Source organism: Bufo bufo, chromosome 5 (genome assembly GCF_905171765.1).
Source record: "Bufo bufo chromosome 5, aBufBuf1.1, whole genome shotgun sequence".
NCBI classification, from domain to species: domain Eukaryota; kingdom Metazoa; phylum Chordata; class Amphibia; order Anura; family Bufonidae; genus Bufo; species Bufo bufo.
Window position 1 is genome coordinate 19,293,354 of NC_053393.1, and position 72,089 is coordinate 19,365,442.

Here is a 72,089-nt window from a genome sequence, read left to right on the forward strand (position 1 = left end):
ACGACAGTTCTGTTCTCAGATGGTGGTCCAGCCAGAGGCCTTTTCCAGGGACAACACTGAGGTCTCCACCGAGGAACCCATGCAGGTTGCATGACCCGGGGTAATCTTCGTCGCAGACGCGGAGAGTGCTTCTACTGTGGAGATCCTGGCCATTGGATCAACAAGTGTCCTAAGAGGGACCTCTCTGACAAGTCTTCTAAAGCAAGACAACCTAAAGACCAGGTACACCCTGATTTGTCTAAAGGTAAGCTTTTGGTACCCATAACAATTTCTCTGGGGGTTAATAAGTGGCCTGGTAAGGCCTTTATTGACTCCGGTTCAGCGGCCAGCTTTATTGACTTTGAGTTTGCTTGTAAATTGGGTATTCCAATGTTTGCTTTACCTACACCTATCCATGTCATGGCTATTGATGCTACTCCCCTGATTGGTGGTACGGTGAGGTCATGTACCTCTGAAATTTCTCTGTCCGTGGGTGTGTGCCACTCTGAGAGATGTTCTCTTCTAGTCCTGGAGAACCTACCGGTTGAGGTGGTACTAGGGTTGCCTTGGCTCCATTTACATAACCCCACAATTGATTGGTCCAAAGGAGAGTTGGTGAAATGGGGACCTAAGTGTGACTCATGCTTGTCCGTGGTCCAGGCTGGGGTTTCAGTAAGGTCTAATACATTACCCTCTGTTATTAAGGAATATTCTGATGTGTTCTCGTCCCTTACTCCAGAGGTTCTACCCCCCCATAGACCTTATGATTGCGCCATAGAGCTAATTGAGGGTGCCGAATTTCCTAAAGGTCGAATTTATAATCTTTCAGGGCCCGAACGCAAGGCTATGGAAGATTATATTAAGGAGAGCCTTGCTAAAGGGCATATTAGACCTTCAGTCTCTCCTATGGGAGCAGGGTTTTTCTTTGTTAAAAAGAAGGATGGTGGTCTTAGGCCTTGTATTGATTACCGGAGATTAAATAAAATCACTGTCCAAAATAGATACTCTCTCCCATTGATTCCGGATTTATTTAACCAGGTTTTGGGGGCAACCTGGTTTTCCAAGATTGACCTGAAAGGGGCATACAATCTAATCCGAATCAAGGAGGGAGACGAATGGAAGACAGCGTTCAATACTCCGATAGGACACTTTGAATATCAGGTGATGCCTTTTGGACTCAGCAATGCCCCAGCTGTGTTCCAAAACTTAATGAACGATATTCTTAGGGAGTTCTTAGGTAAATTTATTATTGTCTATCTTGACGACATTTTGATATTCTCTCCTGATTTCGAATCTCATGTGTCCCATGTCAAACAAGTATTAGAGGTGTTGAGTAGTGATGAGCGGGAGGTGCCATATTCGGTTTCGCGATATTTCGCGAATATTCGCATGAATATTCGTGTTATATTCGTCGAAATCGAATATTCGCAATTATTCCAATTATCGCGAAATTATTTTTCGCATATTGCGAAAATTTATCTTGATAGTATAAGGCAACGTTCCTATGCTAATGACTATGGCTAGGCTAATATGTGTATATTACGAAATTTTGTAATATTGCTCTAACTTCGTCTCTTAGAATATTACGAATATTCTAAAAGACGAAGTTAGAGCAATATTAAGAACATTTGCAAAAGTCGAAATTGCGATGCGAGTAATATAACACGAAATAGTCGCATGAAGATTTAAACTTAGCACTGCTATATTCCATATTCTAGCCTAATATGGAATATAGCTGTGTTAAGTTAGCACTGCTATATTCCATATTAGGCTAGAATATGGAATATAGCTGTGCTAAATTGAAATCTTCATGCGACTATTTCGTGTTATATTACTCGCATCGCAATTTCGACTTTTGCAAATGTTCTTAATATTGCTCTAACTTCGTCTTTTAGAATATTCGTAATATTCTAAAAGATGAAGTTAGAGCAATATTACGAAATTTCGTAAAATACACATAGATTGTATTTAAGCTAATATACTGCTATAGTAATAATTTTTAATAGTGTACATATTTTACAAAACTTAAGTTCAGAAGAGGCAAAAAAAATTACAGGAAAAAAAAGGGATTATAGCACTATATTAGCTAAATTACAATCTATATGTGTATTTTAAGAAATTTCGTAATATTGCTCTAACTTCGTCTTTTAGAATATTCGTAATATTCTAAGAGACGAAGTTAGAGCAATATTACGAAATTTCTAAAAGACGAAGTTAGAGCAATATTAAGAACATTTGAAAAAGTCGAAATTGCGATGCGACTAATATAACACGAAATATTCGCATGAAGATTTCAACTTAGCACAGCTATACTCCATATTCTAGCCTAATATGGAATATAGCAGTGCTAACTTAGCACAGCTATATTCCATATTAGGCTAGAATATGGAGTATAGCAGTGCTAAGTTGAAATCTTCATGCGAATATTTCGTGTTATATTACTCGATGCGTTCTATTAAATTGCGATGCGACTAATATAACACGAAATATTCGCATGAAGATTTCAACTTAGCGCTGCTAAGTTGAAATCTTCATGCGAATATTTCGTGTTATATTACTCGATGCGTTCTATTAAATTGCGATGCGACTAATATAACACGAAATATTCGCATGAAGATTTCAACTTAGCACAGCTATACTCCATATTCTAGCCTAATATAGAATATAGCAGTGCTAACTTAGCACAGCTATATTCCATATTGGGATAGAATATGGAGTATAGCAGTGCTAAGTTGAAATCTTCATGCGAATATTTCGTGTTATATTACTCGCATCGCAATTGCGACTATTGCGAAATTTCGTAAAATACACATATAGATTAGATTGTAATTTAGCTAATATGGAATATAGCAGTAAGTTGAAAGCGCCACTGACTGGAGCAGCCAGGAAGCCAGGAATCCAAAGGACAGGTAAGAACAACTTTAGGGAAGTGGGAAAGAAAAAAATATAATAAAAAAAAAAAAAGAAAAAAAACGAATATTCTATTTCGCGAATATATAGAACGATATTCTAAATATTCGCGAAATCTCGAAATTGCGATATTCGAGAAAAAAATTCGCAATTCGAATATTCGCGCTCAACACTAGTGTTGAGGGAGAACCAGCTATCCGCTAAGCAAGAGAAATGTGTCTTTGGTGTACAGGAGATACTGTTTCTAGGGCATGTTTTGACTCCTCACGCCTTTAAGATGGATCCTGGTAAGGTTTTAGCAATTAAGGAATGGGTAAGGCCTTCATCCTTAAAGGCTTTACAACGGTTTTTGGGTTTCGCTAATTACTACCGTAAATTTATCATGAATTTTTCTGTAATTGCTAAGCCATTGACCGACCTTACTAAGAAAGGGGCGGATTTGGAGAATTGGTCTACCAAGGCCATTTCTTCATTTGAAACATTAAAAAAGGCATTTAGTAGCGCTCCCATTCTGATCCAGCCTGATCAGGAGAGACCCTTTATTGTGGAGGTGGATGCGTCCGAGGACGGCGCAGGAGCAGTCCTTTCACAAGGTCCTGCTAGCCTCACTAACCTGAGACCGTGTGCCTTCTTCTCTAGGAAATTCTCTCCCACGGAGAGAAACTACGACATAGGGAATAGGGAGCTGTTGGCCATTTAATGGGCATTTGAGGAGTGGAGACATTTTTTGGAGGGGGCAAGGCATCGAGTAACTGTTGTCACTGACCATAAAAACCTAATGTTTCTCGAGTCCGCTAAGAGGTTGAATCCCCGACAAGCCCGATGGTCTCTGTTTTTTACCCGTTTTGATTTCTCCATTACGTTCAGGCCGGGAAGTAAAAATGTGAAGGCAGACGCATTATCTCGGAGCTTCCATGCTTTTCAACCCACTGAAAGGCCGCCTGAATCCATCCTACCAGCAAACATCTTCTTAGCGGCTCTAACCCATGATATCTCGGCTCGCATTAAGGCTGAACAACATCTGGCACTGGCATCCACCCCAACAGATAAGTTGTTTGTTCGCGTACAATTTCGTCTCCAGCTGTTGGGTGAGTGTCACGATTCTGCCTTTTGTGGACATCCGGGTATTGAGAGCACTAAGGATCTGGTTTCTAGATCTTATTGGTGGCCCACTCTGACCAGGGATGTCAAGTCCTACGTGTCAGCCTGTGAGGTTTGTGCCAGGTCTAAGACACCTAGGACTCGCCCTGCTGGTAACCTACGACCCTTACCCATTCCCAGTAGACCCTGGTCCCATATCTCGATGGACTTTATAACTGACCTACCGCTGGCGAAGGGTAAGACTGTGGTTTGGGTAGTGGTCGATAGGTTTAGCAAGATGGTTCATTTCATTCCCCTGTCTAAACTTCCGAATGCTAAAACCCTGGCGTCTATTTTTGTGAGAGAGATTGTTCGTTTACATGGCATCCCGGAAAATATTGTTTCGGACAGGGGTGTGCAGTTTGTGTCCAAATTCTGGAGGGCCTTCTGTCAAAGATGAAAAATTTCGTTGTCTTTTTCTTCCGCCTACCATCCTGAGAGTAATGGGCAGACTGAACGCCTTAATCAGTCTGTGGAACAATTCCTGAGGTTGTATGTTGCTGATGACCAGCAATTATGGGTCAAATTCCTTCCGTTGGCTGAATTTGCTCTGAATAACCGTGTCAATTCTTCTGCTGGGGTCTCCCCTTTCTTTTGTAACCATGGTTTTCATCCCCGTTTTCATTCTGGGTCGTCCGTCTCCTCCTCTAACCCTGAAGCTGATAAACTCTCCTCCGAACTGTGCACAGTTTGGGCCCGGGTTCAATCGAACCTAGAAAAGGCTCAAAGTTCTCAAAAACTCAAGGCCGATAGGAGACGTTCAAGGGGGGTGAACTTTCAGGTTGGGGATAAAGTATGGTTGTCCTCCAAGAATCTATCTCTCAAGGTAGCTTCTAGAAAATTTGCTCCTCGTTTTATTGGTCCATATAAGATCACGGAGGTGATTAACCCGGTATCATTTAGGTTGGAGCTGCCCGAGTCATTCCACATTCATAATGTGTTCCATAAATCTCTACTTAAAAAATATTTTGAACCGGTAGTACCATCGAAAGCCTCGCCTCCGCCGGTTCTTGTTAATGATGCTGTCGAGTATGTTGTGTCTAAAATAGTGGATGTCAGGAAGGTGCGTAACTCCTTGCAGTATCTGATTCACTGGAAGGGGTATGGACCTGAAGAGAGATCTTGGGTACCTGCCAGGGAGGTTCATGCTCCTAGACTGGTTCATAAATTTCATTTAGAACACCCTGAAAAGCCATCGCCTGAAGTCTTGGGTCCGGTGGCCCCTCGTAAAAGGGGGGTACTGTCACGGGGTTCTGAAGGTGCACTCGGTCCCCTATTGCCCGCAGAACTGTTACTTAGCTTTTGGAATGAGGTTCTGTGTTTGACCTTATTCCCAGGGCGGCTTTACTAGCTGGGTGGCTCCCTGCTCCTAGTCTGCCTTGAGCGCCGAGCTGATCACTCGGTGCTCGACTGGTTGGTCTGTCGGTCATATGATGCTGGCCACGTCACATGACCCTCACTCCCCACTATAAATACAGGCAGCCTGCTGGCTACAGGTTGCCTGTTAATTTCTCGGTTCCTGGCTATTTGTTGGACTACTGAATATTTACCTGATCCTGTTCCCTGACGATCCTCTGCCTGCTCCTCCTGTACTGCGCATACATCCTGGTATTGTGACCTCGGCTCCCACCTGACTACTCTCTTAGGACTCCTCTTGTACTTCGCTACTCTCCTGGTATTTTACCCCGGCTTCTCCTGACCATTCTTCTCCTGACCATTCAAAGTCAGTAAGATGCAGAGAGAGAGGAGGAGCTGGATGTTCCTGATGACATATTACATGATCAGAAAAAGGAGGAAAAGCAGATGGCAGAAGAAGGGCTCCCACCTGTAGGGCAGGAGAGCACTGGGGTTGGAGAAGTGGGTATAGCCCATGTTTAAAGGTGCCGTGCAGCCATTAACAATGAAGAAGGACTATACAGTGCGTTCTTCATTATTAAATGAAAGGCAGCTGCGGGCTAATTGGCTGCGTGGATCTTTACTGCAGAACGGCCGCTCCGTGTGGCTGTACCCTCCGCCGGAGTGGCCTGGCTATACCTGATTTATAGCAATTTGTGACAAATTAATTTGTAGAGAATCTAATTTCTTTGGCAAAGCTGGCAAATCAAATTTTTCAAAACTTTGCTCATCTCTAGTTATCATGACCCTGGACTGCAAGAACTATAGTGCAGATGTAAAGTGCACGGGTGGAGTTGGCGCAACTTACGGGTTCTGTGCATGGGGTGGAGATGAGGCGGGCACAGTGACCACAACTATACCATGTGTTATATACTTATGTTCACTGCACTTTAAAACGTTGCAGCACCACAAATCCACAGGTCTCTCCATACACTTGACAGTTGCAGATAACATACTGTATATACATGTTTACAGTCTGTCAGTGTGAGGGGATAGCACTCTTGCTGGTTACCGTCTTTTAATAGACTCATTAGGAGTACTGGTTCGCTGAGGAGGCACTATCTCTTAAAGGCACAGTATGAAACTATTTACAGTGCTACTTCTAAGGGGGACCTCCGTGATCAAGCGGAGATGTTCTGCCTCAGAGGGAACAAATGCCGAAGCTCATGGTTTCCTCTTTGCAGGCCGTTGTCACACATGCCCGCGGGCATTACTCCTCATGTTGCTCCAGTGTTCCCTGGGGCTTAAATGTAGACCTTTGGCTCCTCTTCAGGCCATGTGGCACTACATTTACTGCATCTTCTTTCTGATTCCCAGCTTCTCATCCAGAACTTTGGTCATGCCCATCGTCACTGGACGTTATTCGTTGCTGCTCTCTTTGCATATGTAGCTAGTGCTGCAAAAGTCTCATATGCAAGATATTGCACCTTCTGCATCAGTCCCATATATAGGACATTGCACCTTCTGCAGCCGTCCCATATGCAGGACATTGCACCTTCTGCATCAGTCCCATATATAGGACATTGCACCTTCTGCAGCAGTCTCATCTGCTTTGGTGCTCTTTTTCCTCCTACACCAGAGCTTCCTGGCTACTCCGCATCATGGCTGGGCTGCTCTGCCACGTTGGTCACAATGTCCCAGTGATCACTGTCAACTCCCTTAGCAGTTTGGGTCTTTCTTCTCTGCACACCTCCATTGAGTGCCGATAACAGGGTTCCTTCTTTCCTTCTGTTCTTAGCAGTAACGCCCTGGGCACCATCACCACTACAATCACAACAGGGGGCTAGACTTCTCCCTAATCTACTGGCTGAAGGCTTGACGTGCCAGCTGTGTCACCACTTCCACATCAGGGGGATAGCAAGGCCAGCATTAATAGGGGCCACATAACTTAAGTATACATTGAAGAAACAGCACTGCACAAAGCTCTGAAAAGGGCCACCGCTTGTAAGGTGGGCTCTGCTTCAACTTCTACTAACATATAATGGATAATGCAACTGTGGCAGATGGAACACCACTGGACCAAGTGCACCAGTTTGACTTGGGGCCAGACCCAAAGGGCAGAGTCTAAGTGAGCCCTGTTCTTCACAATACCCATGGTGGTGGGGATAGACTTTACCGAGAACCCACCAGGTCGCACCACGGAGATGGTCCCGATGCACTTGGCCACTTACCTGCAATGGACAAACACTGGTGCAAGCACCAGAAGTCCAGGCAAACACAAACAAGGACTGGAATGGCAAATTAACTGGAACCCTCTGCTTCTTCTGTATATTCTGCACTACTTTCTTTGTAGTCTGGTCTGTCTCTAGATTAGGCCAGGGAACTTTCCTCCTGGCTCCTGAGGCTTTAAGCTTTGACCTCCATGGCCAGCAGAGCTGAGGGTGCTCTGGCTGGCTTGGGCATATCCAGCAGAGATGTGCCCTGCACACCTGTACCCTAGCAGGGGGTAAGCCAGACTAGCTCTCACTGGTCCCCACCCTTCCAGCAGGAAGTAGGACTCGCCCCCTTCTCCACAGGGGGGGGGGGGGTAGAATGGAATGGGAAGCTCTATTCTACCTAACCATATCTCTGCCATGTTTTCTGCCACCAGGCACATTACATTTGAACATAACAGTTGCAAAACATTGGAAATGCACAGTGTAGTGGACCTGAACAAAATACATAAGATGACGTGTTTTTTAGCCCATTAGAGATAATACCAGGGTGAAGAAGAGGTAATTCCACGCTGGGGGGTTACATATCCACCTCAGGCCCAGCCGCCACTGCATTTACCCAGTGTGCTGTTATGGAGATATAACGGCCCTGACCGTGCTTACTGGTCCACGTATCCGTAGTGAGGTGCACCTTGCCACAGATGGAGTTGCGCAGTGCACACCTGATTTTGTCCCCCACTTGGTTGTGCAGGGCAGGGATGGCTCGCCTGGAGAAGTAGTGGCGGCTGGGCACGACGTACTGTGGGACAGCCATAGCCATAAGGTTTTTAAAAGTCTCCGTCTACACCAGACGGAATTACAGCATTTCAAAGGCCAGGAATTTTGAAATGCTGGCATTCAGGGCCACCAGTGTTACATCTCCTAGGAAAGGGATAGGCAAACTGCGGCTCTCCAGCTGTTGTAAAACTACAACTCCCAGTATGCCCAGTCTGCCTACAGCTATCAGCCTACAGCAGGGTATGATGGGATTTGTAGTTTTACAACAGCTGGAGAGCCACAGTTTGCCCATCCCTGCCCTAGGACATATGAGTGTTCAAGTCAGCTTGTATTTTCTGGACATCTTCCATAGACCGTACAGTTCTACATAGCTTAGGCTATTTTCACATTAGAGTTTTCAATTCCGCTATTGAGACCCTTCATAGGATCTAAATAGCGGAAAAAAACGCTTCAGTTTTGTCCCCATTGATTGTCAATGGGGACAAAACTGAATTGAAACGGAATGCACCAAAATGCATTCTGTTCTGTTTGGTTGCGTCCCCATCGCAGACAGAAAAACGCTGCAAGCAGCGTTTTTCTATCCGCGATATGTTGTGGAGCAAGACAGATCCATCCTGACACACAATGTAAGTCAATGGGGACAGATCAGTTCACTCTGACACAATAGAAAACGGATCTGTCCCCCATTGACTTTCAATGGTGTTCAAGGCGGATCCATCATGGCTATAGAAGACATAATACAACCGGATCTGTTCATGACGGATGCATGCGGTTGTATTATTGTAACGGAAGCGTTTCTGCAGATCCATGACGGATCTGCAAAAAACGCAAATGTGAAAGTAGCCTTAGTGTCATGTGCAAAAAAAGAAATTATGCTATTAATCCTGTCCTCAATATCATTAATAAATACATGAAATAATAAAGGGCCCAGCACTGAACCTTGGGGTCACCACTTATAACCTGGGACCATTCTGAATAGGAATCATTGACCACAACTCTCTGGACACGGTCCTTCAGCAAGTTTTCAATCCAATTACAAACGATACTTTCCAACCTATAGGTCTATAATTTACTGTGAAGGACCTAGATCCTTTTTTTAATATGGGCATTACATTTGCCTTGCGCCAATCACTTGGCCCTGTACCAGTACCTAGAGAATCTTTAAAAATTATAAACAGGGGCACAGCAATGACTGAACTGAGCTCTTTAAGAACTCTTGGGTGTAATCCATCTGGACCCGGAGACTTGTTCACATTTACCTTATTTAACTTAGCTTGGACCATATCTACAGTTAGCCAATTGAGTATATTACTGGATGAACTAACAGCCCCAGCACCACAGATATCAGCTCCTTTCTCTTCTTTTTATATACAGAGCTAATGTTATGCAAGCGGGTGTGGACCCACTGCGCCACTGACTGGGTATACTCTGGAGGGGCATAACTAAGCCACTATCTGGTCTTCGCTAGAGCCTCTGATGGTGAGGATAGGCTTGGGCTGTTTGGGTAGTTGCCAGGGGCTACTCCAGAGCAGTCCCCGAGTCAGTGGCAGCTGAACAGGGGGTCAGAGTACTCGGTGCAAGCACCGAGGGGACTTGCGTGGCCAGGAGGTTCCGGGTCTGGACAGGCGGCAATCAACCGAAGTCAGTAAGCAAAGTCCGAGGTCAGAAGTAGGCGGTAAACAAAGTCCATAAATGAGATCCGAGGTCAGGGCAGGCGGCAAACAGGCAAAGTCCAGGAGTTCAATAAGCAAGGTCCAGTTCACAGCGAAGCAGACAAAAGAGGCACCTTAGCACTTGGAGATAGACAAGCTAAAACCATGAGGTTGCTCAGGAATCTTCCTGTGGTAGGAAGCGCCTTTAAATACCTGCTGCAATCCAGCCATAGGCTGGTGAGACAGAGGGCGTGTATGTGCTGCTTCATAGGTGGAGAGAGACAGACCTATGCAAGCTCAAACACCAGTACAGGTCTCCAGCAGGAAGGAAACTCTGGCAGTGGCGTAGCTATAGGGGTCGCAGCGGTCGCAATTGCGACCGGGCCCCTAAGTCAGGGGGGCCCATAGAGCCCCCCAGAAGAGATGCAGTAAAGCGGGCCCCGCAAGTGTTTTTTTATTAAGTACGGCGGCCCGCCTATATTTTGTGTGGCTGCGCTCAGCGCTGCGCTTACTTGTCAGCGCGAGACCCGTGACCTCCGCGGCGGGTCTCGCGGGATCACAGCAGCCAGGATTCGGAATGACGAGCCCGCCGGCCGCCTCAGCCCTCAAGTGAAGAAGAGAACAAACAAGAGTAGGAAGTCTTCTTTTTTTTTATGTAAAAAATGGCACACACCTGCGTCCGGCTTCATACGGAGGGGGGACATGAATGATGATCAGTGGTGCCGTGAGGCAGTGTGTCTGAATTCAGAAGGGCCCGGACCGGCCATAATAGGGCAGCAAATAATGAGGAGGCCGGGGGCAAATGAAAATGAAATACTCTGTGGGCAAAAATCGAAATGTATAGAGGGAGTGGGCAGGGGCAACATGAAATATAGTAAGAGTCTCACTAGAGTTCTATGGGCCCCAGAAATATAGTAAGAGTCTCACTATATTTCATTTTGCCCCCATTCCCTCTATATATTTTACATTTTTTGCCCACAGAGTATTTCATTTTCATTTTGCCCCCTCATTATTTGCTGCCCCTGGCTGCCCTCATATTGCCGGTGCGGGCCCCCCCTTTCTGAATTCAGACACACTGCCGCACGGCACCACTGATCATCATTCATCCCCCCCCCCATCCCTCATATGAAGCCAGTGTGTGCCATACATTCAAAAATAAATAAAAAATACTCTAGTGACTAGAGTATTATTATTTTTAAATGTATGGCTTCATACAGAGGGGGGAGGGTATGGGAAGGGGTAGAGGATAGCGGGTAGGGGCAGAGGATGGCAGGGGGGGGCTGGTGGCGAAGGCTCGCGGGGGGGCCCCAATTCAAAGTTTGCCCTGGGGCCCATAGAACTCTAGTTACGCCCCTGAACTCTGGCATTGATGACAGGAACCATATTTAACCCCTTAAGGACCTAGGACGTACCGGTACGCCCTATTTCCCGAGTCCTTAAGGACCTAGGACGTACCGGTACGCCCTATTTCCCGAGTCCTTAAGGACCGAGGACGTACCGGTACGTCCTGACTTAAAATCGGAACTCCGGCGCCGCAGGGGTTAATCGGAACGGGATTTCGGCTGAAATCATTCAGCCGGCATCCCGTAACAATGCAGGGGGGGGTCATTTGACCCCCCCGTATCGGCGATCGCAGAAAACCGCAGGTCAATTCAGACCTGCGGTTTTCTGCGTTTCCGGTCCATTCGGGTGTCCTGTGACCCGATGAACCGGAAAAAGACTGCGATCGGTGGCGTAATTATACACCACCTATCGCAGTCCGAGGATTTGGAGAGGCGGTGCTGGCCCTGGTGCTGAATGCCGCTGTCCAGGGTGCTGATTGGTGCAGGGGAGAGAGGCGCGAGATTCAAACTTCCTGCGCTCCTCTCTCCCCTCCTCTTCCTGTCCAGCACCCTGACCGTGCAGCACCGTCCAGAACGAGCTCCTGTGTCCCCCTAATCGGCATCCATCACCCTCCTGCACCCATCGCCACCCAGGTAGGTTAGGGTCAGTGAGGGAGAGGCACCGTTAGGCAGGGAAAGAAGGGAAAAGTAAGTTAGAAAAAAAAAAAAAAAAGTACTTTTATTCCAAACTTCCAAACTTCCATCTAACCCTAACCCAGACCCCTCCTGCCACTTGCCCCCCCACCCCCCCCCCACCAGCCACTCCCCCCCCCCCCCCCACCTGCCTCCCCCCCCCACCTACCCCCCACCAGCACCCCCCACCCCCCACTCACCACCACTTTTTTTTTTCTGCGTGCGCTGACTGGCCGGCACTTTTTAGCGTCCGTCCACTGTTAGCGCATCGCCCGCCCCACCACCCCACCGACCGCTGATCAGCGTTGTACCGCTGATCAGCAAGTTTTAACTTTTTTTTTTTCTAACACTTGCCCATTTTTTTGCCTGGACTTTTTAGTACGCGAACACCCGTTGCCCCCACACACACGCACATATAATAAAGTTTGCCACACACGCACACCTACACGCACACACACCCATGGCCCACCGGATGTTCTCGGCCGAGGAGGCATACGCCCAGATTGCCTCCGACTCTGAGAGCCCCAGTGAGGATGAGGATGACCCCACATTCCTTTTGTCATCCGCATCCTCCTCATCATCATCTGATGAGGATGAGCCACCAAGGCGGCGGAGACGCCGCCAGGCGGAGCCAGGGGCCCCACATGCTAGGGATCCTGTGGCCCACCCTAGTACGAGCCGCCCTGGGGTTCGTACTGGTTTCCCGGCCCACCAAATAAGTCCACCGGAGCCCCCTGCCGATGAACTTAGCTGGTGTCCCCCAGTGGACTTTGAGCCTGAGATTCCGGATTTTGCTGGCAATCCTGGAATCCAGATTCCCACAGTGGGGTTTACTGAAATAGACTATTTTAGTTTTTTTTTCAGTAACTCACTGGTGAATTTGATGGTGGAGCAGACGAATCTGTACGCCCAACAGTTCGTCGCTCAAAACCCAGGCTCAGTTTTGGCTAGACCCGGTGGCTGGACGCCGGTCAGTGCAGCCGAAATGAGGACATTTTGGGGCCTCGTGCTGCATATGGGTCTAGTCCAAAAACCCAGTGTCAGGCAATACTGGAGTGGGGACATACTCTACCAGACCCCACTGTACAGTATGGTCATGATACGTCACCGGTTTGAGGCCATCCGGAAATGTCTGCATTATTCCGATAATGCAGCATGTCCCCCCCGAAGTGATCCTGCCTATGACCGGCTGTATAAGATACGGCCGGTCATCGATCACTTTGGGGCCACATTTCAGCAGGCCTACGTACCTGGAAGGGAGGTCGCGGTTGATGAGTCTCTCGTTGCGTTCAAGGGGAGACTCAGTTTCCGCCAATACATTCCCACAAAGCGGGCGAGGTATGGCGTGAAGCTATACAAAATTTGTGAGAGTGCCTCAGGGTACACTTACAAATTTCGTGTGTACGAGGGGCGAGATTCCCGTATTGAACCCCCAGAATGTCCCCCCACTCTGGGTGTTAGCGGGAAACTCGTGTGGGACCTTATGTACCCACTGCTGGATAATGGTTACCACTTGTACGTGGATAACTTTTATACCAGCATTCCCTTGTTCAGGTCCCTTGCCGCCAGATCCACGTTCGCTTGTGGGACCGTGCGGAAAAATCAACGCGGCCTCCCTGCCTACCCCCTCCAGGTACCTATCCCCAGGGGTGAGACCCGTGCCCTTACCAGTGGAAACCTGTTGCTGGTCAGGTATAAGGACAAGAGGGATGTCCTTATGCTGTCCACAATCCACGGTAACGGCACCACCCCTGTCCCTGTGCGAGGTACCGCGGCAACGGTCCTCAAGCCCGATTGTATCGTCGACTACAATCGGTATATGGGAGGAGTTGATCTCTCTGATCAAGTCCTCACGCCATATAACGCCATGCGCAAAACCCGGGCATGGTACAAAAAAGTTGCGGTCTACTTGGTACAGGTTGCCATGTACAACTCTTTTGTACTATCCCGAAGCGCTGGCAGCACAGGGACATTCCTCCAGTTCTATGAGGCAGTCCTCAAAGACCTGATCTTTTCGGACCGGGAAAGAGCAGGCCGGAGTACCTCGGGAATTGGAGGCGCCCGGATCGTCCCTGGCCAACACTTTCCAGGTGTGGTCCCCCATACTGGAAAGAAGGGACGAACCCAAAAAAAGTGCAGAGTGTGTCACAAGAGGGGGATACGGAAGGACACCACTACTCAATGTGACACTTGCCCCGATCATCCGGGCCTCTGCATTATCAATTGCTTCAGGGAGTATCACACTTCCATGGAGTACTAAATTTTTATAATCCTCAACAGTCCACTAGAGAACATAAAACACTATGGCTCTCAGACTTTGGAGACACGGAAACAATTTTTCTTTCCCCAAAAAATATTAGTTTTAGAGCAGGCATCCTCAAACTGCGGCCCTCCAGATGTTGTAAAACTATAACTCCCAGCATGCCCAGACAACCTACAGCCATCAGCAGGGCATGGTGGGAATTGTAGTTTTACAATATCTGGAGGGCCGCAGTTTTAGGATGCCTGCTTAGTGTCTCCAAAGTCTGAGAGCCATACATATTGGGCATCGTCGCGTGCGTAAAAGTCGTCGCTATAAAAATAACTTTTGACCAAACGCCTCGGATGAACGGTGTTAAAAATATAAAATAAAAACTGTGCCAAAACACCAATTTTTGGGCAAAATTTCAATTTGAATCCATTTTGCCGGTAATAAAGCAAGGGTTAACAGCCAAACAAAACTAAATATTTATTGCCCCGATTCTGTAGTTTGCAGAAACACCCCATATGTGGTCGTAAATGGCTATATAGCCGCACGGCAGGGCATAGAACGAAGGGAACTCCATATGGTTTCTGGAAGGCAGATTTTGATGGACAGTTTTTTTTTTGACACCATGTCCCATTAGAAGCCCCCCCTGATGTAGCCTAGACTAGAAACTCCAAAAAAGTGACCCCATCTAAGAAACTACACCCCTCAAGGTATTCAAAAGTTACTTTACAAACTATGTTAACCCTTTAGGTGTTCCACAAAACCAAATAGTGAATGTAGAAACAATTTTAGAATTACATTTTTTTGTTACATTGCCTCAAAAAAGACTAATATAGAGCAACCAAAAATCAAATTTACCCCAAAAATAGTCCCAAAACAACAACCACCTTATCCCGTAGTTTCCTAGATGGGGTCACTTTTATGGAGTTTCTACTCTAGGGGTGCATCAGGGGGCTTGAAAGGGTACATGGTGTCAATAAACCAGTCCAGCAAAATCTGCCTTCCAAAAATGACGTTCCCCTTCTTCTATGTCCTGCCGTTTAGCCAAATAGTAGTTTACGACCACATATGGGGTGTTTTTGCAAACTACAGAATCAGGGCAACCCATTTTGAGTGTTGTTTGGCAGTTAACCCTTGTTTTACTCCTGGAAAAAATTGATTATATTGGAAAATTTTCCAAAAAATAGAAATTTCAAAATTGTTTCTCCATCTGCCATTAACTCTTGTGGAACACCTAAAGGGTTAACAAAGTTTGTAAACCCAGTTTTGAATACCTTGAGGGGTGTACTTTCTTAGATGGAGTCACTTTTTTGAAATTTCTATTCTAGGGGTGCAACAGGGGGCTTCAAATGGGACATGGTATAAACAAAACCAGTCCTACCAAATCTGCCTTCCAAAACCCATATGGTGTTCCCCTCCTTCTATGTGCTACCGTTCGGCCAAACAGTAGTTTACGACCACATATGGGGTGTTTTTGCAAACTACAGAATCAGGGCAACCCATTTTGAGTGTTGTTTGGCAGTTAACCCTTGTTTTACTCCTGGAAAAAATTGATTATATTGGAAAATTTTCCAAAAAATAGAAATTTCAAAATTGTTTCTCCATCTGCCATTAACTCTTGTGGAACACCTAAAGGGTTAACAAAGTTTGTAAACCCAGTTTTGAATACCTTGAGGGGTGTACTTTCTTAGATGGAGTCACTTTTTTGAAATTTCTATTCTAGGGGTGCAACAGGGGGCTTCAAATGGGACATGGTATAAACAAAACCAGTCCTACCAAATCTGCCTTCCAAAACCCATATGGTGTTCCCCTCCTTCTATGTGCTACCGTTCGGCCAAACAGTAGTTTACGACCACATATGGGGTGTTTTTGCAAACTACAGAATCAGGGCAACCCATTTTGAGTGTTGTTTGGCAGTTAACCCTTGTTTTACTCCTGGAAAAAATTGATTATATTGGAAAATTTTCCAAAAAATAGAAATTTCAAAATTGTTTCTCCATCTGCCATTAACTCTTGTGGAACACCTAAAGGGTTAACAAAGTTTGTAAACCCAGTTTTGAATACCTTGAGGGGTGTACTTTCTTAGATGGAGTCACTTTTTTGAAATTTCTATTCTAGGGGTGCAACAGGGGGCTTCAAATGGGACATGGTATAAACAAAACCAGTCCTGCCAAATCTGCCTTCCAAAACCTATATGGTGTTCCCCTCCTTCTATGTGCTACCGTTCGGCCAAACAGTAGTTTACGACCACATATGGGGTGTTTTTGCAAACTACAGAATCAGGGAAACCCATTTTGAGTGTTGTTTGGCAGTTAACCCTTGTTTTACTCCTGGAAAAAATTGATTATATTGGAAAATTTTCCAAAAAATAGAAATTTCAAAATTGTTTCTCCATCTGCCATTAACTCTTGTGGAACACCTAAAGGGTTAACAAAGTTTGTAAACCCAGTTTTGAATACCTTGAGGGGTGTACTTTCTTAGATGGAGTCACTTTTTTAAAATTTCTATTCTAGGGGTGCAACAGGGGGCTTCAAATGGGACATGGTATAAACAAAACCAGTCCTGCCAAATCTGCCTTCCAAAACCCATATGGTGTTCCCCTCCTTCTATGTGCTACCGTTCGGCCAAACAGTAGTTTACGACCACATATGGGGTGTTTTTGCAAACTACAGAATCAGGGCAACCCATTTTGAGTGTTGTTTGGCAGTTAACCCTTGTTTTACTCCTGGAAAAAATTGATTATATTGGAAAATTTTCCAAAAAATAGAAATTTCAAAATTGTTTCTCCATCTGCCATTAACTCTTGTGGAACACCTAAAGGGTTAACAAAGTTTGTAAACCCAGTTTTGAATACCTTGAGGGGTGTACTTTCTTAGATGGAGTCACTTTTTTGAAATTTCTATTCTAGGGGTGCAACAGGGGGCTTCAAATGGGACATGGTATAAACAAAACCAGTCCTGCCAAATCTGCCTTCCAAAACCCATATGGTGTTCCCCTCCTTCTATGTGCTACCGTTCGGCCAAACAGTAGTTTACGACCACATATGGGGTGTTTTTGCAAACTACAGAATCAGGGCAACCCATTTTGAGTGTTGTTTGGCAGTTAACCCTTGTTTTACTCCTGGAAAAAATTGATTATATTGGAAAATTTTCCAAAAAATAGAAATTTCAAAATTGTTTCTCCATCTGCCATTAACTCTTGTGGAACACCTAAAGGGTTAACAAAGTTTGTAAACCCAGTTTTGAATACCTTGAGGGGTGTACTTTCTTAGATGGAGTCACTTTTTTGAAATTTCTATTCTAGGGGTGCAACAGGGGGCTTCAAATGGGACATGGTATAAACAAAACCAGTCCTGCCAAATCTGCCTTCCAAAACCCATATGGTGTTCCCCTCCTTCTATGTGCTACCGTTCGGCCAAACAGTAGTTTACGACCACATATGGGGTGTTTTTGCAAACTACAGAATCAGGGCAACCCATTTTGAGTGTTGTTTGGCAGTTAACCCTTGTTTTACTCCTGGAAAAAATTGATTATATTGGAAAATTTTCCAAAAAATAGAAATTTCAAAATTGTTTCTCCATCTGCCATTAACTCTTGTGGAACACCTAAAGGGTTAACAAAGTTTGTAAACCCAGTTTTGAATACCTTGAGGGGTGTACTTTCTTAGATGGAGTCACTTTTTTGAAATTTCTATTCTAGGGGTGCAACAGGGGGCTTCAAATGGGACATGGTATAAACAAAACCAGTCCTGCCAAATCTGCCTTCCAAAACCCATATGGTGTTCCCCTCCTTCTATGTGCTACCGTTCGGCCAAACAGTAGTTTACGACCACATATGGGGTGTTTTTGCAAACTACAGAATCAGGGCAACCCATTTTGAGTGTTGTTTGGCAGTTAACCCTTGTTTTACTCCTGGAAAAAATTGATTATATTGGAAAATTTTCCAAAAAATATAAATTTCAAAATTGTTTCTCCATCTGCCATTAACTCTTGTGGAACACCTAAAGGGTTAACAAAGTTTGAAAAAACAGTTTTGAATACCTTGAGGGGTGTAGTTTCTAGAATGGGGTCATTTTTGGGAGGTTTCTATTATCTAAGCCTCACAATATGACTTCAAACCTGAACTGGTCCATAAAAAGTGGGATTTTGAAGATTTCTGAAAATTTCAAAATTTGCTTCTAAACTTCTAAGCCTTGTAACATCCCCAAAAAATAAAATATCATTCCCAAAACAATTCAAGCATGAAGTAGACATATGGGGAATGTAAAGTCATCACAATTTTTGGGGGTATTACTATGTATTACAGAGGTAGAGAAACTGAAAATTTGAAATTTGCTAATTTTTCAAAATTTACGGTAAAAATTGTATTTTTTTATGCAAAAAAATTAACTTTTTTGACCCAATTTTAGCAGTGTCATGAAGTACAATATGTGACGAAAAAACAATCTCAGAACGGCCTGGGTAAGTCAAAGCGTTTTAAAGTTATGAGCACTTAAAGTGACACTGGTCAGATTTGCAAAAAATGGCCTGGTCCTTAAGGTGAAAATGAGCCTGGTCCTTAAGGTGAAAATGAGCCCGGTCCTTAAGGGGTTAAGTTACCTGCTGCCCATGCTTGTCAGCACGGCACGCAGGAGGGAGCTCGGCGCCCCTGCCCGCGGTTAGGGGCAGCAGCGCCGGCTCGGACCACTGGGCTAACAGCTAAAAACACATTTAGTAACTCTACCTTTTCCTTGTCCTCTGTGACTAACCCCCTTTTACCATTATTTAGGGGACCTACCTACTCAGATCTTGGTTTTTTAGCATTTACCGTATTTTTCACCCTATAAGATGCATCGACCCATAAGACGCACCTAGGTTTTAGAGGGGGACAATAGGAAAAAAATATTTTTCATTAGAACTCAGGTAAGACCACTAATCAGACCCCCAATGTTAATCAGACCCCAACAAGACTTCAGATCAGACCCCCAATAAGACCTCAGATAACAGCCTCATGCCTCTTATCAGTCCCCAGCAGTCTCATATCAGACCCCAGCAGTCCCCATTGCCTCATATCAGCCCCCATTGCCTCTCATATTAGCCCCCATTGCCTCATATCAGCCCCCAGCAGCCCCATATTGCCTCACTATCTCAATATTGCCCCAGATCAGCCCCTAGCATCTCCATATTGCCCCCATAACAGCCTCCATCATGTTCATATTGCCCCCAGCATCTCCATATTGCCCCTGTAACAGATCTCCTAGCACCCCGACCGGGTACCTCCGTTGATAGATGCTCCTAGTGCTTCCCGAGGTCCCCAAGCACTCCACTTGACACCGTAAGCGCTGCAGACCCCACGAACCGCCGAAGCTTGGTTGAGGTCTCACCGTCTCCTACCCACCCTGGACCTACGACAAGGCTCCAGGCTCCAGTGGGGGAACCTCTCCCAAATCCCGAGAGCAGGAACAGCTCTTGCAAGAGCTAGTAGTTATGCCAGGGGATTATAGCAAATCTTCAGCGTATAGCAATCCCCCAGTGTCGATCATTTACCCAAACACCAGCCTCGATATGGTAAAGGGTAAAACAGGAACTCTTTATTTGAACACACAAGCATTGATTTATACACATTTTCCAACAAGGTTACCACCCACAGGGTTTTGTAAAAACAGCCAATAACCACGTACAATACACTCAGACACTCCCACACAAAATCCTCCCCTCTACCCGTGATCCAATTACCTCACTCTGGGTTGATGCAATCATCACAGGCAGGAGAATATACAATGTCTTCTGTCCTGGAGACAACCGAGACGTAATTCAATTATCTCTCAGGACAAAGGACATCGTCAATTCACACAGAGAGACAATGGAACAGACCTCACTACTCCGCGTATACAATGTCCCACCCTTTTCAATACACATAGTCATTTAACATCCCAAAATGGCAAGAATTAGACCAGGGGTTCAAGTTAGTACAAGTCCTTTGTGAACAAAGCAAGCCTGGCTGATGAGAGGGCCCATAATCCTGGGGCAAGAGGCTGGTAGCCAGGCCCCTCCAAAACCCAGTGGCGAGGTTGGTTTTGCCACAGCCCCCATATCATCCTCCAGCATGTCCATATTGTCCCATATCAGCCTCCAGCATGTCCATATTGTCCCATATCAGCCTCCAGCATGTCCATATTGCCCCCATATCAGCCTCCAGCATGTCCATATTGCCCCCATAATCTCCATATTGCCCCCATATCAGCCTCCAGCATGTCCATATTGCCCCCAGCATGTCCATATTGCCCCCATATCTGCCTCCAGCATCTCTATATTGCCCCTATATATGCCTCCAGCATGTCCATATTGCCCCTGTCAGCCTCCAGCATGTCTATATTGTCCCATATCAGCCGCCAGCATGTCTATATTTCCCCCATCCTCTCCATATTGCCCCAAGCAGCCTCATGTTTTATAAAATGAAATAAAATACGTACCTTTCCTGCTCCGGACGCCGAAGCTCATCACCGCCCGCGCTTGGTCTTCCTCCTTCTCCGTCTGCTGTGCTGTAAGCTGGCGCGCACAGCGTGCCCTCACACTGTGCGCAGCCTTCACAGCCGACAGCCGAGGACCAGGAAGCGGTGAGTACAGAGCCTTCACTGCTTCCTGGTACTCCGCTACTAAGCTCCATTGTTCCACTGAAGGAAAAAGCACCCCAGACCATTATGGCGCCCCCTCCACTGTGGCGCGTAGAAAACATCTCAGGTGGGATCTGCTTGTCATGCCAGTAACGTTGGAAACCATCAGGACCATCAAGGTTAAATTTTTTCTCATCAGAGAATAAAACTTTCTTCCACCTTTGAATGTCCCATGTTTGGTGCTCTCTTGCAAAGTCCAAACGAGCAGTTCTGTGGCGTTCAAGGAGACAAGGTCTTTGAAGATGTTTTTTGTTTTTGAAGCCCTTCAGTCTCAGATGCCGTCTGATGGTTATGGGGCTGCAGTCAGCACCAGTAAGGACAGCCAATTGGATCCTCCGGCTCAGTGCTGATGACATTTTTTTGGGGTCTTCCACTTTACTTTTTTGTTCCATAACCTTCAGGATCATTTAAGAAATTCCAGATGGCGCGCTGTGAGAGACCCTGCTTATGCAGTTCAACAACCCTACCACGTTCAAAAAGGGAGAGTTTTTTTGCCTTTGCCATCACAACGTGTGACTACCTGACAGAAAATGACAATGAATCCACATCTTTGCACAGATTTGGCCTTTTAAAGGCATGTGGTCCTAAACTTTGGATCAGCTGAAAAACAGCCTGTTTCAGTTTAATCGTTATTTTCAATTAATTGAATGCTCAAAAAAATGTTTTGTCTCACTCTCATTTCTTCTTGTTGCTTGTTGAAGCTCTACTTGGAACCTTGTTAAGATCCAACAATGTAAAATAAGATTTTTAGCCATTTTTCAAGTGGTCTTAAACTTTTGATCAGGACTGTATATCCGAAACAGGTTCAGGACAGGCAAAATAGTAATACTAATCATGGTCAGACAAATTTAGGGCAGAGCGTAAAGGTGGGGGTTGGAGTGATCCATATCTCCCATTACCTATGTGATCATCCTTAAAGAGAACCTGTCATCAACTTTATGCTGACCTCACTGAGGGCAGCATAAATTAGTGACAGCAATGCTGATATAAGCAGTGTGTCACTCATGAGCTAATAGTAAGTGGTTGCTGAGAACCAGCATCATAATTATTGCAGCCCAGGCCTTGAGAAGAGTCAAATCTACCTGAGAAGAGTCCTGGTTATCAGGGCCGGATTAAGAGCATCATGGGCCTGGTGCTGAGGATTTTGCTGGGCCTTTTTATGGAACTGCACTCAGTGTCTTAATTACATATATATTTTATCGATACCATTAAAGTATTTTGTTCCTGCAACTACCCCTTCATTTGGCGTCTATCTTGGCAACATGGAGGGGGGCCACGGGAGGGGGACCCTGAGGGTGGGGCACCCTCAGGGCACTATAGTGTCAGGAAAACCGCTTTGTTTTCCTGACACTATAGTGATCATTTAACATGACTATGAAGATTACTGTTTTCTAGCTGCTGTGGACTGTGGACAACTGCAGCTAGAAACAGTAATTTTCATAGAGCTGTGTTATGATTTATGGACACAGCACTCAGCATGCTTAGCCAGTCAGATAGAAGGCCGGCTAAGCATGCTGAGAGCTGTGTCTAAATAACATAACACATTAAAGGGATTCTGTCACCAGGTTTCACCTGTCAGCTAAAAATATGCTAATGTTCAGGGCGTCTTCACGATTCCTAATGTGGGCTTATAAATGTCATCTGTGGGCTTATTTAGCTAAAAAACAGCTATTACTAACCTGTCAGTCAAACAAATAAGGTGCCCAAGGGGATGTTAATGAATGCAAGGTGTCGGCCGCACCCACCGCCGTTCGTGCCCAGCGCCGCCTTTCCGGACTTCTGCACCGCCTCCTAATCCTCTGTGCCGCCTCTCGCTCTCCCTCCCCCTCCTCCTGCTGTAAGTTCTCGCGCATACAGGGGTTGAGCGAAGTGCCGGCGCATGCGCACTTCGCTGTAAGAAGCCAAATGGAGAAGTCCGCACAGGCGCATCAGGCAGAGCCCTGTGCGCAAGCGCGAGATCTTACAGCAGAAGGAGGGGGGAGGGAGGGAGAGCGAGAGGCGGTGCAGAAGTCCGGAAAGGCGGCGCTGGGCCTGAACGGCGGTGGGTACGGCGGGCATCTTGCACCCATTAACATCCCCTTAGGCACCTTATTTGTTTGACTGACAGGTTAGTAATAGCTGTTTTTTAGCTAAATAAGCCCACAGATGACATTTATAAGCCCACATTAGGAATTGTGAAGACGCCCTGAACATCAGCATATTTTTAGCTGACAGGGGTGAAACCTGGTGACAGAATCCCTTTAAAGAAATTACTGTTTCTAGCTGCTGTGGACTAGCTGTGGACTAGCAGCTAGAAACAGTAATTTCTTTAATGTGTTATGTTATTTAGACTGAGCTCTCAGCATGCTTAGCCAGTCAGTAATTTTCATAATGCTGTTATGATTTATGGACACAGCTCAGAAACAGCCTGTGGACTGTGACTCTCAAGATGCAAAGCCAGATAGAAGGCTGGCTAAGCATGCTGAGAGCTGTGTCCATAAATCATAACAGCACTATGATTGCCCTCCCTTCCAACTGGATGAGTTTATCTGATACCTGCTCCAGAAGCTCCTGCTGTCTCACGGGCTGGTGTGGCTGAGCGCTGTGGGCCGTGTGCTGGTCGAAACTGCTGAGTAGGTTGTACACAGCGCAGCGTGCAGGAGGGATAACCGCGGGTGCACTGAGGTCATATCCGGCGGGCCGGCATTACAGGAACCGCACCAGCTGCTCTGACGTCCTGCCGCCAGATATCCTGTGACGTATATCCGGCGGCAGGACGTCAGAGCAGCTGGTGCTGTTCCTGTAATGTCGCGGCCCGCCGGATATAACCTCAGTAGTGATGGGAAGTTCGGATCTTTCAGATGAATCGGTTCATTTGAATCAGCTCATTCAAATGAACCGATTCATGAATCGGATCTTCGGTTCACTTGCTGAGTCACTGACTGCTGAGCTGACTCGCAAGTGAACCGAAGACTCTAGGTGCCGGTGCGCATGCGCAGATGCTATCCATTCGATTCACTTGCTGCTGCTGACTCAGTCGGCTCTACAGCTCTCTATGAGTGAGTTAGGATCAGGAAGAGTGATGGATTATAGTGATAGTGAAGGGAAGCTGAGGCTGACGCTGGACAGGAGGAGTCAGGAGCTGTCACTGTGGTGTCCATTGTTGTCTGTTGTGCATTGTTACCCACAGTGACAACAGTCTGACACTGACAGCAGTACAACGAACCAAGTGAAGTGAAATGTGAATGCACAGGGAAAACTATGTGCTGAATTGATAACAGTATTACAGTAACACAGTCACTGGCTGATAATAAAATAGTCCCCACTTAACGGAATCCATAAAGGAGATGTGAACCCACCCTTATTTATATAGCTACTGAATGAGATGCCTTTAACATATATATCTCCTGAGAAGCCAATTTGATCCTAAAGGGTTAATTCAACCTGTAATCTAAACTCTGTGTCATCTGTCACTTCTCTTATCTCTCTGCTCCTGTCAAAGGCGTACATAGAAATCACTGGGCCCCATAGCAAGAATCTAAATTGGGCCCCCATTCCCCTTTTATAGCCCCTCCCACTACCCATTCCAGGCCTCTCTCTTTGTTCCATGAACTATGTTCGCTGCTGTTTTATAATTTATGCTATCAGGGCCGGATTGGGATTACAAAACAGGCCTGGCACACAAAAGAGGTATAATAGATGCAGTGTGTACAGATGTATAGTGTATACAGCAGTGTACTGATATGTGAGGAACGTGGTATAATATATGCAGTGTGTTCAGGTATATAGTATATACAGCAGTGTACTGATATATGAGGTATAAATTACAGCTCGTACCTCACATATCAATCCAATACTGTATATACAATATACCTGTACACACCATCTATTATACCTCGTACCTAACATATCAGTACACTGCTGTATATACAATATATCTATACACACTGCATATATTATACCTTGTACCTCACATATCAGTACACTGCTGTATATACAATATATCTATACACACTGCATCTATTATACCTTGTACCTCACATATCAGTACACTGCAATATATATTATATATCTGTACATATTGCATCTATAATACTGTTTAATATATGCAGTGTGTGTGTGTATATATATATATATATATAGATGTGAGGCATACAAGGTATAATACTGTAGATGCAGTGTTTATAGAAATATGTGGTCAGTTATACATTATGGTCACTGTGTGTGTGAGGTACATGAGGTTGTGGTCACTGTACCTGTCTGAAGTATTATACATGAGTGAGCAATGAGTAAAAACAGGGCATGGAGGGGGGTAAATGATGAGAAGTGGAGGAACTCCTCTTACCACTCCATTCCAGTCTGTATGGATCGATGCAGAGCTGATTGTGAACTTCTAATACTTGCTGTTAGGGGTTGAAGGACCTGTGATGATGTCATCACAGGTCCTGGCAGATGTACCTTTCAAACCTAGGAACTACACCATTTTTGGTGCAGTTCCTTTGCTAGATTCTGCAGGACCTGTGACGTTGAAGATGATGTCATCACAGGTCCTGGCAGATGCACTGTTCTAACCTGGGAACTACACTTTACACTGTGCAATTCCCTTACAGGACCTGTGAAGACTCCCTGCACTACTCAGACGACTCAGAGCTGCTAGTGCTTGCCTTGCCTCAGCTCTGATTGGTTGGTGGGCGGGGAGGGGAGGGGCTGGCAGAAGCAGCTTCCACTCTAGGATCATATTACGCTCCTCCCGAGTCCCTCCCTCAGGCTCCCTGCTGCCAGCGTGAGGTGAGCATCTGCATTCATTGTCTGTGTGCTATGTGACGCTGCGCTGTGTACAACAGACGGCCTTTTAACCCTCCCGACGGCCTTTTGGCTGGCAGATGGGCCTATTTTATGGTAGGGGCCTGGAGCTGCAGCTCCATCAGCCCCTACGTTAATCCGGCCCTGCTGGTTATTCCTAATCTCCTGCTTCTCCTAAAGAGAAAGTAAGAAAACTAGGTAGAAGACTGTCAGTCATCAGCAGGTGGGCAGGGAGAGCAGGAAATTATGAATAACCAGGACTCTTCTCAGGTGGCCATGACTCTTTTCCAGGCCCAGTCTGCAATGATTGTGATGTTAGTTCTCGGCAACCACTTACTTTTAACTTATAAATGACAGACCACTGAAATAAACTCACCCGTCTCTACTTTATGCTGCCGTTAGTATGGGATACTTGGCAAATCGTTTTGTACAAAATTATTTGAGCCCGTCTGCCGCACGTCAAGGCGATCTCTGTTAGACGGGTTCCTAACACTAAATTCTACCTGTTAGGTGCCATGACGGCTACCATACACTTCAGGGAGTGTAGGTTCCACCTAATTAAAATCAGCCTATAGGACAGACAGGGTGGTCAGGAGTGCATGACTGAGGAGGCAGCCACACCTCCAGTACAAACTGCAAAGAAAGACAAAAAGGGGGTCAGTCAGCACATACCAAACCGCAGGAACCCGTCTAACAGAGATCACCTTGACGTGCAGCAGACGGGCTCAAATAATTTTGTACAAAACGATTTGCCAAGTATCTCTCACTTATAGTGTAGCACTTGTAATTATTATGCAATTTTGTACTCTATATTGCAGTGAGTTGTCGCATTGCATGTTTTTGTCTTTTAATGTTGTTCCCTGCCATAGCAATGTGCTCCTGCGGTTTGGTATGTGCTGACTGACCCCCTTTTTTGTTTTTCTTTGCAGTTTGTACTGGAGGTGTGGCTGCCTCCTCAGTCATGCACTCCTGACCACCCTGTCTGCCCTATAGGCTGATTTTAATTAGATGGAACCTACACTTCCTGAAGTGTATGGTAGCCGTCACGGCACCTAACAGGTAGAATTTAGTGTTAGGAACCCGTCTAACAGAGATCGCCTTGACGTGCGGCAGACGGGCTCAAATAATTTTGTACAAAACGATTTGCCAAGTATCTCTCACTTATAGTGTAGCACTTGTAATTATTATGCAGTTTTGTACTCTATATTGCAGTGAGTTGTCGCATTGCATGTTTTTGTCTTTTAATGCCGTTAGTATGGGCAGCATAAAGTTGATGACAGGTTTCCTTTAAAGCTTTATTTCCCACTAAGCTGTCCATATGAAAGCCATTTTCAGCCTTTCTGTCCCAGTGTGGGGCTGACGGAGAAGTGAAAAATACTAACTTTATTCAAAGCTGACTAAAAGCTAAAAAAAAAAAAAGAAGTTGCCTTTTTATATCAGGCATAGAAATGACAGCCATGAAGTATGTTGTTACAGCTGCCAATTCTTTCTGACCTTTAGAAATATTATGCAGGTTTTCTCAGAAAAACATCTTTTTTCATTTCGTAGAACCGCCCACGTAAGGAACAGACTGTAGGAATCCCTATGCTCGTACGGAGGCTGATTGTCACAGAAGTTTACTTCACCCATCTGGAAATGAAATCAACTTTTCTGATTAGCTCCACTCACTTTATGATTGGTTGCTGCTCGAGGTGATGGTGAATCGGCTGCTGATTAGTGATGAGCGGCATAGGCAATATTCGTTTTCGTGATATTTCACCAATTTTTCACATAATATTCAGAATTAATTTGTGAATTCTAGAATTCGTGATCTCCAGTCATTATTTTCGTGATTGCGCAAATCGGCACTAATGTGTTTATATTTTTTGCAGAATACATGCAACTTCCCATTTTAGCAGGTCTGAGTAGATATTACTGATTGGTGCACTAAGTATTGTTGTGACATCACAGCACTATGTCTGTAGCATGTATGTATGGACAGCAGAGAAACAGTAATCCCTATCACACTACCTAACACCCTGCACTGGAACCTATCAGCTCCACTATATCAGGATATAACCTACACTGTTTATCTCCCACTAACTATCTGTATTATATATATGAGCTAACTATCTAATGCCGTATTTTTCGCCCCATAAGACTCATTCCCCCCCTAAAAGTGGGGGAAAATGCCCCTTCGTTTTATGGGGCGAATGCTAATGAGCGCTTCCATTATTAAAGCGCTCATTAGTACCGGAGGACCAGGAAGCAGTGAAGGCTCTGTACTCACCGCTTCCTGGCCCTCGGCTGTCGGCTGTGCAGTGGCTGCAAACAGCGTGAGGGCGCTCTGTGACCTCTCGCTGTGCGCCCCAGTTCACAGCACAGCCGACAGCAGGAGGAAGCAGATCGCGGGCAGTGAGGAGCGGTGGCGTCCAGGAGCAGGAGAGGTAAGTTCTCTTTATTTTATAAAACATGAGGCTGCTTAGGGATGGGGCAATGGGGGTGATGAGCGGGATAATGGGGGCTAATAAGAGGCATAAGGCTGATAATGGGGGCTAATAAGAAGCATGGGCGTGATATGGGGGCTGATGAGAAGCATGGGGGCTGATGAGAGGCATGGAGGCTGATGAGAGGCATGGGGCTCTTATTTGAGGTCTGATTGGGGTCTTATTAACATTGGGGGTCTGATTGGTGGTCTGACCTGAGGTGTAATGAAAAATATTTTTTTCTTATTGTCCTCCTCTAAAACCTAGGTGCGTCTTATAGGGCGAAAAATACGGTAATTGGATAAGGAATAGGATCCAGATAAAAGCTCAGAGCACAGCAATGTCACTGCTCTCTCTCTCAGATCTGCAAAAAACTGCAGAAAATATCTGCTGGGGAGGTTCTTATATAGTAAGGGGCAGGCAACTTTCCTATTGGTTGCTAGGGATGTTGCTAAGCTCAGACAAAGATATTGCAGCCTTTTCATTGGCCCACAAGCAAGAAGGGAGGTTACTGATGAAAAAAAATCTTGAATATTTGCAATTACGAAGATATAGCACTATATTCTATATCTTCGCAAATTCTCGAAGTGCCGATATCTGCGATAAAAATTTGCGATTAGAATATTCGCGATCAACACTACTGCTCATCTTACTCCATAGTGCAGGAAGGTATAAGGGGGTCAGGCCTTGCACAGAATCTTTTTTTAGCCAGTGACCTGTATAGTGGCTCCCCACTTAAGCACGGAGGATGGCGACAGATAGATACAGATCTACAGATCTAACAGGAAGCATGGCTTTTACTGAACTCATGCAGTGGCAACAAGCTTGATGCTTCTTTCAAGAGGGAACTCAATAAGGCGTACACCTGGTGTTTGCTAAAAGCCACTGATGAAAATCACTGATGTGTAAAATAGGTCTTAGGCACAGACACTGTCCCTTTAAGTTGCTTACTCTCCCAGTAGGTATCATACCCAACTTTCTTGGGCAACGTCTCTCAGTCTCTGTGTCTCCTTCTGCCTCACAGCAAAGATGGTGTCACGGTGGGAAGTGGGGTAAAGAAACCCCCACCGTACAATGTGGAGCAGACCGACAAGCAACTTGGCTAGAGGCTGGGATAAGGGAGCAGGTCACCTCCTATTGCTTCCCTAACCCTCGCCCTAACTCCAAGCCATATGAGCGGACCTGGATGGTAGGACGGCTCATACTCAGGAACCTAGGACCCTGAGTCACCCTGATAATCCCTCAAAAATAGGGAAAGGGCTGAGACGACCTTTTCTTCCAATACACGGAAGCATAGGAGTCTCAACCGGCCTAAATGCCAGGGAAAAAGTAAAGACCATATATAGCTACTGGATCGGCAGGTAGGCACACAGAAAAACACACTTACCTGCCGCAGCCACAACAACTGGAACCTGAGCATGAGTACAGGTGCCCACACACCATACAGGACACAGTACAAACAACCACACCCAGGTATCCAGCACACCAGTTACTGCCTGGACCCCCATGCAAACAGGACGCATGGTGGCCCCAGGCAGAGCTGCATACAGACTTCAAGTTCCCCACACACTGATAGACAGGACAATGTCTAGCAAACATGCTGAACAACAAACGCCACCAGACATGTAACAACAACCAGACATAACATCTACCCCTACAAACGACACCTCACTTAAAGTAGGGTAGAGAAGGGAAGGAGACACCGGGAAGACATAGGTGAGACATTGCTGAGACCTTGATGTTCCACAAGGTGGCCCTCAAGCACTGGGCATATGGAATAAGCCAGACATGAGCAAGGTTCCAGCACCAACAAAGGCTGGAGGACAACAAACTCCAGCCTGCAAGCCACAGGTTAAATAAACCTAGTGGCCACGCCCAGCCAGGGATTTAACCCCTCCAGATCAAGACAGGGAAGGAACTAAGATATAAGGGGCAGTGCACACACCAGCAGAGTAACAGACACATTGCCCCTGGCAACCACATGCATGGCTAACGTGTCACGGCACACAGCAACAAGCATGACACAGCTGTGACAGATGGCTTTTGCTCCGTGACAATGGCAACTCGTTACTCCTGGAGCACTTACACACAAATTGCTCAATAGTCTGTAGTTTGTCTCTGTCTTTCTACATACTCAATGTATCTAGACTGAAACACCACTCTGTACATAGACATACCTACTAGCAGCCAGTGCAGTTTCTAGGTAAAATTTCTCTCAGGGCGAGTGCCAAAAAAACTCCCCCCCCCCCCCCTCAAAACTGCTCGATGAAATAAGTGTCTCCCCATTGTAAAAAATGTGGAACCACATTGCACGGACGGTCACAGTGACCCACAGACTCAGGCTCTCACTCACAGCAGGCTTCTTTCTCAGCACTGCTCCGGGCGGGCGGTAACAGGCAGGCAGTGCGGGCGGCGGTGCTCACCGCACTTACTGTACGTCACGTGGCGCGTGACGTACAGTGAGTGAGCGCCGCCGCCCACAGAGCCTGCCTGTGGGGGGACATTATTTTTAATAAGGATCACTATGGACATTATTTAGAATGGAGGCTGCTGTGGGTGTCATTATAACTGTATAATGTCTGATAGGCCTAGTCCTGAGTTATATTACCCTGCCTTGTATAATAATGTACCCTGATACCCCTTAGTTATTTTACCCCAGCCGGGTAATATAACTAAGGGGTATCAGGGATGGGTACATTATTATACAGGGCATGGGCAGGGTGATATAACTCAGCTCAGGACTAGGCCTGACATTATACAGTTATAATGAGTAATGACACCAACAGCAGCCTCCATTCTAAATAATGTCCATAGTGATCCTTATTAAACTTAATGTCCCCCACAGTGACAGTGGCCCCCATTTTCATGTCTCCCACAGTGCTCCCCCCCCCATTGTAATTAATGTCCCCCCCATTGTAATTAATGTCCCCCCCATTGTAATTAATGCCCCCCCCCCCCCCATTGTAATTAATGCCCCCCCCAGACCATCACTCGCCTCACAGCAGGCATCAGCACTGCTCAGGGGCTCAGGGCGGGCGGTAACAGGCAGGCAGTGCGGCGCTCACTCACTCACTGTATGTCACACGCCTGCGCCGCCTAGTGGGAGGAGCAGGCGCGTGACGTCAGTAAGTGCCGCCCGCACTGTCTGAAGAGTGAGAGGACTCGGCACTCGGGCACAGGTCAGGCGAGATGTCAGAGGGAGGCAGGGCCGGTGCGAGGATTTTTGCCGCCCTAGGCAAGATAAAAATTGCCGCCCCCCCCCTTATCAGACATCACATATGTTCCAACCCTTTCTCAGCTTTTAAATTAAAATAACTGCTATGCTTCCCTTACGGTTAATCCAGCTTCTTGTAGCTGTCTCTTTTTGCGGAATGGAATTGCGGACTCATACATTTCTATGGGGCCGCAATTCCGATCCTGAAAAAAATAGAACATGTCCTATTCTTGTCCACAATAGCGGACAAGAACAGGCATATTCTCTTAGTGCCGGCAATGTGCGGTCCGCAAAATGCGGAACGCACATTGCCGCTGTCCGTGCTTTGTGGATCCGCAAAACACATACGGACGTGTGAATGGACCCTAAATGTGAGGTAAATTAGTTTCCAATGTAGTATTAATAACTAAACAATTACATAATAAACATATTGCATTGTCTACTTACCACCAGGACAATAAGATGATCTGGTCTCTGGCTGCAGTCTGGCTCTGGGGACTCCCTTGTCACTCTCTTCTACCCCCCCCCCCCCTTGTCACTCATTAACATTTTCCCCCCCTTGTCACTCATTTCCATTCCCCCCCCCTTGTCACTCATTTCCATCCCCCCCCCTTGTCACTCATTTCCATCCCCCCCCTTGTCACTCATTTCCATTCCCCCCCCCTTGTCATTCATTTCCATTCCCCCCCCTTGTCACTCATTTCCATTCCCCCCCCCTTGTCACTCATTTCCATCCCCCCCCCCCTGTCACTCATTTCCATCCCCCCCCCTTGTCATTCATTTCCATCCCCCCCCCTTGTCACTCATTTCCATCCCCCCCTTGTCACTCATTTCCATCCCCCCCTTGTCACTCATTTCCATTCCCCCCCCTTGTCACTCATTTCCATCCCCCCCCTTGTCACTCATTTCCATCCCCCCCCCTTGTCATTCATTTCCATCCCCCCCCCCTTGTCATTCATTTCCATCCCCCCCCCCTGTCACTCATTTCCATTCCCCCCCGTCACTAATTTCCATTCTCCCCCCCCCTGTCACTAATTTCCATTCTCCCCCCCCCCTGTCACTAATTTCCATTCTCCCCCCCCCCTGTCACTAATTTCCATTCTCCCCCCCGTCACTAATTTCCATTCTCTCCCCCCCCTGTCACTCATTTCCATTCTATTGTCACCTCTAGTGTAGCGTGGCCGAGCTCTGGTCGGTCCGCGGTACAGGAGCATTTGTTTCCTGTACCTGGCCGGACTGAAAGGAAGTGCACACTAAGTGAGCACTTCCTGTCAGTCCGGCCGGGTACAGGAAACAGAAGCTCCAGTACCGCGGACCGACCAGAGCTCGGCCACGCTACATTAACATGAGCACAGAGCAGAGACAGCAGGCAGGAGATTCTTTAGAGGAGCGGCAAGCGCTTAGCCGCTCAGGAGGCGCAGCATGACGGGCGCCGCCGGCCGGCAATTATATATAACCAATTTTTATTTTTTATTTTTTTACACCACACAGGGCGCCCCTGCCGGCGCCCCCCTTCTGACAGCGCCCCGGGCGGCCGCCCGTCCCGCCCGCCCCTAGAAACGGCCCTGCTAGCAGCACTCAGACTGGTCTTTCTTTACTCCAGGTTCATTGAAGGTCAACGGTGCATGTTCTAGGAACATCAGAGTGGTCACCCTTGCTCCAGGCTATCCTTCTGCTGCAGCATCTCTCCCCCTTCTAAGCTTTGAAGGGGTGAGTAGTTAGTGAGAACATCTGTACCTCCACTGCTAGCTAACTAACACACAGGGTTTAGCTGCCATTCTCTTCCAGCTCTAGCATCGCTCAGCACTCTCTCAATGATGCCTGTGTGCTACTGACCACGAGGTCCTGTCCTATATGTGCTTTCAAGAACAAGTTCTACAACATGTGGACATCTTAGGGTGACCTCGCCAATGACCTCTGTCATCCCAGCATTGATGTGTCTCTGGAAGTTATTCCTTCACTGCCACCAATGCGCATTGCATTTCTACAATAAATACATTGTTTGTCCGCATGTTATACTGTGTAGTTCACCTCACTTTTATACAATGCTCATCAAGATCCTGACTGAAGGTATATGATTCCCAGAGGCATCACTCCCAATCACAGGCTACTTGCGACTGACCACATGGCCTTAATATACAGGGCACTACACCCACAGTAGTACACATATGTGCCAGTTACCTTGGTGGCATATCGCTGCAGCATTAGGCACATATCAGCAAATCACACAGCACAACAATATGGGATCTCATATGGTACATGGCTTTTCAAGCAACAGAAATCTCTGACCTGTGTCTCACTAACTTTATTTGAGGCAGTTGCTATAAATTACACCTAAATCTAGTGCTTCGTTACTTGATTACTATGCCTTTTAATACCTTTGTGTCTGTGCCTCTTTGCTGTGTATAGCAAATGCTATGTGCAGTAATTTCTAGAATCTTGAATCCTTCTCCATTGGCTTTGTAATTTTCTACAGTCTTATTGGACTTGGCAGTACAGAGTCAGTTTCTGCTAGGTTTTATTTCTCTACTCATCCTTCTCCACCTGTATGCCAGTGCTGTCTGCCATCTGTTCCATTGCCATCTTCTGTTGTCATCCTAATCCAGTTTTCTGTCACCTATCAGTGAGTTTATTATTCAGTATTTGTTGTCTGATATGTTCTTCATATCTCTTTTCTTGCGAATGTCCAATACCTAACTCTGCTCTACTCAAGACCTTTCCTTAGGATGGTCATCCTAACAGATATCTCACCATCAATGGCTCATTGGGTTTCCAATTTTATTTATATAGACCAGGGAGATTGGGGTCCAACTTTTACCATACTATAGGTAGTACCATAGTCCTTCCCCAAAACTCATTGGTTTCTTCATTTTCTACCAGTTTCAAGTCTTTCAGTTTGGTCTTGCTGACCCGCTTTGACTTTTCCTTACAATCTTCATCCAACAGATGTCTCACCATCAATGGCTCATTGAGGTTGCATTCTGTCCCATATTGACCAGGCCGATTGAGTTGCCACTCATACCAGTCATAGTCCTTCTTCATAATTTTCTACTTGTTTCTAGTCTTTTGGTTTTGTCTTATATTTCTGATGCATCTTTCCCTTACAGTAAGGTGGTCTCCCTTTCAGATGTTTCACTATCAATGGCATATTGGAGATCCATTCTGGCTCATAGGGGTCAGGCAGACTGGATGGCTGCACACAGATTTCCAACATTTTAGAAGATGTTTATAATACTAAGAATGATTAGTGCTTAATGGGGCCTAGTATTTCCCACTGTGCAGGCCTATTATGGTTCAATCTTCAGACTTTGGTAAAGAACAAGGCTGGTGCTCTGGACTTTTGGCCATGACATCGCCTTACCTAAATGCTCTTTCTCATATTTATTTTTATACATTCCTCTAGTCGGATTAGAGCAATGTGTGAAGTATTCAAAAAAATATATCTAGGTACAGGCCTGCCAGAACCTTTCTCCTCAGTGTCATGACCATTTATTCACCATGTTCTGTTTCTCGTTCTACACTTAGCATGCAGAAGGAGCCCAAATATGCAGTAAAAGATACAGATCATTAGGAGGGCGCTTCTAGTGACTCGCAAGACAAAGTGGTGGGACAAAGAGTAGGGAGGAAAGCCCAAGAAGGATTGTAGGCTGAGAAGATAACATTTCCTGATAATTCAGCAGGTATCAGACCCCATAGATGGAGAACCGCATACCAGGGAGCTATATTTCATGTAAGAGCTCAGTGTTTGAATATGGAACATTACCGACTCTTTTAGCATATTTGCTTCATGGACTTCAACATCCCCTAGATTTAATACATAATATAATCGGAGGCACAGGACAAGCTGTGAAAACCACATGAATATTTGATGGAGGGCTTGATGTGCAGATAAACGTGGATTCATTTAATGGCCCTCTGGTTCAGATATTGTGCAAATATACAGTGAGAGAGTGACTAGAAAATGACGGTGTCAGCACTTTACAGGCTCCCAAATTATTAAACGAGGATTGCATTCAATTGCATTTGCCTGGGGGGGACGAATCAAATATTATGTTCAAGACAAATAAAAATGCAGTAGTGCTAAAAGTATGTGAACCCTCTTGAATTCTCTGAATAAAGTAATTTTCATGGAGATCCCTGAATTAAAGATTGTGGAGGATAAGTCACCATACATTAATCTTTGTGGTGACCAACCCTCCAAGACAAGTATGTAGAGGGGAAATCAGGACAAATGGCTATCCGCTCAACCAGCATTCAGCCAACAGCTATATACTATGTCTGCCCAGCATTACTCCCTGCTGCCTCTTGTCCCTCCTCCCCCTATCTAATTCCTCAAATTTACCTCATTTTTCTGTTTCTTTGCTTGTTTCTGATTACTGAAACTTTTGGGGTCTGAAAATTTGGATGTATGAGGTCTGAAGTAAAGAGGACCTCTCCCCACTCCTGACATGCCTGTTTTAATAGCTTCATGCATTCCCCATGTAATAACAATTCAGTAGCATCTATTCTTATGGCTCTATGTTGTACCATTCCTTTATTAATCCTGCTAGAAGTTATGAATGAATTGCTAGCAGTCTGCAGTAAGGGTACAGAGGGGAGGTAACCAGCTGGGGGTGTGTCCCTGCACAGACTGAAAATGGCAGCACTGATTGGATAGAGGCACACTGTACAGGTACACCCCCCCAACTGGTTACCATCCCTCTGTACCTGTCACAATCAGTGTGGGGGAAAAACTCCACACTAAACACAGGAGGGAAGGGGAACAGTAACTGGGCCTGGAAACTAGGGAAGGGACAGGTCACCTCCTAAACAACACTAATCCGGGCCCTAACTACCTATCAATATGAATAGACCTTGAAGGTAGGAATATTCATATGCTGGATACCTAGGCCCTTATATTCCTATAAGGCCCTGAAATGAGGTTAGGACCAGAGACAACCCATTCCTCCCCAGATGGACAAATGGAAGTCTCTGTCTCAGGCCCAGATACAAACAACAGGGAATATAACAAACACAAAACAATAAGAAAAGACAAGACTTATCTGGAAGTAGAAAACTGGCAACCCCAGAAGCACCACAGAGTACAACCGACCAGCTAGTTAGAAGGCAGGAAGAACATCTATAAACCGGACCTCCAAGAGTGAGACGCGGCTACTTATGTGAAAAGTAAATTACCAACAGGCAACACCTAAAGCAAGGGATGTGGCATTCACCAAAACACAGACACAATAAGATCCACAGTGAACATGTCAATTTAACCCATGAGTTGCCAGTCTCTCCGATCTTCTGGTACCTGCCACCGGAACGTCCGTGACAGTACCCCCCCTTCTACAGGTGACCTCCGGGCACCCAGGACCGACCTTATCCGGGTGAGATCTATGATAGGCATTCACTAAACGATTGGCATTAACGTCGGATGCCGGCACCCACATCCTCTCCTCCGGTCCATAACCTTTCCAGTGGTCAAGATATTGAAGGGATCCACGGAGAACTTGAGAGTCAACTATTTTTGCTATCTCGAATTCCAAATTACCGTCCACCATGACCGGAGCGGGGGGCAAGGAAGATAGCTGTAAAACTTCCACATATTTTTTGAACAAAGACCTTTAGAACACATTATGAATTTTCAGGGCCTGAGGAAGCTCAAGACGAAAAGCTACAGGATTAATAATGGCCGTGATCTTAAATGGGCCGATAAACCTTAGACCCAACTTCCAGGAAGGTATCTTCAACTTAATATTTCTTGTGGACAGCCACACAGAATCACCCACACATATGTTTCCTGTCAGCCACATGTTTATATTTGTTGCCCATATTTTTCAAGTTATTTAGAATTTTTCACCATATCGATGACAATGGTGACGAAAAACGTTCTTCCTCAGGATGCAGAAGTATTAGAACCAGAAAATGTGCCAAACTGCGGGTGAGATCCATAGGCCCTAAAAAATGGCGACTCACCAGTGGACTCCTGACTACGATTGTTTATGGCAAACTCTGCCAAAGATAAAAAGGAAGACCACTCCTCCTGGTTCTCAGATACAAAACATCTCAAGTAAGTCTCCAGACTCTGATTAGTGCGCTCCATCTGTCTGTTCGACTGAGGATGAAAAGCCGAAGAAAAGGACAGTTGAATTCCCAGATGAGTACAGAACGCCTTCCAGAATCTGAGACCACGTCAGAGGGAATGCCATGAAGTTTCACAATCTTGTCAACAAATACCTGTGCAAGGGTTTTAGCATTGGTAGGCCTGGTAATTCAATAAAATGTACCATTTTACTAAAGTGATCAACTACCACCAGAATAACTGTCTTTCCTGAAGAATTAGGTAGATCAGTGATAAAGTCCATAGATACATGAGTCCATGGTCTGGACGGAATGGGTAACGGAAGTAAAGATCCAGAAGGTCGAGTATATGTCACCTTGGCATGTGCACAGATAGTACAGGCTGACACATAGTCCTTCACACACTTATGCCACCCCGGCCACCAGAATCTACGAGATATGAGGTTGGCAGTGGACCTACTCGCAGGATGTTTTGTAAGAACCGTACAATGATGTTCCTCCAACACCTTGTGACGCAATTCCGGTGGAACAAATAGTTTCCCAGAGGGACACGAGTACGGTGCATCTACCTGAGCCTCTAACACCTTCACCTCAAGGTCAGGGTAGACAGTATGGGACTTGGGTTCTCAAAATTACCACCTCCAGGGAAACTACGTGACAAGGCGTCCACCTTGACATTCTTAATTCCAGGACAATAGGTGACAGTGAAATTGAATCTGGTGAAAAACAGGGCCCATCTGGCTTGTCTTGGGTTCAGTCAAAAAAAAGGAAGAGACCACTGTGGTACTCAGCAGAAGTGGCCCAAATCATTAAAAATAAAAAAGCTAGCATTTTGTAATTATAAAAAAAACCAGAGCAATGAAGATAAGGAAATCTACAAGATTAGGCAGAGAGAGGCCAAGCAAGTTATAAGAACTTCTAAAGCGCAGGCAGAAGAAAAACTAGCTCAGTCTATGAAAAAAGGGGATAAGACATTCTTCAGATATATAAATGAAAAAAGGAAATTAAAACAAGGAATAACTAAATTAAAAACAAAGGACGGAAGGTATGTAGAAGAGAATAAAGGGCTAGCCGACTGCCTTAATGAATACTTCTGTTCAGTTTTTACAAAAGAAAAAGGAGAAGGACCTCCACTAGAAAGGATGACTAATAAATCATTTGATGCATGTATCTTTACAGAGGAAGATGTTCTAAGTTTGCTGTCTAAGGTGAAGACAGATAAGTCACAGGGGCCTGATGAGATACACCCAAAATTATTAAAAGAGCTTAGTGGTGAGCTGGCAAAACCGCTAACAGATTTATTTAACCAATCATTAGTAACAGGAGTCGTCCCGGAAGATTGGAAATTGGCAAATGTCGTGCCCATTCACAAGAAAGGTAGTAGGGAGGAATCGAGCAACTATAGACCAGTGAGTCTGACATCAATAGTAGGCAAATTAATGGAAACCCTATTAAAGGATAGGATTGTGGAACATCTAAAATCCCATGGATTGCAAGATGAAAAACAACATGGGTTTACTTCAGGGAGATCATGTCAAACAAATCTTATAGATTTTTTTGACTGGGTGACTAAAATAATAGACGGTGGAGGTGCAGTAGACATCGCATATCTAGATTTTAGTAAGGCTTTTGACACTGTCCCACATAGAAGACTTATCAATAAACTGCAGTCATTGAGCATGGACTCCCATATTGTTGAGTGGATTAGGCAGTGGCTGAGTGACAGACAGCAGAGGGTTGTAGTCAATGGAGAACATTCAAAACAAGGTCATGTTACCAGTGGGGTTCCACAGGGATCTGTACTGGGACCAATTTTGTTTAATATCTTCATAAGTGATATTGCAAAAGGCCTCGATGGGAAGGTGTGTCTTTTTGCTGATGACACAAAGATATGTAACAGGGTTGATGTTCCTGGAGGGAAACGCCAAATGGAAAAGGATTTAGGAAAACTAGAAGAATGGTCAGAACTCTGGCAACTGAAATTTAATGTGGATAAGTGCAAGATAATGCACCTGGGGCGTAAAAACCCAAGGGCAGAATATAGAATATTTGACACAGTCCTGACCTCAGTATCTGAGGAAAGGGATTTAGGAGTAATTATTTCAGAAGACTTAAAGGTGGGAAGACAATGTAATAGGGCAGCACGAAATGGCAGCAGAATGCTTGGATGTATAGGGAGAGGTATAAGCAGTAGAAAGAGTGAAGTGCTTATGCTGCTGTACAGAACACTGGTGAGACCTCACTTGGAGTATTGTGCGCAGTACTGGAGGCCATATCTCCAGAAGGATATAGATACTCTAGAGAGAGTTCAGAGAAGAGCTACTAAACTAGTACATGGATTGCAGGATAAAACTTACCAGGAAAGGTTAAAGGACCTTAACATGTATAGCTTGGAAGAAAGAAGAGACAGAGGGGATATGATAGAAACTTTTAAATACATAAAGGGAATCAACTCGGTAAAGGAGGAGAGCATATTTAAAAGAAGAAAAACTACCACAAGAGGACACAGTTTTAAATTAGAGGGGCAAAGGTTTAAAAGTAATATAAGGAAGTATTACTTTACTGAGAGAGTAGTGGATGCATGGAATAGCCTTCCTGCAGAAGTGGTAGCTGCAAATACAGTAAAGGGGTTTAAGCGTGCATGGGATAGGCATATGGCTATCCTTCATATAAGATAGGGCCAGGGGCTATCCATAGTATTCAGATATATTGGGCAGACTAGATGGGCCAAATGGTTCTTATCTGCCGACACATTCTATGTTTCTATGTTTCTATGTTTCTATGTCATTTTGCCAACTCCAGATAACCTAGATTTTTGTGATCAGTGAATACCGTGATTGGATGAATCGCCCCTTCCAACCAATGACGCCATTCCTCAAAAGCCAGATTTAATGGCCAGCAACTCTCTGTTACCCACATCATAATTTTTCTCAGCGGGGGATAGTTTATTCGAGAAAAATGCACATGGTCGCCATTTACCAGGTCATGGGCCCTGTGACAAAACTGCTCCTACCCCCACCTCGGATGCGTCCACTTCCACAATAAACGGTTGTGACACATCTGGCTGCACCAATATGGGAGCAGAAGAGAAGCATTCCTTAATTGCAGAAAAGGCTTGCAATGCCGAATCAGACCATACAGAGACATCCGTCCCTTTCTTAGTCATGTCCATTAAGGGTTTTACTATTGTCGAATAATTCTTAATAAATTTTCGGTAATAGTTGGTGAATTCTAAAAACCGCATAAGAGCCTTCAGATTTTCGGTTCGATCCTAGTCCAATACAACATGGACTTTCTCAGGATCCATTCGAAAACCCGAAGATGACAGCAGGTAGCCCAAGAACTGCACCTCGTGTACTGCAAAAAACACACTTCTCTAATTTACAGTTCCAAGAAAAAGTATGTGTACCCTTTGGAATGATATGGATTTCTGCACACATTGGTCATAAAATGTGATCTGATCTTCATCTAAGTCACAACAATAGACAATCACAGTCTACTTAAACTAATAACACACAAAGAATTAAATGTTACCATGTTTTTATTGAACACACCATGTAAACATTCACAGTGCAGGTGAAAAAAGTATGTGAACCCTTGGATTTAATGACTGGTTGAACCTCTTTTGGCAGCAATAACTTCAACCAAACGTTTCCTGTAGTTGCAGATCAGATGTGCACAACGGTCAGGAGTAATTCTTGATCATTCCTCTTTACAGAACTGTTTCAGTTCAGCGATATTCTTGGGATGTCTGGTGTGAATTGCTTTCTTGAGGTCATGCAACAGCATCTCAATCGGGTTGAAGTCCGGACTCTGACTAGGCCACTCCAGAAGGCGTATTTTCTTCTGTTTAAGTCATTCTGTTGTTGATTTACTTCTATGCTTTGAGTCGTTGTCCTGTTGCACCCTTCTGTTGAGCTTCAGCTGGTGGACAGATGGCCTTAAGTTCTCCTGCAAAATGTCTTGATAAACTTGGAATTCATTTTTCCTTCGATGATAGCAATCCGTCCAGGCCCTGACGCAGCAAAGCAGCCCCAAACCATGATGCCCCCACCACCATACTTCACAGTTGGGATGAGGTTTTGATGTTGGTGTGCTGTGCCTCTTTTGCTCCACACATAGTTTTGTGTGTTTCTTCCAAACAACTCAACTTTTGTTTCATCTGTCCACAGAATATTTTGCCAGTACTGCTATGGAACATCCAGGTGCTCTTGTGCAAACTGTGAAGTGCAGCAATGTTTTTTTTGGACAGCAGTGGCTTTCTCTGTGGTATCCTCCCATTAAATCCATTCTTGCTTAGTGTTTTACGTATCGTAGATTCGCTATCAGGGATGTTAGCATATGCCAGAGACTTTTGTAAGTCTTTAGCTGACACTCTAGGATTCTTCTTCACCTCATTGAGCAGTCTGCGCTGTGCTTTTGCAGTCATCTTTACAGGACGGCCACTCCTAGGGAGAGTAGCAGCAGTGCTGAACTTTGTCCATTTATAGACAATTTGTCTTACCGTGGACTGATGAACAGCAAGGCTTTTGGTGATACTTTTATGACCCTTTCCAGCTTTATGCAAGTCAACAATTCTTTATCGTAGGTCTTCTGAGAGCTCTTTTGGGCAAGGCATCATTCACATAAAGCAATGCTTCTTGTGAAAAGCAAACCCAGAACTGGTGTGTGTTTTTTTTACAGGGCAGGGCAGCTGTAACCAACACCTCCAATCTCATCTCATTGATTGGACTCCAGTTGGCTGACACCTCACTCCAATTAGCTCTTGGAGATGTCATTAGTCTAGGGGCTCACATACTTTTTCCACCTGCACTGTGAATATTTACATGGTGTGTTCAATAAAAACATGGTAACATTTAATTATTTGTGTGTTATTAGTTTAAGCAGACTGTGATTGTCTATTGTTGTGACTTAGATGAAGATCAGATCACATTTTATGACCAATTTGTGCAGAAATCCATATCATTCCAAAGGGTTCACATACTTTTTCTTGCAACTGTATCCCTTAGAATCTGTAACACCTGTCTTACATGATTCTGATGTGTTTCCATGTCAGAATAAATAAGAATGTCATCCAAATACATGATCACAAACCTCCCCACCAGGTGATCAAAGATGTCAATCACAAAATGTTGGAAGACCGCCGGGGCATTGGTCAACCCGAAAGGCATGACCGGGTTCTCAAAGTGCCCCTCAGGAGTATTAAAAGCCGTCTTCCATTCATCCCCTTCCTTTATCCAAACCAGATTATATGCCCCCCTTAAATCCATCTTGGAGAACACCTTGGCACCAATAATCTGGTTAAACAAATCGGGAATCAAATGAAGGGGGTAAGGATCACGGATATTAATCTGATTGAGTTCACTAAATCCAGACATGGCCGAAGACCTCCATCTTTTTTTTTTTTTTTTACAAAAAAGAACCCTGCAGCCACTGGAGACTAGGAAGGTCTTATGTGCCCTTTCTTCAAACACTCGGCAATATATTCTCTCATGGCCTGCCTTTCAGGTTTTGAAAAATTATACAACCTAGATTTAGGCAATTTAGCCCCGGGAATAAGATTGACAGGTCAATCATATTCCCGATGGGAAGATAAATCCTGGCATCCACTCTCAGGAAACACATCGGCAAACTCGGATATAAAAGAGGGAACAGCCTTAGTAGTAACCACAGAAAAGGATGTATTGAGACAATTATCAATGCAATAGTCCCTCCAATCCAGAATCTGCCTAGCTTGCCAATCGATAGTTGGATTATGCTTGGCAAGCCACGGTATACCCAGAACCATAGGTGCAGGGAGACCTTCCAAGACAAAACACGAGATAACTTCTTGATGAAAGTCACCCACTCTTAATCTGATATCATGCAAAACTTGCGACAAGCACCTCTGAGTAAGAGGGGCAGAATCAATAGCAAATACAGGAATGTCTCTTTTTAATGTACTTGGTGATAACCCGTGCATGCGGACAAACTGAGCATCAATCAGGTTCAAAGAAAAACATACAGAGGAAGAATGAGAGAGTGAGAGAGACAGAGAGAGGAAGTTCTCCCATCTCTGGTGTATGGAGTCTAAATTAATTTCGCTCTCTAAGACACTAGGTTTTAGAGGGTACCTAGATCAGACTCCCAATCTCCCAATTGTCATCAGACCCCCAAATCAGACCACCAATCTTCATCTACCTCAGATGAGACATAAAATAAATAAAATAACGTACCTGGCCTCGCCACTTAGGAGATACAGTGGGCTATTCCTGCAGCAGTGCACTGTGACCTGACATCACACATTGTCCTGATGCTGTAGACAGTCAGGACACAGCCCAGCGTGGCGCTGGCACATGACCAAGGAGTAGTGAGTAAAGCCAACATCAGCAGTGCTAGATTCATCGCTCCCCGCTTCTACTGTGTACTAATGGAAGCGCTCAATAGTATTCGCTTCATAAGATGCATTGATATTTTCCCCCGCCTTTGAAGAAAAAAATGCATCTTATGGAGTGAAAAATACAGTAATTTTGAGGTCTTGGGTCTAATGTAAATTTGGGGTCTGAAGTATGGAGTCTAAATAAATTTTGAGGTCTAAATTAAAGGGTTTCTGTCACCAGATTTAACCCTATTAGGCTAGCTGACATTAGCAATGTGCTAATGTCAGCTAAACCTAACGAGCCTATTCCTACTTTTATCTATGCCCCGTTACGCCAGAAATCTAACTTTTATAATATGCTAATTAGCCTCTAGGAGCGGGGAGGGGGGGGCGTTGTTCCTGCTCCTAGAGGCTCCATTCTCCCACCTTTGTCGCCTCCCTCAAAGTCCTGATTGAAAGGGCCAGGTAGCGCACGCATCTGTCTGCCAGCCCTGTGCTCTGGTGAAATCTCACGCCGTTCAGCATTCGGCGCAGGCGCGGTGAGGGAAAGACGCTCGCAGACTGCCAGCTTCCTCACCGTGCCTATGCCAGATTTCACCAGAGCACAGGGAGGACCGCAAAGAATTCCTCAAAGAAAACATCTGCTTCAGGTGCTGCGCTACAACATCGCACTTCGCCAGGAATTGTAAAGTCAGTGTGACATGCACAGAATGCAGTAGCACAAAACACAACACAGCTTTACACCCTGGACCACCTTCTCAGGTATCATCCCAAGCAGAGGAGCATGACGGAAAGAAGATAGAAACTGACATAGACACCCCAGTAGTCACTTCTCACTGTACAGAGATCTCTAAAGGACTCTCAGGAGGGAAGTCCTGCTCAAAAATCTGCTTTGTCAGAGTTTATCCAGTCGGCCACCGAGATAAGGCAATCAAGGTATATGCAATCTTAGATGATCAAAGGAACCGGTCTTTAGCTCAATCCACCTTCTTCGACACTTTCAACATCGTAGGACCCTGTTCTCCATACTCCTTAAGGACATGTGCTGGTACCGCTGAGACGGCGGGGAGGAAGGCAACTGGGTTCAAGGTAGAGTCCATAGATGGTCAGACCTGCTTGTCCCTGCCAACCATACTGGAGTGCAATCACATACCTGACAACTGGTCTGAGATACCTATACTAGAGGTGGCAGCATACCACCCCCACCTAAGGGTAATAGCTCACCTGATACCAGAACTGGACCCAGAAGCCCTGATAGTCTTAAGGGTTCATAAGGCTAGAGGACAAATTAATGGTCCCCAAAACACTCCATACGCCGAGACTTGACCTAAGATGGGTCATCATAGGAGACGTCTGTCTAGGAGGAGCACACAAGCTGACCTCAGTCAACAGTATGCTCACCAACACACTTGAAAATGGACGCCTTTCCCTATTCCAGCCATGTCACAGTAGTTTCCTGATAAAAGAACTGCCACACAGTGCTCCTGTGCTTTGTCCTTTTCGTGGATCCCTCCTGTGAAGACCACACCTGCGATGGTGAGCAAGATCACTTAGGATGCACAGTCTTCCACAGGACAAGAGAAGACAACAGGGTCGCAATGTCCATAGAAGACAGGCTGCTCTTGGATATCATGGATCAAGGAATAGTAAAAGACAAGTCAAAAAGCTGGGTCGCACCTATACCGTTTAAACCCCAGAGACGACGCTTAGCTAACAAAGAGCTTATCTACAGTCAATTTATCTCCCTCAAGCACAAACTTCAGAGGACACCAGAGATGAGAAAACATTTCTTTACCTTCATGGAAAGAATATTCTAGAACAACTATGCAGAAATGGCACCCGCGATCCAAGACTACGAGAAGTGTTGGTTCTTACCCATATTCAGCGTGTATCATCCTAAAAAACCAGGGCAGATACGAGTAGTATTCGACTCGAGCGTCTGGTGCGAAGGTGTCTCGCTAAACAATGTCTTACTGTCTGGTCCAGACCTCAACAACAGACTTCTAGAGGTACTTCTCCGCTTCCGCACCGCAGAGATTCCGTAGCATTTGTGGCCAAAATACAACAGATGTTCCAAGGAAGAGCATAGAAACTACTTGAGGTTCTTCTGGTACCGCAACAACAACTCCAATGAAGACATTGTAGAGTACCAAATGAGAGTGCATATCTTCGGAAACAGTCCTTTCCCTGCAGTTGCTATCTATGGTCTCAGACATTCAGCCCGAGAGGGTGAAGCAAAGTATGGGTCAGATGTCAGATCCTTTGTGGAAATTGATTTCTACGTGGATGACTGCTTGAAATCCACACCCACGAACGAGACCGCAATCAGTCTCCTGAAAAGGGCTCAAGAAATGCTTGCTCTATCTATCTAATTTTAGGTTGCACAAAATCGCCTCCAACAGCCGTGAGTTAATGGAGGCCTTCTCACCCCAAGACCATTCAAAAAATCTAAAGGATTTGGATCTTAGTACCAACTCCCTTCCCATACAGCGGAGTCTCAGTTTGCTCTGGGATTTAAATGGAGTCTGTCACCAAAATATGACATTGTACACCACTTACATGGCTCTCTAGCACACCTATCCATGATTCAAATGGTACCTTTGTAATTTTCTTCTGAGTTTCATCAGCAGGAAAAATGCTGTTTAATTCATATGCAAATGAGGGATCGCAAGTGCCCAGGGGCGGCGTTCTGTGTGTAGGTGCCCAGGCTGCTCTGCCTTCTTTTTACGTTACGCCTCTTCCTTGGCTCGCCCTGCAAGTCCCTTACATCATCCACAGGACCGGCCGATATACCTTGCGTGTGCAGTGCACTGCCGGCACGGGCATGAAACCAGTGACTAGAGGGTGGACCAGAAGCAAACAGGAGGACTGGAGGCCGGCGAATGCGCACTACATGTAGCGATGCCGTGCCCACAATGGGCATCACAGTGCGCATGCTCGCGCTGGCGGTGCACTGCGTGCGCGCGGGATATCGGGCGGTCCTGTGGATGACGCAAGGGACTTGCAGGGTGGGCCAAGGAAGAGGCTGGGCACCTACACACAGAACGCCGCCCCTGGGCACTTGCGAGCCCTCATTTGCATATGGATTAAAGTGCGTTTTACCTGCTGGTGAAACTCAGAAGGAAATTATAAAGGTACCATTTGAATCATGGATAGGTGTGCTAGAGAGCCATGTAAGTGGTGTACAATGTCATATTTTGGTGACAGACTCCCTTTAAAGGCAGACACATTCACCTTCCAAATCAGCAAGGAAGAAAAGCCCTTCACACGCAGAGGAGCCCTGTCCACCATAAACAGCTTATATGATCCTCTGGGATTCGTAGTGCCTGTTACCATCCAAGGTAAAATGATGTTAAGAGACTTCACCACAGAGACGTATGATTGGGATGATCCACTTCCCACAGAGAAAAAGGACCTGTGGACAGGTTGGAAGAAGTCTCTCAAAGCTTTGACCAGCCTTCACGTGGCACAACCCTATGCTTCCATGCCATCAACTGAAGTCAAGATGCAAAGACTGTATATCTTCTGTGATGCTTCAGTCAAGGTGATTGCAGCCATAGCATACCTAAAGACCATAGACGTCAAAGAACAATGCCATATAGGATTTGTCATGAGCCGGACCAAACTGGCGCCACTCCGTGAACACACGAATCCCAGACTGGAGCTCTGCGCTGCTGTGCCTGCAATGGAGTTGGCTGAACTTATAACATCAGGAATGAACCTGGAAATCAAAGAAGTTGAGTCAGCAAGGTAGTCCTAGGATATATTTGCAACAAAACCAGACGTCTATGTCAGCAATCGAGTGCTAAGGATCAGGAGATCCACTTGTCCTGAACAGTGGCACTATGTGCCTACACAGCATAATCCTGTGGACCACGCGACTAGATCCATCGCACCAAGCCACCTTAAGGACACAACATGGTTTACTGGTCCTGCATTCCTGCACTGTTTAACGTCTTGCAGTATCTGATCCGACATGTTTGAATTGGTAGATCCAGATACAAATGAAGAAATCCGACCTGAAGTATCTGTTTTACGTACAGTGACTTCGGACCACCAACTTAAATTCCATAGTTTCGGCAGGTTCTCCACCTGGATGTGGCTCGTTCGTGCTATAGCCTGTCTAGTTTATATAGCTCAGTCTTACAAGTCGGCATTACCTGTGAGCCAGAAGCCCTGCAAAGGTTGGCATCACTGCAAACACGCCTTTACCACTGCTTATCTGGAAAAGTCCAAAAACATAATAATTAGCACCATAAAACATGAATGTTATGCTAAGGAAATAGACTACCTCAGCAAAGGTCAAACAGTCTCCAAGGATAGCGCTTTGAAGAAGCTTGATCCCATCATTGACCAAAATGAGTTGCTAAGAATAGGAGGCCGTCTTCAAGAAGCCAAAGTAGAATTTGTGGAGAAACATCTTGTAATAATTCCCAGACATCATAACATCACGACCCTCCCTGCTCATGCGACATCGCCACGTTCAAGTGAAACAATAGGCTGATTGTTTACTGAAAGGAATCTACGAGCTGCCGGACTATAGATAGTTGGAGCAAGGAGGTGTGTGAGCAAACTCATCTTCAACTGTGTTACCTGTCGCAAACTTTGTGGCATGTTCCAGAATCCAAAGATGGCCAGTCTCCCAACTGAGAGACTCAGTATAGATCCTCCTTTCACCAATGTTGGTCTGGATGTATTCGGTCCTTGGTCAGTGGCTACATGACACACTAGAGGTATTCACGCCAGTGCAAAGCGCTGGGCGGTCATGTTTACTTGTATGTCCAGCAGAGCTGTCCATATAGAAGTGATAGAATCCATGGACACTTCAAGTTTCATAAACACACTTCGACGGTTTATTAGAGGGCCCGTGAAGCATATGCATATTCGTTCGGACAGAAGCACGAATTTTGTTGGTGCAGTGAAAGAACTTCAAATTACTTCCAACTTGGACACTACAAACGTGGAAAGATACTTAAACGAGCAAGGATGCACCTGGACCTTTAATCCACCACATTCTTCTGACATGGGTGGCGTCTGGGAAAGGATGATAGGAATAGAAAGGAAAATCTTGGATTCAATCTTCTTGCAAGTAGGGAGTACAAGACTCACACATGAAAGTTTGACCACATTCTTGACGGAAGTCTCAGCCATCATGAATGCAAGACCGTTGACTACCCTTTCCAGCGACCCTGAAGATTTGACTATCCTGACTTCTGCCATGTTACTCACACAGAAGACCAGCAGCCCGAATGCTCCTCTTGGAGAATTTAATGACAAAGACCTCTATAGACGACAATGGAGGCAGGTGCAAAGTCTCTCTAATGCCTTCTTGGTAGAGGAAGCAGTATATCTCTATCTTACAATCAAGAAGTAAGTGGCAAACTAACAAGCTGAACATCAGACCTGGGGATGTCGTGCTCATGAAAGACAGCTAGTTGGACCGGAATGAGTGGCCACTGGGCCTCATCGCCAACACATTTCCAAGCAAGGATAGGAATGTATGCAAGGCTGAGGTCAAGGTTTGGAAGCTTGGCGAGTGTAAGCTATTCCTCAGGCCAATAGAGGAACTTGTTTTGTTGTTTTCACCTGAGGGACCTAGTGGTGGCATCTGTTGACGACAGACGGGGAGTGTTAGAGAATCATTACAGATCACGTCTGCCTCAGTCTTGGTATTAATGTGGATATAGCACCATCTAGCGGTGTCAAGTTGTATTACACTTGTTTTTCCTGTTACAATACTACTGCATTGTGGGTGGGGCAAAGCATCCTGGGAAAGAGAAGTCACCAGTCTCCAGGACAGATCAGCAGAGCTGTCCTTTTGCATATCTCCTTCTCAAACTCCACCATCCTTGTAAAATCATATCTGGTGAGAGATCTACCTTTGTTTCAGGAATATTGTGTGTTGCAGAGCTGTTCAGCTAGTTGTAATTGTAACTCAAGGAGTTGTTATTACTGTTAGCTAGCCATGCAATCTTATGTACAGGCAGCCATTTTACCATGTGCTTCAGTGTTAATGCAATGTTATAGTACATGCTATGCTTAATACTTATACATGTTATTTGTATTCTTGAAGTTTTACCAAACAATTCTGTTTTACCAATCAATTAATCGTATATAATTAATCAATCACATATGTACGACCTGTTGACCAATAAACAAGTTAGACTACAAAGAACAGTCCTCTTATTTGGAAGACAGGGATGGTTTATGCTGAATGTCACACTGCACACTGTGTGAACGTGTATGAAGACACAACAAGGTACAATTAATTTCTTTCACTAAGCAGCAGAATAAAAATTTATTATGGATTCCTTCTTGATGAAATTTGTTTAGTGATACGAAGTTTAGTCTTTTCTTAAGAAGCTCTTGAAGCAGTGGAGGGTGGTTTATCAACGTCGGTGAGGCTCACCCAGCATCTTGTCCCTGTAATTGTCTCTGAGACGGTGATTAATGCGATGCTGAGGCGGTAAATGGCTGCTGAGCATTATCTGCATCTTCTTCATCAGCCCCATAAGCTTCTCCTTTATGTCTACCATCCCGGGAGTGTGCTTACACCGGAATAAATGGCAGCGGCAACCGGCCGGCGGGGGAGCTACGGGATGAGGATAATCGAAGGCATGCACATTTCATTAACTTGTTGATGCAAATATTTTGAGACTCAATCTGTCTTATCGTCTTTTTAATGACTTATCTCATATTATCTGACATTTGTCTCTCGCAGGAAATTTTTGCGGTTCCTTCTCTTCTTGCTAGAAGAATCGCAAAGGAATTTTAATGTCATTTTTATGTCTTTTAAAAAAAATAAAAAATTTTATTACATTTATTTTTTGCCTTATTTTATGGCATTCTTATGATTTTTATCATTACTTATGTAAATTATTTTGTCATTTTTATGATTTTTTATCACTTTAATGTGATTTTGATGTCTTTTTTAATGATTTTGAATTTTTTTATGACATTTTTTTTTTTTACGTACTTTTATGGCATTCTTATGATTTTTTGTCATCATGTATGATTTTTATTATTTTATTTTTTAGTCTTTTTTAGTCAGTATTATACATTTTGTTTGTAACTTTTTAACCCCTTAAGGACACAGCCTTTTTACACCTTAGGACCAGGCCATTTTTTGAAAATCTGACCAGAGTCCCTTTAAGTGCTGATAACTTTAAAACGCTTTGACTTATCCAGGCCGTTCTGAGATTGTTTTTTCGTCACATATTGTACTTCATGACACTGGTAAAATGAAGTCAAAAAAATTATTTTTTTTGCACCAAAAAATACCTAATTTAACAAAAAATTTGGAAAAATTTGCAAATTTCAAAGTTTCAGTTTCTCTACTTCTGTAATACATAGTAATACCCCCAAAAATTGTGATGACTTTACATTCCCCATATGTCTACTTCATGTTAGAATTGATTTGGGAATGATATTTTATTTTTTGGGGATGTTATAAGGCTTAGAAGTTTAGAAGCAAATCTTGAAATTTTTCAGAAATTTACAAAAACTCAATTTTTAGGGACCCGTTCAGGTCTCAAGTCACTTTGCGAGGCTTACATTATAGAAACCACCCAAAAATGACCCCATCTAAGAAACTACACCCCTCAAGGTATTCAAAACTGATTTTGCATACGTTGTTAACCCTTTAGGTGTTGCACAAGAGTTATTGGCAAATGGGGAGGAAATTTGAGAATTTCATTTTTTTGTCTAATTTTTCATTTTAACCCATTTTTTCCACTAACAAATCAAGGGTTAACAGCCAAACAAGACTGTATCTTTATTGCCCTGACTCTGCCGTTTACAGAAACACCCAATATGTGGCCGTAAACTACTGTACGGCCACACAGCGGGGCGTAGAGTGAAAGGTGCGCCGTATGGTTTTTGGAGGGCTGATTTTTATGGACTGGTTTATTTACACCATGTCCCATTTGAAGCCCCCTGATGCACCCCTAGAGGAGAAACTCCCTAAAAGTGACCCCATCTAAGAAACTACACCCCTCAAGCTATTCAAAACTGATTTTACATACATCGTTAACCCTTTAGGTGTTGCACAGGAGTTATTGGCAAATGGCGATGAAATTTGAGAATTTCATTTTTTTGCCTAATTTTCCATTTTAACCCATTTTTTCCACTAACAAAGCAAGGGTTAACAGCCAAACAAGACTGTATCTTTATTGCCCTGACTCTGCTGTTTACAGAAACACCCCATATGTGGCCGTAAACTACTGTACGGGCACACAGCGGGGCGTAGAGTGAAAGGTGCGCCGTTTGGTTTTTGGAGGGCTGATTTTGCTGGACTGTTTTTTTGGCACCATGTCCCATTTGAAGCCCCCCTGATGCACCCCTGGAGTAGAAACTCCATAAAAGTGACCCCATCTAAGAAACTACACCCCTCAAGGTATTCAAAACTGATTTTACAAACTTTGTTAACCCTTTAGGTGTTGCACAAGATTTAATGGAAAATAGAGATACAATTTCAAAATTTCACTTTTTTGGCAGATTTTCCATTTTAATATTTTTTTTCCAGTTACAAAGCAAGGGTTAACAGCCAAACAAAACTCATTATTTATGGCCCTGATTCTGTAGTTTACAGAAACACCCCATATGTGGTCGTAAACTGCTGTACGGGCACACGGCAGGGCGCAGAAGGAAAGGAACGCCATACGGTTTTTGGAAGGCAGATTTTGCTGGACAGTTTTTTTTTACACCATGTCCCATTTGAAGCCCCCCTGATGCACCCCTAGAGTAGAAACTCCAAAAAAGTGACCCCATTTTAGAGACTACGGGATAGGGTGGCAGTTTTGTTGGTACTAGTTTAGGGTACATATGATTTTTGGTTGCTCTATATTACACTTTTTGTGCGGCAAGGTAACAAGAAATAGATTTTTTGGCACGTTTTTATTTTTTGTTATTGACAACATTCATCTGACAGGTTAGATCATGTGGTAATTTTATAGAGCAGGTTGTCACGGACGTGGCGATACCTAATATGTATACTATTTTTTTTATTTATGTAAGTTTTACACAATGATTTCATTTTTAAAACAAAAAAAATGTTTTAGTGTCTCCATAGTCTAAGAGCCATAGTTTTTTCAGTTTTTGGGCGATTATCTTAAGTAGGGTCTCATTTTTTGCGGGATGAAATGACGGTTTGATTGGCATCTATTTTGGGGTGCATATGACTTTTTGATTGCTTGCTATTACACTTTTTGTGACGTAAGATGACAAAAAATGGCTTTTTTTACACCGTTTTTATTTTAATTTTTTTACGGTGGTCATCTGAGGGGTTAGATCATGTGATATTTTTATAGAGCCGGTCGATACGGACGCGGCGATACCTAATATGTATACTTTTTTTTTTATTTATGTTTTACACAATGATTTCATTTTTGAAACAAAAAAAATCATGTTTTAGTGTTTCCATAGTCTAAGAGCCATAGTTTTTTCAGTTTTTGGGCGATTATCTTGGGTAGGGTATGATTTTTGCGGGATGAGATGACGGTTTGATTGGTACTATTTTGGCGTACATGCGACTTTTTTGATCACTTTTATTACCTTTTTTGGGAAGTAAGGTGGGCAAAATTTCAATTTCATCATAGTTTTTTATTTTTTATTTTTATGGCGTTCACCGTTCGGGTAAAGTAACATAACCGTTTTATAGATCAGGTCGTTACGGACGCGGCGATACCAAACATGTGTAGGGAATTTTATTTTTTTCATTTTTAATCAGTGATAAATGTGTTTTTTGATTTTTCCTTTTTTTTTACTTTTTTTAACTTTTTTTTTGACCCAGACCCACTTGGTTCTTGAAGATCCAGTGGGTCTGATGTCTGTATAATACAGTACAGTACAATATATTTTGTTCTGTACTGTATTTTACTTACACTGAACAGATCTATGCTTTCAGCACAGATCTGTTCAGCACCATGGACAGCAGGACGCCTGAGAGGCGTCCTGTTGCCATGGGAACCTTCCCCGTCTGCTCAGAACTGCGCAGACGGGGAAGGGTAAGCACAGGGCTGAGGGGGGCTCTCTGGGGGCTCTCTCCCTCTCCCATCGGGGGGCTGCAAAGGCACAGCAGCCCCCCGATGGGAGAGGGAGGGAGCTCCCTGCGCTGTTAACCTTTTCCATACAGCGGTCCGTACGGACCGCTGTATGGAAAGGGTTAACGGCTGACATCGCATCGCAGATGTCAGCCGTTTATACCAGGGTGCCAGCAATGTGCTGGCACCCTGGTATACCCACTAGAAACCAACGATTATACAAGGGGAGGCGGGCGGGGGATCGCGATCCCGCCTGCCGCACCGCCCGCCTCCCGCACCGCCCGCACTGCCCGCAACCCTCCCCCTGCACCTCCCACCGGGCTAAAATCACTCGGGGGGTGCAGGGGGAGGGATACAGATCTATTTTAGGAATACTAAAGTTTCTGATCCCCGCGGTCAGGGACCGCAGGGATCAGAAACTGCAGAAATCGCAGCAAACCGCAGGTCTGAATTGACCTGCGGTTTGCCGCGATCGCCGACATGGGGGGGTCACGGGACCCCCCCGCGCATTTAGCCTAGGTGCCTGCTCGATGATTTGAGCAGGCACCGGGTTCCGATCACTGCCGGCCGGGCGGCAGTGATCGGAACAACACATGACGTACCGGTACGTCATGTGTCCTTAAGAGGTTTTAAAGGGCATCTGTCAGTAGATTTGTATGAAACTGGCGGACCTGTTAAATGTGTGCTTGGCAGCAGAAGGCATCTGTATTAGGCTACTTTCAGATTAGCGTTAGCAGGGCCTGGCAGGCTGTTCCGGCAAGGGAACAGCCTGCCTGATCCGTACTAACGCTAGCCCATGTGTGCGACCAGAAGTCCGCTCCAGCCCCATTGTCCGACCACCTCTCGGAATGTTTGCTGTGCTGCGGCCGGAACATTACAGTGAATGGGGCCAGAGCAGACTTCCAGCCGCACACATAGGCTATCGTTAGTACTAATCAGGCTACTTTCACACTTGCGTTCGGAGCGGATCTGTCTGGTGTCTGTACAGACGGATCCGCTCCTATAATGCAAACGCTTGCATCCATTCAGAACGGATCTGTCTGCATAACAGTTTTTTTCAGATCAGATTTTTCACTTCGTGAAAACTCAGATCCAACAGTATATTCTAACACAGAGGCGTTCCCATGGTGATGGGGATGCTTCAAGTTAGAATATACTAAAAGAACTGTGTACATCACTGCCCCCTGCTGCCTGGCAGGTGCTGCCAGGCAGCAGGGGGCAGACCCCCTTCCTCCCTCCCCTGTATTTAACTCATTGGTGGCCAGTGCGGCCCCCCCTCCCTCCCTCCCTAGTTTTTAACTCATTGGTGGCCTGTGGGCCGGCCCCCCCTCCCTCCCCTGTATTTAACTCATTGGTGGCCAGTGCGGCCGCCCCCCCCCCCTCCCCTGTATTTAACTCATTGGTGGCCAGTGCGGCTGGCCCCCCCTCCCTCCCCCCCTAATTAAAATGACCCCCCATCATTTGTGGCAGCGGAGAGTTCCGATCGGAGTCCCAGCCGGCCGGGCGCTCCTCCTACTGGTAAGTGAAAGGTCTGTGCAGCGCATTGCTTATAACACAGACCTTTCACTTACCAGTAGGAGGAGCGCCCGGCCGGTCACAGACATCGCAGGTAAGTATAATGCTTCTAAAATTGCTATGTAACCATGGCAGCCAGGACTGCAGTAGCGTCCTGGTTGCCATGGTTACCGATCGGAGTCCCAGTGATTAAACTGGGACTCCGATCGGAACTCTCCGCTGCCACCAATGATGGGGGGTCGGTCATTTTAATTAGGAGGGGGGAGGGAGGGGGGGCCGGCCGCACTGGCCACCAATGAGTTAAATACAAGGGAGGGAGGGGGGCAGCCGCACTGGCCACCAATGAGTTAAATACAGGGGAGGGAGGGAGGGGGGCCGGCCGCACTGGCCACCAATGAGTTAAATACAAGGGAGGGAGGGGGGCCGGCCGCACTGGCCACCAATGAGTTAAATACAGGGGAGGGAGGGGGGCCGGCCGCACTGGCCACCAATGAGTTAAATACAAGGGAGGGAGGGAGGGTTGGCCGGCCGCACTGGCCACCAATGAGTTAAATACAGGGGAGGGAGGGGGGGCCGGCCGCACTGGCCACCAATGAGTTAAATACAGGGGAGGGAGGGAGGGGGGCCGCACTGGCCACCAATGAGTTAAATACAGGGGAGGGAGGGGGGGCCAATGAGTTAAATACAGAGGCAGTCATGTACACAGTTCTTTTAGTATATTCTAACTTGAAGCATCCCCATCACCATGGGAACGCCTCTGTGTTAGAATATACTGTCGGATCTGAGTTTCACGATCTAACTCAAATCTGATGGTATATTCTAACATAGAGGCGTTCCCATGGTGATGGGGACGCTTCAAGTTAAAATATACCATCGAATTGACGAAAACTCTGATCTGATGGTATATTAATAGGGACTCCTGACTTTACATTGAAAGTCAACGGGGGACGGATCCATTTGCAATTGCACCATATTGTGTCAACGTCAAACGGATCCGTCCCCATTGACTTGCATTGTAAGTCTGGACGGATCAGTTTGGCTCCGCACAGCCAGGCGGACACCAAAACGCTGCAAGCTGCGTTTTTGGTGTCCGCCTGCTGAGCGGAACGGAGGCCAAACGGTGCCAAACTGATGCATTCTGAGCGGATCCGCATCCACTCAGAATGCATTGGGGCCGTACGGATCCGTTTGGGGCCGCTTGTGAGAGCCTTCAAACGGAACTTACAAGTGGAACCCCGAACGCAAGTGTGAAAGTAGCCTAAGGCTACTTTCACATTAGCGTTAGCAGGGTCTGGCAGGCTGTTCCGGCAGGGGAACAGCCATATGGGCCCACATTGCTGAGAAAAAAAAAAATATTAGGAAAATTAGCCTCTAGGAGCAATGGTTGCTGTTATACCTAGAGGCTCAGCTCTCTCTGCAACTGCTGCACCCTCTGCACTTAGATTGACAGGTCCATGAGTGATGAAGTTTTCACTGCCTGGCACTGTCAATGAAAGTGCAGAGGACGCAGCAGTTGCAGAGAGAGCTGAGCCTCTAAGACCTCTTTCACACGGGCGTTGCGGTAAAAGGTGCGGGTGCGTTGCGGGAACATGCACGATTTTTCCGTGCGAGTGCAAAACATTGCAATGCGTTTTGCACGCGCGTGAGAAAAATCGTCATGTTTGGTACCCAAACCCGAACTTCTTCACAGAAGTTCGGATTTGGGAACGGTGTTCTGTAGATTGTAATACTTTCCCTTATAACATGGTTATAAGGGAAAACAATAGCATTCTGAATACAGACTGCATAGTAAAATAGCGCTGGAGGGGTTAAAAAAAAGGATTTTTTTTTTTAACTCACCTTAATCCACTTGCTCGCGCAGCCCGGCATCTCTTCTTTGCTGTGTACAGGAAAAGGACCTTTGATGACGTCACTGCGCTCATCACATGGTCCGTCACATGATCTTTTACCATGGTGATGGATCATGTGATGGACGATGTGATGACCGGAGTGACGTCACCACAGGCCTTTTTCCTCCTGCACAGCAAAGAAGAAGACAGAAGAGAAGCCGGGCTGCGCGAACAAGTGGATTAAGGTGAGTTAAAAAAAAATAATCCTTTTTTTTAACCCCTCCAGCGCTATTGTACTATGTATTCTGTATTCAGAATGCTATTATTTTCCCTTATAAACATGTTATAAGGGAAAATAATAATGATCGGGTCCCCATCCCGATCGTCTCCTAGCAACCGAGCGTGAAATTCGCACCGCATCCGCACTTGCTTGCGGATGCTTGCGATTTTCGCGCAGCCCCATTCACTTCTATGGGGCCTGCGTTGCGTGAAAAAAGCACAATATAGAGCATGCTGCGATTTTCACGCAACGCACAAGTGATGCGTAAAAATCACCGCTCGTGTGCACAGCCCCATAGAAATGAATAGGTCCGGCTTCAGTGCGGGTGCAATGCGTTCAACACACACATTGCACCCGCGCAGAAATCTCGCCCGTGTGAAAGGGGCCTAACATGGAACCTGTCACCTGGTTTGGGGGCCACTTACCACCAGCATGCCACTATACAGCTGGGGTTTAGGGCTACAAACCTGCCCATAGTAAATAGAAAATATATATCAAACTCCAGTCAAAGTATATCAAAGTCCAGGACTCTTCTCCTGCAGCATTAGGGCTCGTTCACACGATCGTTGGTGTCCCGTTCCCGTATTGCGGATCCACAATACACGGGCTCCGTTCCGTTGTCATTCCGCATCACGGATGCGGACCCATTCATTTACAATGAGTCCGCAAATCCGGAGATGCGGAACGGAACACTACGGAGTGATTTCTAAGGGGTTCCGTTCCGTGCCTCCGCACCGCAAAAAGATCGAACATGCTCTATCTTTTTGCGGAACGAAGGGATCGCCGACCTTTTCAAGTGAATGGGTCTGCGATCCCCATGCGCACGCCCCACGGAAGGTGCCCGTGCCTTGCGGACCGCAATTTGCAGTTCACAGCACGGACACGGGACACCAACGGTAGTGTGAACGAACCCTTAGGCCTCATGCACACGACCGTTGTGTGCACCCGTGGCCGTTGTTCCGTTTTCCTTTTTTTTTTGCGGACCTATTGACTTTCAATGGGTCCGTGGAAAAATCGGAAAATGCACCGTTTTGCAGCCGCATCCGTGATCCGTGTTTCCTGGCCGTGAAAAAAATATGACCTGTCCTATTTTTTTCACGGCCAACGGTTCACGGACCCATTCAAGTCAATGGGTCCGTGAAAGAACACGGATGCACACAAGATTGGCATCCGTGTCCGTGATCCGTGGCCGTAGGTTAGTTTTTATACAGACGGATCCGAAGATCCGTCTGCATAAAAGCTTTTTCAAAGCTGAGTTTTCACTTCGTGAAAACTCAGAACCGACAGTATATTCTAACACAGAAGCGTTCCCATGGTGATGGGGACGCTTCTAGTTAGAATACACTACAAACTGTGTACAAGACTGCCCCCTGCTGCCTGGCAGCACCCGATCTCTTACAGGGGGCCGTGATCAGCACAATTAACCCCTTCAGGTGCGGCACCTGAAGGGGTTAATTGTGCTGATCACGGCCCCCTGTAAGAGATCAGGGCTGCCAGGCAGCAGGGGGCAGACCCTCCCCCCCCTCCCCAGTTTGAATATCATTGATGGCCAGTGCGGCCCCCCCTCCCTCTATTGTAATAATTCGTTGGTGGCACAGTGTGCGCCCCCCCCCTCCCTCCCTCTATTGTAATAATTCGTTGGTGGCACAGTGTGCGCCCCCCATCGGCCCCCCCTCCCTCTATAGCATTAACAACATTGGTGGCCAGTGTGCGGCCTCCCATCTCCCCCCCCCCACACCCCCCATCATTGGTGGCAGCGGAGTTCCGATCGGAGTCCCAGTTTAATCGCTGGGGCTCCGATCCGTAACCATGGCAACCAGGACGCTACTACAGTCCTGGTTGCCATGGTTACTTAGCAATAGTACAATAGTAGAAGATTCAGACTTACCTGCTGGCTGCTGCGATGTTCGTGTCCGGCCGGGAGCTCCACCTACTGGTAAGTAAAAGGTCTGTGCGGCGCATTGCTAAATGAACCGTCACTTACCAGTAGGAGGAGCTCCCGGCCGGACACGAACATCGCAGCTCCCAGGTAAGTATGAATCTTTTACTATTGTACTATTGCTAGTAACCCGCTGCCACCAATGATGGGGGGGGGGTAGATGGGAGGCCGCACACTGGCCACCAATGTTGTTAATGCTATAGAGGGAGGGGGGGCCAATGGGGGGCGCACACTGTGCCACCAACGATTTATTACAATAGAGGGAGGAAGGGGGGGCGGGGGGGGCACACTGTCCCACCAACGAATTATTACAATAGAGGGAGGAAGGGGGGGGGCCGCACTGGCCACCAATGATATTCAAACTGGGGAGGGGGGGGGGGTCTGCCCCCTGCTGGCAGCCCTGATCTCTTACAGGGGGATATGATAGTACAATTAACCCCTTCAGGTGCGGCACCTGAGGGGTTAATTGTGCTGATCACGGCCCCCTGTAAGAGAACGGATGCTGCTAGGCAGCAGGGGGCAGTCATGTACACAGTTTGTAGTATATTCTAACTAGAAGCGTCCCCATCACCATGGGAATGCCTCTGTGTTAGAATATACTGTCGGAAATGAGGTTTCACGATCTAACTCATATCCGACAGTATATTCTAACATAGAGGCGTTCCCATGGTGATGGGGACGCTTCAAGTTAAAATATACCATCGGATTGGAGAAAACTCCGATCCGATGGTATAAAAGGGACTCCAGACTTTACATTGAAAGTCAATGGGGACGGATCCGTTTGAAATGGCACCATATTGTGTCAACGTCAAACGGATCCGTCCCTATTGACTTGCATTGTAATTCAGGACGGATCCGTTTGGCTCCGCACGGCCAGGCGGACACCAAAACGACTTTTTTTTCATGTCCGTGGATCCTCCAAAAATCAAGGAAGACCCACGGACGAAAAAACGGTCACGGATCACGGGAAAACGGAACCCTGTTTTGCGGACCGCAAAAAAATACGGTCGTGTGCATGAGGCCTTAGATGCATGCATGCTGCACAGATGAAACCGATGACCGTACGCCTTCACTGCGCATGTGTCCCAATATGATGCATTCCTTGACTTCATCAGCGCAGTATACACGTCCTCGACGCTTCTGCTGCTGACGAGTCCTTGATTCAGAAGAACATAAAAATAAAGAAAAAACGGATCCTGTAAAAAAAACTAAAAAAAACGGATCCTGAGCATCAGTTTCAGCCATTTCCATATGAGATGCGTTATTTTAGACAGAAGAGTCCTGCATGGAAATGGCTCAAACGGATGCCAAATGCGCATAACTGATGCTCAGGATCCGTTTTTTTTTACAGGATGTTTTTTCTTTATTTTTATGTTATTCTGACGGATCAGAAGAACGGACAAATAAACGGTGATGTGAAGTCGCCCTTACCAGTGGACCTCTCCGCGTCCATAATCGTTACCTGAATGCTTCCAGGACACATCCAGTCATCTCCTGCAGAATCGTTTCATAATATCATTTGTTAAGAAAAAAAAACAAAAAAAAACTTTTTATAGAATTTAATCTGTTAATTGCATTCCATGTGTCTGTTGTTTGCGCTGAGGATCAGTATTAATCACTTGGAAATTTAATGAAAAAAGCTTTTGACAAAACATCTTGCTGTAAGCAAGGTTGGCTGCTAATCTGTGACCGCGTAATACCCCGAAGACGCTCCCGCCGCGCTCCCACAGACGCTTCTCCTATCAGTGTGAAATTCTAAAAGTTAGCAAACATTTAAATGTCTTATAAATAATGTATCAATGGCTTAATGTTCAGCGGCCGCCATGTCCCGGCGTAAGCCTTCCCTTTAAAGGGGCGCTCTGCTCACAATGAAAAGTTCTACAACTTCCCGATGGAATTTGCATTTCAGTTGCACTCCATTTCCTGACTCTCTGCTTGCTGCCAGTGAATGGGAGCATTAGCTGTTTACATACTCAATCAGATACTTCCTACAGCTGAAGGTTTGTTACACTTGGATCCCGTTTAGACAATCTTCTGTGGCCTCGTGTTTTAAAACCAGAAAACTCTCCTACAGCAATTTTATTCTGGATAATTAGAAATGACCTTAACATTACTGCTAGTGAGTGGCCAAATAATTCTACCGTACAAAACCTTAATAATACTGCCATACAGCCACAACACAGTGTCCAATTAGTGCTACCATATAAAACCCTAAATATTACTTCTATACAGTCACTATGCAGTGTCTAAACCTTACAAATACCGCCAAACAGTGCCCAAATAATGCTACAAAACAGTGTCCACATAACATTTACGTATATATTTCCTACATAATATTGAATGAATATTCAACAAAGATGAACCACCATAGAGCAGACCAAATAATGCTACTATACAAAACCTAAATAATACCGCCATCTAGTCACCATACAGTTGCCAAATGATGCTACCTTGCAGCTCATTAATAATGCCGCCATACAGATACCATACAGTGTCCAAATAATGCTACCATACAAAAGAGAATTCATACCGTCATCCAGCGGCCATGTAATGCTACCATACAAAAGAGAAATAATACCATCATCCATGCTACCATGCAAATCCTAAATAATATCACCATACAGCAGCCAAATAATGCTACTATACAAAAGAGAAATAATATCGTCATCCAGCGGCCATGTAATGCTACCATACAAAAGAGAAATAATACTGTCATCCATGCTACTATGCAAATCCTAAATAATATCACCATACAGCAGCCAAATAATGCTGCCATACATTATACTGCCATCCATCCACCAGACGGTACACAAATAATGGTATTATGCGAATCCTAAATAATAGGGCGATACAGACACCATACAATGTCTAAGTAACGCTACCATAAAAAATAAAAAAAATGCAAAATAAAAATTTGGGGTTTGAAATGATTGTGAAATAAATAAACAACCAAAAAAACGGTGTCCTTTAATGGCTTCATTATTGGCTCTCTGGTTATATTGTACTATGTTAGCATTTACCAATACAGATGTAGTAGACGTCCTGACACGTCGGCAGACCTTGGGATATTACTGGTATATTTATGTGCACCGCTCATCTGTCCAGTGCGTTGTCTCCGATATTTTCATTCCTGATCGGTCCGTGAAATATTGATATCCGAGGATGCAAGGCAGTAAATCTCTAATAGCTCGATGATTATTTCTCTTCACATCCGTCTTCAAACGACAAGTGCGTTAAAGCGGATTTATATAACATCAGACTCCCGAAGCCGCAGACGCCACCTCATTTTGCGTTCACTGGACGGCCACCTCTTCAATGTCAACTGGAATTAGGAAAAGGTTTTATCACTGGGGCGGTAAGCTTCCTGCTTCTCCCAGGTGGAGGGGAACGAACGTTCTGCATTTTAATTTGTATCAAATATTGCAAAAAAGTTGAAAAAGGTAAAAACTGAACACATGGGAAGCTCCTCGTTTGAAGGATAGAGAAATACAGAATGGATTGGACTTAACTGGGCTTCACTAATGCTGTGTGTGGTAATATCACTGAGGCTGTCTCTTCTGTAAGGTCAAATGACTGGTCGGGGGCATCGCTAAGGTCTTAAAAATCAGGATTACAAGTCCCAAGGCATATATTTTGCATTACTCCCCCCCCCCCCTCCAATGCCAAAGACAAATTTTACAGGAATGACCAAACACAGTCACAATATATAATACATCCGGTAACTCAAATTTCTTGTTTCCTTATATTCTCCATTTAGCCCAGACCTCCATGACGCTTCCTCCAGACTGCAGAGCTTTTTACACAGACATCTTAGCCTTCTCACTTTTCTATCACCCTCCCCAACTTCTTAACACCTACTTCCCATTCTGGTGACGCTGCACCCCCCAAATACTATATTGCATAAATAATAACGCTATACAGAAAAAATACTACTACCACACACACATTGCCCTCAACAGTACTTAGTACCACACATAGTAACCTCAAAATAATTGTGCCCTGCAAATTGTGCCGCTGACAGTAACAATGCATCAAATACAGTGTCTCCAAAAATATTTGTTCCAAGCTGACAGTTGCTGCTGACTGTCATAAAGCCCACTAAGTGCCCTGAAAAATAATTTTGGCAAGTAAAGGGTGTGACAGGTTCCCTTCATACAGGTGTTCCAGCCGTTACCTGGAGAAATCTTGAAGAAGCAATGCTAACACGACATCCCATGTAGCTTGATTATTGGGGTAGGTTGAAGCCATCAATAAAGAATCAAAACATCAAACTAAAATAAGAATGTAACAATAAGGGCTCATACAGATGGCCGTATGCTGTCCCTAAAAATGCGGATCCGTTTTTTTACAAATTAGATGCGGACCCATACACTTCTATGGGGCCCTTTTCTTCTGTTCTACGGCTCCGCAAAACAAATAAAACATGTCCTATACTTGTCAGTGAAAATCAGGATTTTGCCCATTGAAGTCTATGGGTCTGCAAAAATGCGGAATGCAATCCGTTTTTGGCAGATATGCTGACCTGGCCACCAAAAAAAAAGGATTTGCACTTTTGCGGACAGCGTACGGCCGTCTGAAAGAGCCCTAAAGAGAAGCAAAATCAATAAAAACTGCAATTCCCCTGACTACCAGTAAGTGGTGCTACCCTTCTCATTACTGCTAAAGGTGTTTTCTGCATTGCACTTCTTTATTAGTGTTGATCACGAATATTCTAATTTCAAATTTTTATCGCGAATATAGGTACTTCGAAAATTCGCGAATATTTCGAATATAGTGATATATATTCGTAATTTCGAATATTCGATTTTTTTTTAAATCAGTACACATGATCCCTCCCTGCTTCTAGCTTGTGGGCCAATGAGAAGGCTGCAGTATATTTGACTTTAGGAGTAGTGTTGTTTGCGAATTTTCGAATTTTTATTGCGATTTTTTTCAACTTACAGCTATTAGACAAAGAAGAATATAGCACTATATTAGCTAAATTGCTCTATATTCGTATTTTTTTCGAATATTTGCTATATTGCTGTAACTTCGTTTTTTCGAATATTCGTAATATTCTAAAACAAGAATATATAGCAATATAGCGAATATTCGAAAAAAAAAAAACGAATATAGAGCAATTTAGCTAATATAGTGCTATAATCTTCTTTGTCTAATAGTTGTAATTTTTTTCTCATCTGAAGTTCAGATTGGAAAAAAATTACAACTATAAAAAAAAAAGATTATAGCACTATATTAGCTAAATTGCTCTAAATTCGTTTTTTTTTCAAATATTCACTATATTTCTATATATTCTTGCTTTAGAATATTACGAACATTACTAAAATTCGCATGCCGAAAAATTGGCATATTACATGATCATCACCTTGCCGATTTTTCGAGTAAAAAAAATCATAGAATATAACGAATATTCGAATTTGCGAATATTCGACGAATATTCTACAAAATATTCGCGAAATATCGTGAAATTCAAATATGACCCCTGCCGCTCATCACTATTCTTTATGAGCAAAAGGCAGGGAGGCAGTTAATAAAAATATTAAAAGGCATAAACTGATCTTCTGGAGACCCCTCCAATCCAGCACAGCCGCTGCGTCCTCTCAGATGGGCTGCAGCCATGATGCTTTGTTTTGGCTGCATCCATGGTACTTTTCCCCTTTGGACTGGATACTCTTCTCAGCTGAGAGCAAGACAAGCTATGAACAGGTTTACTGTCTCTGAGTGTTCTCATTCACTGACAGCAAGCAGAGATGCTGAAAATGGTGATGATGATTTGAAGTCAGTTTAGAAGTGCGCAGAACAGGGATCAGCAACCTCCGGAACGCCAGCTGTTATGAAACTACAACTCCCAGAATCCTCCTTTCGCTTCTATGGGAGTTTCAAGAACAGCCAAGAAATTGTGAATGCTGGGAGCAGTGGTGTATCTTGGTTTTGTGCTGCCCCCTTATATAAATTTGACCCACCCCTTCCTGTCAAGGCCAAACCCCTTCCTCTGTAAACCCCACCCCTTCCTCTTTAGGCTCCGCCCTTTCCTGTTAGAGCTTCACATCTTCCTTTCTGTATTTAAAAGTGAATAACGAATATAACCAATATTTTGTGTTTTCTGTACCAAATGTTGCATCTATTATTTTAGGAAAAAAGAAACTATGCACATTCCTAGTTTGACACAAATATTTTGTATTTTTCAGAGGTATAAAAAATATATAAAAATCTGTAAAAGACAAAGTATGTGTGTTGGAAGTTGCACTTTTTTAATTTTTAGAATAATGATACAGGCAGCCATTTTATTTAATACATTTGTGCTAATTTCTGTGTTGGTTGGAGGGGGGTGAGGGGCAGTATTACACAATCTGTATATGTATAACAAAATATGTACAGATTGTGTAATACTGCCCCTCACCCCCCCCCTCCAACAGCACAGAAATTAGCACAAATACATTAAATAAATTGGCTGTATCATTATTCTAAAAATGAAAAAAGCACAACTTCTAACACAAATGTATTTTACAGATTACTTTTTATTTTTTTTAAAAACAATGTGCAGCTAGAGATAGTACAGTATTAACCCCTCCTTAATTCTCCCCCCTCTAACCACCCAACGGGTCCCAACTCCCTTACCCCATAAAACAAAACAACTAAGTAATAGATTTTTTGTGAATTACTGTAATTTAAGTACTTACAGTTTTTGAAGACCTCAGGCTCAGGGGTCAGTGCATTGGTGGCCGGGGCCTGGCCTCAGTGTTCACGGTGACCGTGTGCAGGATCCGTTCTGCACCTGGAGGAGATGAGGCTCACCCTAGCGTTGCCGGCCCGTGACTCCACCTCCGTGTGACGTCACGACGGCAACGCGCGGACTCAAAAGACAGGGGAGGTCGGGAGGAAGTCAGGAGGAGGAGGAAGTAAGTCTTTTAACTTTAGCATATTGTGTAACTATCACTAAGCAAACAAGGCATTTTGCCGCCCAATTGACAAGTGCCTCCCTAGGCAAATGCCTTGTTTGCCTCGTGATAGATACACCCCTGGATGGGAGTTGGAGTGCTGAAGGTTGCTGATCCCTGGTGTAGAACCTTCCATGCATTGTGAGATGAAACATTGTTTCCACAACTGTTTACAAATAATGAATGATCTGAGCGGGTCGTTACCAGGATGCAATCATCTCAGTGATACAATTACTACAGGACCATCAGTTATTATCCCCTCATTACGAGGTGACACGGCGTCTGCATCCACTCCAATCACAGCCGCTAATCAGCCTCTAATCACACCGCACCGCAGGAAAATAATCAGGAATTCATTAAGCAAACAGAGAAAATTCCAAGGACAGACCTGGACCTGAGGTGACGCATCGCAACAGGAGGCTGAGAGAAGGCGACAAAGATTCAACAAAACACAGGCATTCACCTGAAATACTCTGTGCTGCTGGGATAAATGTCACTATGTAAGGGCTCATGCACGCGACCTTATGCCCTTCGAGACATATGGTCTGTGAGCGGGCCATATCTCCTAGAGCGGTATACATCGTGCGCACGGGAGTGCACAGCATCACATTAGCGTTCTTAATTCCGCTTTTGAGACCGGTCATAGGATCTCAATAACGGAAGAAAACGCTTCAGTTTTGTTCCCATTCATTGTCAATGGGGACAAAGCTGAACTGAACGTTGGTTGCGTCCCCATCGCGGACAGAAAAACGCTGCAAGCAGCGTTTTTCTGTCCGCGATGTGGTGCAGAGCAAGACGGATCCGTCCTGACACACAATGTCTCTGACACAATAGAAAACGGATCCGTCCCCCATTGACTTTCAATGGTGTTCAAGACGGATCCGTCATGGCTATAGAAGACATAATACAACCGGATCCGTTCATGACGGAAGCATGCGGTTGTATTGTGGTAACGGAAGCACTTTTACAGATCCGTGACGGATCCGCAAAAAACTCTAATGTGAAAGTAGCCATAGTCTCTGACTTCCCAGAAGAGCAGCACACCCCTCGTCTGTCGAGTGAATGTAGCCTCAGTCACTCTAATAGGCTTATTGCACACGAACGTGTGCGCCCCGTGGCCGTATTGCGGAACCGTTCCACGTGCATTCACGGAACAGAACCCTACGGAAGCACTACGGAGTGCTTCTGTGGGGTTTCATCACGTGCGTCCATTCCGCAAAAAGATAGAACGTGTCCTATCTTTTTTTGCGGAACGGCCGGATCGCGGACCCATTAAAGTGAATGGGTCCGCGATCCGCTGCGGCTGCCCCACGGTGGGTGTTCGTGCATTGCGGCCCGCAGCACGGCCACGGTGGCGAACACGACAGACATACTGAGTAACTGATTTAGGCTACATGCACACGACCTTATGTGTTTTGCGGTCCGTAAATTGCAGATCCGTATGCCATCAGTTATTTTTTTTTGCGGATCCATTGTAACAATGCCTAAAACAGAAAAAAAAAAAGAATAGGACATGTTCTATTTTTTTTGTGGGGCTACAGAACGGACATACTGATGGGGACAGCACACGTTTTTTTGCAGACCCATTGAAATGAATGGGTCTGCATCCTATCCGCAAAAAAAAAAAACGGAACGGACACGGAAACAAACAACGTTCGTGTGCATGTAGCCATAGGCTACATGCACACGAACATATTTTGTTTCCGTGTCTGTCCCAGTTTTTTTGCAGATTGGATTCATTTTAATGCGGACAGCACACGCAGAAAATATAGAGCATGTCCTATTCTTGTCCGATTTAGGCATTGTTACAATGAATCTGCAAAAAAAAAAAAAAAACGGATGCCAAAAGGACGTCATCCGTATTTTCGCGGATCCGTTTTTGCGGATCGCATAACACATACGGTCGTGTGAGTGTAGCCTAATGTGCTCCACCCTTCTGTGACTTCACAATCAGCCGTACGGTAACGTAGGTTACATAAAGAGACCCCCTCCACCTCCCGTAATTCCCGTAATTCAAAAATGTATCCACATAAATCTCACTCATTTACCAGCATCTTCACGCGTTTCGCGCTGGCTCCGTGATTTTTCCCGCGGGTGCTGAATAAACATAAATGGCTATTTACTTTAGCATAATGGTAAAATATTAATTTTCAACGCATGGTCTACCTAAGAAGCTTTCCGGGATGATGTATCTTCCAATAAAATGGAAATAATGTAATGAATTGGAATTGTCCGCACTTAGATTAGCATCCAATTACCGGAGCACCTCGGGGAGGGAGGCGCCGGCGCTGCCGTCACGGATTTCTACAATGCGATGTGGAGGCGCCTGCCTTCTTCTGACCCAGTCGTGGCTTCACCCGAGCAAAGCAAAAAGCTTCAAAAAAGGTAGAAATTTTTGGCGTAATTTTGAGCTGTGAGTGAAATCGTGTGATATACGTACGACCCGTTCAGCGGCTGAGTGCAGACTGCGCCATTTCTTTCTCATTCCCTCCAATACTCCCAAAAGCAATATATTACCTTCTCTGTTATTTTAAAAGATCACCTGTCAGCAGGGTCAACCCTACCACATAATGCATACTGCCCGATAGGGTTGGTTCTGCTGATTAAAAACCCTACCTGTCTTGTGAAAATCGGTCGCGCCGTTGAAAAAAAAAAAAAAGTGGCGTTTAATTATAGATGCAGATTAGGGATTCAGTGCAGAGAGGGGGGCGTGACAAATGCGGGAAGCGGAGGAGCTGAAGCCCCGCCCCTTACCACACTGAAGCCCTGATTTGTAGATGGACTTAAACAGATCTTCGCAAGACAAGCGCCATGTTAGTCAGCAGGATCAACCCTACCAGGCAGAACGTGTGGTTTCATAGGGTTCATCCTTTACATAACTAAAGCTTCTTCACTGGATAAATCGTTGGTGTCAGCGAATCAGAACATCGGGGCAGATTTACTAATACTAAGGGCTCAGGCACACGACCGTATGTATTTTGCGATCTGCCAAAAATACGGATGACGTCCGCGTGCATTCTGTATTTTGCGGAACGGAACAGCCGGCCCTTGATAGAACAGTCCTATCCTTGTCTGTAATGCGGACAATAATAGGACATGTTCTATTTTTTTGCGGAACGGAAATACGGACCTACGGAAACGGAATGCACATGGAGTAACTTCCGTTTTTTTTTGCAGACCCGTTGAAATGAATGGTTCCGCATACGGTCCGCAAAAAAAACGGAACAGAAACGGAAAGAAAAGGGCTTGTTCACACGACCGTGCCGTGTTTTGCGGTCCGCAAATTGCAGATCCGCAAAACACGGATGCCGCCCTCAATTTGCGGAACGGAACAAACGGCCCTTTATAGAAATGCCTATTCTTGTCCGCAAAACAAGACAAGAATAGGACATGCCTAATCATTTTTGCCGCGGAACGTAGCGACGGATGCGGACAGCACACGGAGTGCTGTCCGCATCTTTTGCGCCTCTATTGAAATGAATGGTTCCGTATACGAAACGCAAGAAAAACGTTCGTGTGAACGAGCCCTAACAGTGAGAATTTATCGTGCCCACCCCAGATTTTATTTTTTTTAAAAGCAGCAAAAACTGAGGCTCGGATGCGGACCAGAACTACGGCCGTGTGGATGAGGCCTAAATCTGCCTCGCAGTCGCCATATTCCGACCTCCGGTTCCGCCGACCCATTCACGCTTCCTGCCTTCCCAGTTATGGATTGCACTTTGAGCTGGGATGATGGAGGTTGTAGTGCACACTGTACGCGATGATCTGCGGACCTTGGAAGAAAACGCGTCGCAGTATAATGTATGTTCGTGATGACGACTGATTGCGAATAAAAGCTATTTTAAACAATAAAAACCAAAACAGAACAGAACAGGACGCTGTGATACATTGTATCCTCCTCAGACTTACCACTGATCTACACAGCGACTGAGTGGGAGAAGCAGAGCTGCAGTGTAAAGCATGGAATTTAGGAGCAGCCTTAGTCTGAGACAGAGAGTGAATTTTCAGCTACCTCCAGTAGACAATGGGGGAGATTTATCCAACGGGTGTAAAGTAGAACTGGCTTAGTTGCCCATAGCAACCAATCAGATTCCACTTTTCATTTTTCAAATGAGCTCTGATAACTGAAAGGTGGAATCTGATTGGTTGCTATGGGTAACCGAGCCAGTTCTACTTTATACTAGTTTTGACAAATGACCCCCAATGATGCCACGCTAAAGTCCTTCATCATTAGATGCAGCAGTACCCACCTCACTGCGCGGCCAGCGCTGCACTACATCGGGACATCGCGCACAGGGTCAGGTCATACTGCGTCCCTATGTGCGCTGCGTCCTGGAGCCGTATGCGGTGCGGACATAGGCAGCGCCGAGACCTGCAGAAGAGGCCCGGGGAGGGGTGAGTAAAGGGCATATTCACCGCTCCCTGAGGCCGGGCCTCTGCCCTCTAAGGGCTTATGCCACGAATGTAAGGGCTCCGTGCCCGTGCTGCGGACCGCATACGGTGGTTCCGTAATACACGGGTCACCAGCTGTGTGCATTCCGTGAATGGGTCCACGATCCGCATGTGGCTGCCCCATGGTCAGTGCCCGTGCATTGCGGACCGCAATTTGCGATCCACAGCACGGGCACGGAGCCCTTACGTTCGTGGGCATTAGCCCTAAGGCTGCACTAATGAGCGCTCCACAATGGCAGCCTCCATTAGTAATAGCGCAAGAAAGAGATGTGAGAGATCAGACATTTCTGGAGATTTAGGAATCCCAGGAGGACGTATCATGTGTGATACTGACTGCTGTATCTAATCCTATCCTGTGTGATACTGACTGCTGTATCTAATCCTATCCTGTGTGATACTGACTGCTGTATCTAATCCTATCCTGTGTGATACTGACTGCTGTATCTAATCCTATCCTGTGTGATACTGACTGCTGTATCTAATCCTATCCTGTGTGATACTGACTGCTGTATCTAATCCTATCCTGTGTGATACTGACTGCTGTATCTAATCCTATCCTGTGTGATACTGACTGCTGTATCTAATCCTATCCTGTGTGATACTGACTGCTGTATCTAATCCTATCATGTGTGATATTGACTGCTGTATCTAATCCTATCCTGTGTGATACTGACTGCTGTATCTAATCCTATCCTGTGTGATACTGACTGCTGTATCTAATCCTGTCATGTGTGATACTGACTGCTGTATCTAATCCTATCACGTGTGATACTGACTGCTGTATCTAATCCTATCCTGTGTGATACTGACTGCAGTATCTAATCCTATCCTGTGTGATACTGACTGCTGTATCTAATACTATCACGTGTGATACTGACTGCTGTATCTAATCCTATCATGTTTGATACTGACTGCTGTATCTAATCCTATCATGTGTGATATTGACTGCTGTATCTAATCCTATCCTGTGTGATACTGACTGCTGTATCTAATCCTGTCATGTGTGATACTGACTGCTGTATCTAATCCTATCATGTGTGATACTGACTGCTGTATCTAATCCTATCATGTGTGATACTGACTGCTGTATCTAATCCTATCACGTGTAATACTGACTGCTGTATCTAATCCTATCACGTGTGATACTGACTGCTGTATCTAATCCTATCCTGTGTGATACTGACTGCTGTATCTAATCCTATCCTGTGTGATACTGACTGCTGTATCTAATCCTATCATGTGTGATACCGACTCTTGCACGCAACCGTATGGCTTTTTCAGTATTTTGCGGTCC